This window comes from Xiphophorus couchianus, chromosome 3, assembly GCF_001444195.1.
Source record: "Xiphophorus couchianus chromosome 3, X_couchianus-1.0, whole genome shotgun sequence".
NCBI lineage: Eukaryota > Metazoa > Chordata > Actinopteri > Cyprinodontiformes > Poeciliidae > Xiphophorus > Xiphophorus couchianus.
The window spans coordinates 16,459,471-16,531,559 of NC_040230.1; the positions used below are offsets into that span (position 1 = coordinate 16,459,471).

Below are 72,089 nucleotides of genomic sequence, written 5' to 3' on the forward strand. Positions count from 1 at the left end.
TATGGGGGTTGACAGCTAGCAGCAGAAATTATCCTCACTTTAAACAGAGAATAATTACTAGAAACATACTATAAGAAACATCAATCCAAAGCTAAATTGAGTAGAAATTGTTCATGTAAACATAGCAAACACAAGATTAAAATTAGTGAATTTGATGGATAAATTAGAAAAATTGGACAAAATTGGCCATAACTCTCACCAGAAGATGGCAGCAAAGTTTTTTCAGCACAGTGCTTTGTATATTTGGAATATGCACCAATCAGCATCAAGGATACATGCATCATTTTGACTGAAATAAGAACAGAAGTGGTGTGGGAAAATTTGCAGAGTTTACAAGGGGTTGAAATTCAAGCTTCAAGCTTAGAAAGATACAGTAGCGTTTCATTAATGATGAAAAAGAAAAGGAACAGGATAAATATTGGAGCACTGTTTGTTTCAGGAAACTCGGAAGTGACTGAGTGAAGGAGCAAAACATGATTCCAATGCACACAACGTCTTTCGCCAAATACTGACCTAAAAGCGATAAAAGTACCAGTATGGTCATATTCTAATAATTAGAATATTACAGCAAAGCTAATTTATTTCAGAAACTCAATTTATTAACTGAAACACATTACATAGATTAATCAAGACCTTTATAATTAGAATATGACAGAAGACTCAAAAAATACATTTTTAAAAACAAAAACATGAGTCATAAGAATTCATGTATTAAATATGACTAAACATAGGAACGAGGTCAAAGTATTTACATTAATCCAGCAGATAAGAAGTGGAAAGAACTGAAGTGGGCAGTCTAATATCCTAGATGTGAAGCTATTCTTTGTGTAGAAATGCACAACAGATTCTCAAAGGAGTTTATTTAATACAAGAGGATCAAAGCAAAATGTAAACTGAGTCTCATTAACTTTTGTAAGTTCTTCTCTAATTTGTTTTGTATCTCACTATCTATCCTTAGATATAAAGTCTGATGAGTTTTAAGATCAGAATTCTGCAGAACTGAAGATAGCACTATAATATGGGTTCTCAGCATAATTTTTGTGGATTATAAATAATGTGCATATGCGTCTGATAGTAACGGCGGTGTGTGCTGGTACAGCTTGTGTAACAGCTCAGAGATCAACCACTGTTTTCATTGGAAATAATGGTCTTGACCCACAAAATGCTGAAAGCTCAACATTTGAGTCTGCAATTAGGGCATCCACCCACTGAGACACACAAAACATGTCTGAGTTCCTGTTTTCCTGAGGCATTTTTTTTCCACCTTGGAAACTGCTAAGGGGAATTAACAAAGCATCAAATGAAAGTTCTTCCTCAATGGCTTTATGATTTGAAGTCTGCGCTGCACTTTGGAGGTTTACTCAAACAAACTGTCCTGTCAACAGGTGTGTTATGGAGACGTAAGTTATTATCAAAATACCTCACAGGGCAAATATCCCAGAGGGAGTAGCTTAGGAGAGAAGATGAGGACAAGACGAGGTGTATAGCTGTCACACAGCTCCCAGATTATCTCTGTGGTGTGATCTATATGCCTCTGCTGCTAGCTAACAAGGGATTATAAAGCTTCACGTAATCCTGGATGGGCGGCCTGGCTCAGGACTCTCACTGTTGCTGCATTAGCATCAAGCATTAATAGCACCCTAGTATTAGTGTTCTCAGCTAATAGTGTCCCAGAATACATTAACAACTAATAATGTGATGCTGTAAGATTAGCATTAAGTCTTTATAATGCCTTAGCATGCATTATGAGTCTCGGTGTGAAGACTTGCTATGTGTTGATGTCAGTGCACAATAAGTGTCGGCATGTGCAGCGGTGTGCGTTAGCAGAGAAACGAAAGATGCAAATGTATGGAGCGATAATAGAAGGTGACTGAAGACACAGAGGAGCACAGAACTGGTGCTGGACCAGGAGAGGGGTTTAGCAAAGTGTGTGGAGGCATGAATTAATGATGCAGGGATCATGCACACATGCTGACTTTTGCATAAGCATAAAAACAAGGTCATCAAACAAAGGATGAGTTGATAAGAATTCAATCTGACTGAACATGTTGCTGAGAAGTTCGTCACGAATCACTACAACAAAAATGCTGGTTTTTCTGATAAAGTTGTTTTTGATTCCAACAACTACCTAATAAGACAAGGATTAAAACCTAAAATTTATTGGAATATGTCTACAAAAACACAAACTGCTGTTACAATGCCAATGAGCAACACCAGGTCACTGGTCCTGTGATTGCAGATCCGACCAACTAGACTGGTGCATCTAGATGTCATCACAAGGCCTAAAAGCAATGGGTTGCTCTAAATGTATAAAGGCAGACACTCAATCCTAAATGACTCCAGTCAGATTAGGAACAAACAAGTGATTACAACTCTTAATATTTAAAACCTTTGGAGTTCTTAGTTATTGTTGCACGTTTAATGTGTTTGTGTGGAAAGGGCCAGCCAGACAGACAAATGCTAAAAAGATTGAAGTTACAAGTGTGGATTGTTGATAATGAGTTCCAGAAAGGTCAATGAAGAAGAAGATGAATTGGTGTACAGACAGTAAAAATGTGGGGGAAGCAACAAAGAAGAGAAGATAAGAATAAAGGCTGAAAGAGAGAGCAGACAAAGAGGGTAGATGTAGAAAAAATGCAGAAGGGGGGAAAAGATAAACACTTCACAGAAAGAGGTATAATCATGCAGCTATTCAGCAGAGTCATTATCGGGCTGCAGGCTGTTCGGTTCTTTACAGGAAAGCAGCAGGAGTTCAGAGGAGCCTCTAAACCACCCACAGTTACATACCGGGAAAGGTCCTGCCAGCCACGGTGCTATCTTTAGCCGCAATTTTTAAGTGGCATACAACTCCATCTCAGATTTTCTCCCAACGACCCCGGGAAGTAAAAATCAGGATTTCTGAACTTGTAGATTAGACTGTTTATTCTTGTGGAGGTGTTTAGCTCCTGAAGAGGAGGACTTGATGCCCATCCAAGACACACATAAGAACAGTATGTAAGGTATAAGGGGAGGGACAAAAAAGAGTGAGCTAATTAGTTCTTTTTTTTGTTATCAGATGTTCAAGGATAACATATGTTAATGAACGCTTTTAATGATGCCATAGATTACTTTGCTAGATGGCTCAGGACGGCTCAGAGCTGAGGCTAAGGGCAGCTGTCCATGTGTCTCATGGTCGCCTCCCAAGATGGTTGAACTCACAGTGCTATTAAAACCGCACGTAACTATGGGTGGGTTTGTGTGTATGTGAAAAATGAGAAATCCGGTGTAATTGCCCTGTCTATCCATATCCGCCCACAGTGCCGTGTGGGACCCAAACTAAAGTGGCTGCAACTGCTTTAGAAATAACTGCCTAAATGGCTGGAGGGAGTTGTAAAATACCCCTTTGTCTCAGCGGCCACATAGCTTGGTCTTAAGGGACCCATTTACTCACAAAAACAAATAAAGAGCAGAGAAAATCTTTCTTAGTGCACATTAGTGGGATTTTCAAAGAACTGTGTTTTGGAGAATTTCCGTCGAAGTTTTTGGAGTGACATGATTTGGGTTTCTCCTCTGCTCCGTGAAAGCTTTATATCATTCTTGGAAATCTCAAATGTCGGGGCTGTCAGACTGGAAGTGCACAATGTGATTGTGTCCCCCTTGTTAAAAGCGATACTGTGACACTTTCAGTCTGTAAGCCAGTGAAAACACTGTGGAGAAAGTTTCTACATTCGAAGCCTATTGTCACTGGACAGTTTGTATTGATTATTAGTGTAGTGCTCATCCCTAAAATATACATTTTATTGCTGGTTGAACACAGTATCCTTCCTCACTTGACAGCTCTAGAAACCTTTACTGATGGTGAGAAGCATGATGATTTATTATAAGTCAAATATGATGTCAGAAATGATAAATAACTTTCCTTTTAATGGTGTGAGGTTGTATCATAAAATGGATAATCATTTACTGTAAACCTTTTAATTGAGTGCATATCTCAACAACAACAACAAACTTCTAACATTTTACTGAGAAATTTAAATCCATCCATCCATATTAATGGATGGATGGATTTAAATTTCCATCCAAGTGTTATGGATTTAAAATTCATTTTTTTTTTGCTTAATATTTGCTGAATCAATATTAAGCAAAAATCTTGATAAGGTTATGCAGTACTGCTAGTTGTAGCTTCTCTTTTAGTTGTTTTCTATTTGGGTTGCACAATTTGAATTGCTGCAAGATGTAACATCAAAATTCACTAAGGTTAACAATATTTTCCTGACACTTTTCTTTCTTTACCGTTGTACAATGCTTCCACCACTCCCCATGAGCTTTGTCATCTCAGCCACTAAAGACATTCATCATTACAGCCAGCTAGTCCATCCAACATGTCAATTGTGTTATTGATACACAGTGTCAACATGGAAACTTTAAATATGATGTCCTACCAGCTAGTGAAGTACACAGCAATCCAGTTTTACCTAATTGCATCATATAATCATTAACACTTTTAACCACAACATTTTTTACATGTCTCGTTGACAACTGACACCAAAAAACAATAGAAATGTTCTGCTTTATTTCAGTACACTAAATGATTTTAGACAATAAATATGTTTACATTTACTTCCCACTGTGAATGTTAGGGGAATTGCCAGTTGTGTCTTTGTGTGATTTATTTACAGCCTGGATGCAGGAAGGCATCGACTGCAGGTGGTAGGGACCGCTGTGTGAGGCCTGTGAAAGCGTTGGGACTGGGAAGGAGCCCACAGCTGGACCCAGAGCTTGTTGAGATGAAAAAAAGACATATTCATGCTTTCACATTAGTCTTCAAAAAAGTCTCCAATAGCACCAGTAAAGTCACCAGATTTTGATGCAAATCGCTTTTTGAATATAGTGACAAAGTTGTTATTCAGCAACTTTGCCGCCACACTGTTCTCCTCTAATGAAAAGCACAATGTTGTGGCATCACAATCTATTCTCTATAGCCCCTTTCACAAAACACGCTTCACAATGGCACATTTTTGAACGCTCAGGGTGTTTTGCAAAAGGCAGAAGCAGTGTTGCTGAGGCTTAATTGTGTGATGTAGCAGTTACAAATTATTTAAAAGGTGTGTATTTGATACACAATGTTTCTCGCTACCAACTCTCAATAAATGCTAACATGCAGAGAGACAAAGATGGTTATAGTTTCTTTTGTAGCAGTTTTGCTTGAAAACAAAAGAAAATAAAAAAGGTATAACATAGTTTTCTGAAACTTATGTGCAACACTTTATATCAAGTCATTCTTCCTTTGATTTCAACATGCTTGATATTTGTGTCTTTGCAAATTAATGATGGAGCATTTTATGAAAAAGGCTTGAATTTATAGAAAAAATCTAGAAATATGTTGAGCTTAGCACAAATTTGTCTGCGGATTCTCCTGCTTTTGGAAAAGCTGCTAGGATAAGTAGTTACTGGTTCTTACCAGTAATTTATTCATTAATATAAGAGTTTGGTAAAATCCCATAGATTTTTATTTTTGCTTAAAAGAAGTTCTTGCATTCAAACAATCAGAATTGGACTGATTAAATTGGATTGTATGTTACTGAATCTTGTAAATCTTTATGATTACAGTAGCATGAATTTGACTTATTGTCTGTTTTGTAGAACCTGGTTTTCTTGTACTTTGAGATGACATTTTGATGAACTGCTGCTAAAAAACTCTACTCTCTCACTTAATAAAAATGTCTTGTTTTTCTTTCTTTAACACATTAGCAGTTTATTTTAATATTCTGAATGTCCTATAAGGATAGACATAATTGATTGGTACGTAAAACACTAGTAGAACTGTAGTGCAGAGAAACATCCTCACTGCAGCTTGATGAAACACATTGTTCGAGTTATATTTACATACGCGCCTTTTGCCATTAAGTGGATCATTGTGCATTTTGCTGAACATCACTGCACACTCACACAGTATCAGGAGTAATTAATCAAATCCTGTCACCAATCTGTAATCATTTACATCTCCGCTCCTTATTCTATGTCTGGCAGTTTAAATTTGCGTGACAGAGTGCGTGGGTGTGTGTAAAAAACTGTATGTGAGACACCTACACCATCTGGAGGATAGAGGACTGTGCGCGACCATGTTGCAGCACAGAGGGGGTTCTTCTGAAAACACAGACACTCTCTAACATCCCCCCTCCAGGCTGCAATGCATATCACAGACATACAGAGAAATGCACGCGCAGATTTATGTGTTCATTACTAGCCGTAATCACAGCCTCAACCGCACACCTGTGCTCTTGTCTCACGTTACACGCTGCAAGGTGTGCATGCATGAATGTGTGTCTGAGTAAATGTTACAGAGTCCTACTGAGAAATAACTTATTTCAGAGCTTAAACTTTATCAAATTACTTTTTCGAATAACATAATGGGAGTAATGCCTCCCTTGAATTCCACTCAGCCAAAACTGAACAACGTGATTTTAAATAGAGAGAATTAAGGGGCATAGCTGCCCTCCTCTGGGGTGGATCATACATCTGAATCACTCTACAGGATCTGCAGGATGCAGAGCATCCCAAATCCTTTTGGCGAAACTACTTTTACTAGTAAAACAACCATTATTTGTAGTTTCAAGTTTTCTAAAGTTCTGCATCTGGAATAACTGTATTTGTAAGCAACTACAGAAAACTGAAAATTCATTAATTTCTTTTACTGTTTTTAGAGGGATTATTTAGTTGGGTTTTTTTTTTTTTTTTTTTGCACATTCACATGTTCAGTTTGATCTTGTCAATTTCTGACAGTAAAGAAGCGTCAGGGAGCGATGGTGCCTATAATGATGAACACAAGTTGGAACATTTTCACCCCTAACCATTTTATATTTTTCCTATTTTGTTTATTATGAACACAAGTTTTTTTTCAGGTATGAAAAACAGACATTTCATGCTATTGATGTGTCAATTTGAACCACATGTCCTCATAAATTAACATGGTATTTCAATCAATTTGTACCCACTTTGACAGTCAATTTAAAGTAATCTTCTGTAATATACTCATAGTTTACTGTTTATTGCATGTAGAAATAAAGATAGACATCTTTTTGAAAGCTTACAAATACTCTAACAATTCTAACAAAAGTCAAAGTAGAACAAATTACTATTCAAAAGGGAAGGCATGGTAAGAAATTACTGAGATTTCAGATTAAAGCAAGCATTTCTTTGTCAGAGCTCAAGACCAACTCTGGATAACCACCTCATCTCTAATATTTCAAACTTCTTGGCACAACAAACCAATCATTTACATTTTGTTTTATATAACAGACATTGGTCAAACAAAGACCTCCCCAACACAGACATATTAAATGTACAAAGTGTGCAATATCTCTTGTCATGTTTTCAAAGATATCCTATGTGATTTATTGAGTACAGGTGTGAATTTTTGAGTATATAATACTTAAATAAATAACAACACAAAAATAACTCAAAACTTTAAATGTGACCATTGAGTCGTGCCTAAGGAGACTTTTGAGATTGTTGTCAATGCAGCTAAAGATTTGGAGCTGGAATAATCAGAAAATTCAAGGTTAGAAGAAGTTCAAAATACATACACAAACTCAGAGTATCCTTAGAGACTTGGTCAAATCGCACTTTACTATTCTGTTTCAGAAACTGGAAGTCCTCAACAGCCTCCTTAAACTGAGATGCCTATTGAGTGTCCAATAAATTGGCTGACAGGGTTTGTACAGAAAGTTTGCTCGGTTATGCTCAGAGATCTTAAGTCTTGAAGGAGATGCCAACATGCCTTTAATTTAGTGAAGTCCCACGGCAAGAGAAGGCTTAGTACAAAAAGCGATGCACTCTGAGGCAGCGCACACACTTGAGGACAATAGCCTTGATCACGGAAACTCTTCAAAATTCATCAGTGCTTGGGAGTGTGATTTATGTTTGAAAGAACATCTTTCACAGGGGAGCAAAGAAACACCGAAGGATGCAGTAGCCGCAGCCTGGAGGCAGGGGTTCCCTCTTTTGATTTTTCTCTAACACACATCATTACTGTAATTCGGGGACGTCTTTGGGAGCGGTTTCAAAAGAGCAAGCTGCAGCTGGGACATTTCAGAGGCCTCAAATGTGCTTGTGTGAAGATCCTTCAACATGAGAGAGCAGGCTGGCACACAGTCTGCCTGAAGTTCAACACGCTCGCCGTGTCACAGAGAATTTATGCATTGATGTAAACATCAACACACGTTTGTGAAAACACATTTATTCATTATGGGGCTTGTTGTAGTGATGGGCATTCGAACACTAAGCTTGATCTCAGTTCATAAACACAGTTCATATTACAGTCGCCTTTGTGTCCTACCTTGCTGGACAGCAGATGTGCATTTGTGTGTAAAATAGGAGTTCTTTCATCATTAACATAGAAAAGAGACCCACACAAACAGATCAGTTACAATGAATGTCTTTTTTTTTTTTTTTACTCATACATATGTATGCAAATGTGTCATTGTGCCTTTTTGAGTGTGCTTTTCACACTATTGTTTATTTGTTAATCCCATCAATCCATTCACCAAATGCCCTTGTAGCTCCAGTAGGGGTGTGTGCGTGGGTGTGTGCTTTCACTAGGCAAGGTGTTTGCACTAGCAGACGGTGGATGCATATCTCTCTATTGTGTCTGACCCCCTGCGGACAGCCAATTATACTGGTGACTCTGCTATGCCACCCGCCCATTTAAATACAATTACAATGACATGAAACATCAATAAAAAAATATTGTTGTGCCGTTTCAATTATTATTTATTTTGCAACAAGAATCTGAAATGTATCATTACAGCTTCTACTAACCAACTGTCTTGTATAGATTTTTTTTTGTTCAGTAAATTAAGATGTGTGAGTATGAAAGTATGAACAGGGTCACAGTAGAGCATATCTGATCAAACACAAACACACACACCCGCCCCTCCGCACACACACACACACCTCCAAACACACACAATAAGACGTTATATTCTGTATACTAAACAATAATTGTACTAAATATGAAATGACAAATATGGAGTCTATTTGGGCCTTTTATTACACTTTTTTCAGTCTTTGAGGTGTATCAACACTTGGACAATGAACATGAACTGAATTGTAAAAGCAATGCATTTCTTGCTGCTATGAAGGAAAGAAAAAAAGAATGAAACTTTTACTAAATCTAAAATTATGATGAGTTGTGCGTGGCAAAATGCAAGCAGATTCTGTGCCCTGGAAATCAAGAGTAGAGAATAACAACATAAAACAGATAAGAGAAGAATAGATTTTTAAAAACTCCTGAGAAAGAGGAGGGAGACAAAATCAAAGAGCATTAGCATAGACTCGCTTTGTCTCCAGTGTGTCCCTTTACCACCGTGTCTAACGAGTATCCAATGCTCTGCCTGACAGAGATAAGGTGTGTGTGTGTGTGTGCGTGTGGGTGTGTGTAGTCCCAGTGTGTCTCCCTAAGGATTATAGTAAGACAGAGAGATGGATGTTTCTCTCAAACACCAGCTGATTACTACAGACGAAATGCACAACAGCTGAGCAGTGCTGAGAGACCACATGTCAAAAAATATAAAGTGCAGACTCATTGTGGTGAATCCTTGGATCTTACACAAACAGTCCCCAATGTAAAACTGTGACCTTTGAACTTGGTTCAGTCTGACATTTGTCAAAGTCTGAAAAATCATTACAAATGAGGTGACAGGGTTTTTTTTTTTTTTTAATTGAATACATGATGGAGGCGTTCAGGGAACCACATTTTTGGAACACATTAGCTTAAACTTTGAAAAAACTGGACTAAACTATATAAATTAAAACATTGCTCTAGTTTTTTGTGTGAATGCAGGTCGGGAAAAGCAACATTAATAATTACACAGGAAATGGAAAGAAGTTTATGTTTTTATTGGCTCCACAGCCATTTCTATGTATCCATCAAGTGTCACATTTGCTGGATGTGCTCGCATGTTGACAGCTGATGTTTTTTCTTACAGTAGCTCTGTGTAAGATGTGACACTTTCCCCTCTTGGGTCGTGCAGTGTCACCTTCACTTCTCTGTTCTCTACAACAGCATAACTTTGTTTTTCACTCCTATAGCTGAAAGTTGAAAAGCTTGTTAGGATTGTGAGTGTTTCAAACACACCTTTCTTTCGTCTTAGAAGACAAATTTAGACAGTGGATACATTTTTATGACTACATCTGTCAGCGACAGCAGAGAGAGGTTTCTGGAGTTTTGGGAAAGAGGCTGAAGTTTTCTTTGATAAGTCCAGATGTTTTTTTTTTTTGGTCAGTAGTTTAATGTCAACCAAAATTAATTGAATAAAAAAGGGGGTTTTGAAAAGGCTGAAAGAATATGTGAATAATTTCACCTTTTGTGTTATGTGGCCATTTCTGGTGAAGTATTAAATCTTTGTTTAAATCTCTTGCAATGTGAACATAAAGTACATCTTCTAATTTGTCTCTCCAAATAAATAAGTAAGAAAAAAAATTTTTTTCTAAAACTGACCTCCTTTTTGTGCTATGATGAAATCAAGAAAAAAAAAATATTTGCAGTGGTTGAGATTAATATCTGTGTGCAGCAGAGCAGGCACCGCGGCTTTAAACCAACTGTCTGTTCTGCTCACACACACAGGGCCAACATCCAATTACAGCACTTGTTCAGGTCCAATTAGGGTTATTGGTGAGGGTAATGCTAAAGTAAGATGGATAGTTTGAATGGAAATATGAGGGATCTCCTATATTTTTTCTCTTTCAAGTAACTACAAGCAACAATTATTTCCCTTCTCATTGCTATTATTAAATTACTTCCAAAAAGCTGATGGAGCAAATTTACACTCGCTGTTTTTCACTGGTCTACATGGTCCAAGTTCACATGATGGTCATGTTGAGCGGCCTTTGCTGAGGCTTTCAGCCAAAAGAAGAAGTGGAGAGCCATCAGTCAGCAGCTCGAGCCAAAACTTCCCTCTGCTCTGCAGCCCGAGCCAGACAGCGGGGTCAGGCCGGGGTCAGGGGGTCACAACAGGGGTCGTATGTCAACAGACTCACTCAGTGACCAGCAGCGGTAAATGTCAAACAGGATTGCATGGACACACGTTCACCGTTGTGAGTGCCAGCCTGGTCCAACATGATCAGTGACTGTAACTGATTGTGTCTACTGCCCAGACCTTCATTTATCACCCGATTTGACTGAGTTGAGGAGAAGGAAAAGCCAAATGGAAACCGTTCCAAATATCTTAATGACCCACTCAACACTGTCTCCTAAAGGACTGAAACTCTGCTGTTATCTGTATAAGCTAAGCGATCACATATAAAGAATCTCAACAAGATAAAAGTGATGAATGCTGCTGTACATAAAAAGACTTGCTGAGGGAGTCTTTTTTGATGCTAATCTTTCCCACTCTTCTTCAGGTGGCCTCTGAAATCAGCATAAAAGAGCAATCGCAATTACAGCTTAACCTCTCCCGTTTCTGTGCTCACAGTCACAGTGTGCGGGATGCCACAGCAGAGTCAAAATAACTGGCGTTTCACAACGCTCACGCACTATAAATTCCTCACAAATAACTCTCGGGGCCCCCACAGCGATAAAGTAATTTCTCCATCTCTCCTGTTGGGGGCTTTCGAGACGGCAGAGGGCTGTGATAATCTCGTAAACAGTAGCTGTGTAGATACGGGCCATCTATTATGACCGGGAACAGTAGCGTAGATAGAAGCATTTATTATCGGAGACAGCAGACGATACATTCTCATTCTGTGATACTACTGCTGACAGACACAGAGTGATCCATCTTCACCACCCGACCGCAGAGAGGATGGAGCGACAGATGGGGAGTAAGAGAAGTACAGCAGGAGTGTAAGGAGACTGACAGGACAGAGACAGAGAGGGAAAAATATAGAGGGTGATTAAATTAATGCGCGCGTGGAGAGGCTGAGGATGGAGAGAAGAATTATTATTGGTCTGGCCTGCATTAGATCCTCCTCGGCCCCGTCGAGGTCACAAACAATCAGACATACTGTAAATACTGGAGGCACACAGAGGAGGTTTTCAACTGGTTGATATAATTGACAGGAAACCAGTTCAATGTTGCCTGAGGAGGGAAAATAAATTGGAAGATGGAGTGGTTTTATTACCAGGCAGTTGTTTCAATGCTTTTAGTTATATTTTAGTTGAGTTCCACACTATATCATTCACAGGTGTGGAGACACAGGTGCAGTTGTCTATTATTACATTTTATGTAATTTTCATATTGAAGCTAATGCAATTTTATATTGTCTACATCTGTTTGGCTTTTTGTTCTTTCTTTAATTTTTGTTCGTTGGGCCTTGAGTCCTAAATATAGTCTCTATTCTATTCAGTCTAAACCTACAGTTTACACAACATATTTCCCTCCAATACCTGCTTATTTGTAGATCATTTACAAATAAGTAGCTCTAATTCTGTATAAATTAGAGCTCATAAGGCTCAAATTTACACAGAATACATATCAGCACAAAATGGTTTTCTTATTGCTGTCATTTCTATACAATGTGACCTAAAATGATTTGCATTGGTTTGGACGCAAAACACTTTTTTTTTTTAACTTTACGCTCATGGCTAAAAAGATACACTCTGTTATAACTTTGTCATACTTTCCAGTCTTAAAATGAGAAAAAATATGTTCTGACCTTTTCAGTCTGTTCTGATGGATTCCAACTTGTGGCACAGTGGTTTAAAGTAAATCTAAGACCAAAAGGAAGAGCTAAATTAGAAACAGCAGTTTGGAGGTCGTTAAGGCTTTGAGAAAGCTTTCCCTGAAAATCTCTTTTAGTCTGGTTGATCTGCTCCAAAACTCATTTTGATTAGTGTTTTGGCTCATTGTCCCAATTGAACAACCAGTAGTCTTCAAGTTTTCCTTCAATTTCACCCTTGCACAGTGCATCAGTGGGATTTTTAGCCTAGAAAATACAGAAAATATCTTTGGTGCACTTGATGCACTCTGGTAGCAATATAAACATCTTAAAATCCTTATTTTATCAACTATAACCTATGATTTAAGGAGGTAGAGCTTCTGAAGTGAGGTAGGAAAGTCCTAGAGGCTGAGTTATGTTTGTGCTTGGGACCAGTGGTGAGCTGTAAACGTTTTGATATCTAATATCTTTCTCTATATATCCATGAATGAGCGAGAAGTGGGGTACAGCATGGCTAGGTTGCCAGAGCATCACAGAGAATGTTTTGTACCAGTTTTTATAACATCTGCTGGATGCAATGCAACACCACTTTTTAAATTTAGAAGCTCTCATAGTAACCTAAAAATGTTCTTGGACTATTACAAGCCTCAGGCATGCAATTAAACATAGATATTTTCTCATTTTTAATCACTGAAGTCAGAAATCCTCACCCCACAGGAAACACACATCCGTGCAAATAAATAGCAGATATTTTGAGTGCATTGGATTTTGCACGTTTTTCAAGCCTCTTTCAGGTGTAAAACTGTTGCAGTTAATTTCAGAAACCAAACATTTCATCTTGACTTTAAGGCAGATCCATGAGATAAATATTTTATGATTTCAGTTAAATCACATATACATGCCTTTAGACTTTGTGTGATTGCTTTCATAAAGCTTTTGGTTCTACGACCACAATCAAATTTATAAATGCTGATACAAGCAGGCATTGTTTCTGAGTGCGCTTTATACATTTCTGACTGAAGACTGTCTGTGGTGCTGCAAGCAGAGAGACACATGCAGTTTCACGCAGGATTGAAACAGGTTTCGAGCAGATCAAAAGTCTTAGCAGTGGCATGAATGAGGTTGCAAACCATGTTATTAAATTCAGCTGAAGCATACAATTATGAATCCTATATTTATGTGGCACATGGACATTTGCTCAGTAGGTGATGGGAAATATTAAAACTCACCAAATTGTGATTGGTCATTAGTTTTCATAATCCTGAATTTGACCCTGATTCATCTTTGTTGATATTTGTCTTCAAGTAGGCGTCCTGCAGATGATTCGATCTTTAAGCAGGATCCTCTGATCCACCTGTTTGAGAATGCTTAAGTGATTTAACAGGTGGAAAAAAATACTGTTTGGAGGCTGAAGCTACATGTTTGCAGCCCAAGAGATCTGAGCTCGTTTCCTCTATCCCAAAAGAGAAACAGTTTATCATAGTAATTAGTGAAATTTAGAAAGTAGTGGGTGTTTGTGGTTTCAGAGCCATTGCTTGAGGCGTTAATGTTAAGCAAAGCTGACTGCGACTTGACGCCAACCACGATACTCTAATTTTACTCTCAGGAAGGAAGCTAACTCCTAAAATAGAAACCCTTTTACAACGCCTTGGATGGGGCTGTTTCCTGGGCAGCTCTAGCCTTGAGTCAGGTGAGTGCTGGCAAATGCTAAACCTTTTATTAATCTCCTGCAGGTTACTGGCATCTAAGCAAACTCATACTATGAAGGACACGGCTCTCCTGGCAGGAGTTCTGCTGCATCTTCGGAGAAAGAAAAAGAGAGGGTGATTTAACTAAAAACTGAATTAATACAAAGATAAATAATGGAGAAGTTGGCAAACATATGATGAAAACAAAGAGAGGATGATGGAACAAATCCAGGTGATATTTTTACTTGTTTCCCCAATTTTTTCTGTTAGCTCAGAGCTTTGAGTGAAAAAGAGAGCAAGCAGAAACACAGAGAAAGCTGAAGCTTATTATCAGTGTGCAGATGAGAGGAGATGCAATTAAAGAAGAGCCATATGGAGGATCATATGGTCATTTTATAATTAGCACTATTTTAAAATAACACAAAATTTGCCTATATCAAAAGTAGAGAAAGCAAAGTCTGACTCTTAAATAACTTTTTAAGGAGGGAGAATTGGGGAATTTCACACATGGTACGATCCGTTGCCCTAAATTTACACTAATTACCAAACAGAAGCCTAACAAGCAACATACTTCATTTACTTTTTCTTTATTATTTGGCAGCTTTGTTTCAAGGTATTGAAACATTGTATTTGGTGAAAAAATGTTCTCAATAATACAACAATCTGTGAAGGAACCTTTTAAGGCTTAAAGAATATTGAATAATTTCGGGGTGACCTCATTAGGGTCTTACATCACGTTTCCTGTAATGAAACTGGGCTTCTGTTCATGCTTGAGAACACTGTTTTGTTATTTTTGTCAAAACCTCAAAGATGTCCAGTTCTAATAACTAAACTACAGTCCCAGACCATGACTCCTCCACCTCTGTGCTCGGCAGCTTATGGTTCAGGTGGACTGATGTATTGTCCTGAAACTGTTTCATTTGTTGACAAAGGAATAATCACCAAATTTTTTCTATACTTTTTGTATCAAGTTTATTACAGGCAAAATATTCCAAGAAAAACTATTGCAATAAACGGTACCTGTACCTGCACATCCCATAAAGCATCTTAATGCAATAGCAATATTTGTATAAATGAAGCAAAATAACCACAATGTGGCAGAGCATGGAGGAAACTTAAGCAGTGATTTTGTGCTACTCTTTATTGAGCTTTTTGTAGTTTTGCTGACCATTGCATGACCGGACCTCACTGTTTACGTGATTTAAAATATGGTAACAATCCTAAAAGGTTTGTTCTTTGTCAGTGGAGAGGCATTAACTTTAATTTGTTAGAAAATTACTCTGGTGCGCCTTCCTGATTGATTTGCAGCACCAACTCTCTAAGGTCACTGCTGATGTACTTCCTGTTTGGTGTTGTGTTAACGCTCCCCTGAATCCTCCACAGCGCCAGACTGTCAAATCTTATGTGTTTTGGTTTCTTAACTCCTGTAGAAACAACAGGGTCAAACTTTTGCCTTTTACTGAAAGCAGAGCCAGACTGAGCTCCCCAAATCGTTTTCTCAAATCATCTTCAATAATTGAAATGTGGTCTTATTTGAATAAAGTTAGTCTGCAATTCAGGTAAATTATCCCTTTTAAAAGACATTCAGAGAATGTAATTAATCAAAGTACGTCAGACACCGGAGTGCAAAAACTGGATCAGAAACAGAGCACCTTTATGAATAGCTACAATCATTTATTCCCTTGAGGGAACGACCTATATGAGGTAGTTTGTTCATTTTTGCTGCATAAACCTAAACATGATTTACTTCCAGCAGTCTGGCTCCTTTGTGCAGCTCAGCTCCTGCATCCTTGTCATCCATAAAAGGTCACTGCTGCACAAAATGCCCGATGCTGGCGACATTTTCACGTAACTGTCTACACACGAGGGGAAGCCCTGGAGACAAACCTTACAGCTGTATCCCAAGAAGAAGAAAAAAAAACAGTAAGGTCATCCCACAGCAGCCATCTTTACAGCTCAGCCTATCAGTTCATTCTTCACCTCTTTTATGTGGCAGCTATCAGCCTGTTTGAGTCCCTTTTATGCTCACAACCCCGCCATCCATCCATCCATCCATTTTCTGTTCACCCTTGTCCCTAATGGGGTCGGGAGGGTTGCTGGTGCCCATCTCCAGCTACGTTCCGGGCGGGAGGCGGGGCACACCCTGGACAGGTCGCCAGTCTGTCGCAGGGCAACACAGAGACATACAGGACAAACAACCATGCACACACACACTCACACCTAGGGAGAATTTAGAGAAACCAATTGACCTGACAGTCATGTTTTTGGACCGTGGGAGGAAGCCGGAGTACCCGGAGAGAACCCACGCATGCACAGGGAGAACATGCAAACTCCATGCAGAAAGACCCCGGCCGGGAATCGAACCCAGGACCTTCTTGCTGCAAGGCAACAGTGCTACCAACTGCGCCACTGTGCAGCCCACAACCCCGCCATAAAATTCAAATGAGCCTCGTGGCTTAATCAACAAAACGACTTTTATCGTTTACACTATTCAAACTCTAACTTAATGTTTAACAACTGGACTCTTTAGGGAACGAGACGAGACAACTTTTGATTTTCCTGTTATTTATTTATTTATTTCAAAAATAAACAGGAAATTAAAAGTTAGCAATTATTTTATTGGCAATTCCCAATAAAGTAAATTAAAATACAAGTCAATAACTAGAAAAGAGTTTGTGCACTGTAAAAAAAAGTTTCTAAAGGCTTAAAAACAAACCTGACAAAACTTCAAAAACATACCAATATTTATTTGTCAGGAAGAATCTACTTGACATAGTGTCAACAATAACAATTATCATTATTGTGCTCCTTCAGTCTGGTCCATCCTGGTTTATTTGGTCAAATCCAGCCTCCGTTTTTACTGAAAGCTTTTTTTTTTCTGTCCAGCAGTGAGAACATCTTGGACCAATTCAGTCCAAGATTGATCAACAAACCAAAAACCGACTTTCGTATAACACGAGACTTGTGTCATATTGTTCAGCTGTTGAGCTAAAAGATATTTGCCCTGATCTAATCAGTTAGAGTTTGTCTTTTGTGAACATTTAATGTTCTTTGCACATTAAAAGTATTTTGAAAACAAGTATAAAAGCTCTGTCAGATTCATAATTATGTCATGATGAACATTCAGGAGTTAATTTTGCATTAAAAGGGAAGAAGGTGATTCCTTTTTAGGATGCTGTATTTTGTCTTAATGTAGTAAAGCTTTATTCAGACTAAATAGAAAATTCATTAGGTCAGTTCAAAACTATAGTAAGGGAGTCTTTGGAGACGAAAGTACATTTTTTCTGCATTTTTGTGAATTAGGGCTGTTGTACTAGAATATTCTAGCAATTGAGTACTCTATCGATTATTGTTACGATTAATCGAGTAATCGGAAATTTCTCTCTCTCTCTCTTATGCTGCTAGTAACAACTCATAGGGTGAAGTGGGATCAATACCCAACAAAAATAATGATCCGGCCGGAACATGGTGCGCTAAATAATAAAACACAATTTAACGAAGCTTCGAGGCAGGTAAATTTTCCTCGAGGGACTTTAATAATGGAGACACTCGAATCATTTGAGGATTTGCTACAGCCCTAATGTGAACGTAGCTTTGACTGTTGATCTCCTGATACAGTTTTCCCACATTTCCTAATACAGATGCTGAGTGTGCAAATATTTATTTTGTTCTTAAAACATCCAATGCACAGTCAAGTTATATATGTCATGGATGCAGAGAGCTGATTCACAGCCAGGTCAATAACTTTGTCAGATAGACCTCATAAAACTGAAATCTAGAAATGGGTAAAGGCTTAAAAATAAGAAAAAGGCACATTATATAGGAGGAAAAGTATGATTATGTGATGGGTTCATTTGAAGTTCATTTCATTTCGTCCTAATAAAAGTATGTTTGTAAACTATTTGCCCTCCGGGGGCCAAATAAAGTAGATTTAAGTGTATTGGCAGAACATTAAAGCCGCTGAACAGCCGTGTTGGAATAGTAATGTCTTGTCCTGCTGATGGAACATCAGGCAGCCGCTGGAGCTGCAGCAGAGCCTCAGGGTTAGAAACATACAGGACGGAGGGGTGTGTGTGTATGTGTGTTTTTCTGCTGGCTGGTTTTGTCTTTCTGTAATCATGTCTGCTGGTAGTATGTGTGTGTGTGAACATGTGTACATGTTCATGGGAGACAGATTGCTTGTGAGCGATGAAAAAAAACATATAAGAAGCAATTTTGGCGTGGAGGCAACAAAGGGATGAAACCTCTGGTATGTATTGGAGAAACACTCAGACAGGAGAAAGAAGTGAGAAGAACCCCCTGCCAGTGTAAAACCTGCACAATCCTGCCTCATTTTCTTTTTCATATATAAGAAACTATTCTGATCTAAGAGTACTGAGAGTTAGTATTGCACCACTGGAGCATTGTGTGCAAGGAAAGGTATTTCAACAAACTGAAGTATGTTTCTCAGTTGTGGTTTGAACTGTTCTAAGTTAAGACCACAAATCAGCAGCAAACAATAATTTGACAATTTGGGAGCAATAAAAACAAGTAATGTGCAACACATGTATTAGAAAAGTGTTTTTTGGAGTGTCTAGATGAGGGCAAGCATATAAAAAACCCCACAGATTATTGTCTAAGGAACCCCAGTTTCTAACTTCAAACGTCAGAAGAAGAAAACTCTTCAGAGCCATTTGATAAATCATGCTTTGGTCAAAACCAGAACAGGAGTAAACAAGCATTGTTTGTATTGGAAGGCATTTTGTTTTGAATGTCGTGATTTACGGACTAAGAGTAAATCACTTTTTTTCACATTTTGAACACTGCAAAGTGACTAATACACATCTTTTTAACAAGTTTTGAAAAGCAACAACAAAACAGAGACTGAGGAAGTGTATGACCAAGTAACTCTGAGGCTGTTTAACTCCAACACTGAAGAAGATGAGTTTAGTGGTGTGAACAAAATCAAACTCCTCTGCCTGGCGTCTTACTGAAAACTGCAGAAATGCGCCGCTCCCGGTCAGAAGCAACCAATCAGAGCCAGTAGGAGGGTCTTAGCGCTGTCCGTCATGCTTGTGTATATGCTGCTCAATATGCCAAAGGTGGAAAAACAATTCGGCATTAGAGAAAAACTGTTTATCTGCCATTATTAGTGGCCCTGCTAACTAGCCTGTGCGTTCACGGCAGGCTCTGTTGTGAAGAAGTAGCTGTAGCAAGCAAGAGATGGAGAAAAAAGTTCCAATTTAGTTGCTAAAGAAACACAGGAAATAAAGCCAAAGTAAACATTAAAAACTTGAACTTGTGGAATTTATTCATGGGATTTCTCAGAAAGCTCATGTTCAACAAAACAAACAATATAATGATTCATAATATTTTTAACAACTCCACACAATAAATTTAGATTTTTTCTTTAATAATTGCAGATTTTAGTTCAGTATATCATTGAATAAAAACCCAACTTTCATTCTCACTCATAAGCTCTGTCAAATCTGCTGTGATTTGAAAGTCTTTGTTTGCTGTGACACAAACACACTTTGTTGTGATGTGATCCAATCCTGGAACAAACGAACCCTAGAAACATCAACTTGATGCCGCGATGGATGCCTTTGTACTGAACATGAAAGGAAGCTAAATAAATAACGTCTGTTTCAAAGCCAATACTTGCATTTAACCCGAAGCAAAAACAAAAAACATGTCTACTTATAAAATTACCATGAAAATGTACATATACTTCATATTAGGTCAATTTAAAGAAATACCATTTCAATTATTTAATCTCAGAATTTCTTTTTAAGAATTTGCACTCATAATTTGTTGTAGTTTGTTATTAAAAGAGACATAAAATCTCAATGATCTACTAAAAGGTTTTAATTCTTGTTTTTTGCATCTTTGCCTTTATTCTCTCGGCTGCGTGTTTAAAATAACTTAATAATTAGGGCAATCTGAAGAACAAGAGAAACCTGTTATCAGTAGTGCAGCTCCTTTACTTGTGTCTTCTCTCTGTCTCTGAGCCCTTTGATTGTTTTTCATTTCCTCCGTCCCACCACGTGTTTCTAAAATATGTATCTCTTGATCACATGTGACATTATGGAATAGGCTTGTCTGAGGCAGGTAATGATTTTTTATGTTTTTCTGCTCTTATTTCAGTGGTGAGAGGAATCGCAGTTGTACCGGTTTTTCGGGCCATTTATTACCCTGCCAGCTCGCCACTCAACTGTCTGAGTAAATGCAATCTGTCCTGATTCACACAATTACCCCGAGATAGAGAGCGGAAAAGAAATATCTCTTATAGTAGTATTGTGGGTCAGAAAGAGTTTAGGGAAGCACACGGTGAAAGATAAAGAGAGCAGTCACACCAGAGCTTTGTCACAACAACCAAGAAGTTTGGATCTGCACAACAGCTGGTTCTCTAAAACTGAGCATAGTTCTGGTCTCACAAGACACTTTATTAGATAAACTTTGCTAATATCAAGTTGGACTTCATTTTCTAAAAGATCCTAATCAGGCACTCATAAAACAAGGTGTACTCATCAATGCTGCAAATTTGACAACTGCAGATCAATAATTTTAAACATCCAGAAGGTGCGCCGAGATCGAGATCTGGTCATGGTGGATTTCAAGGAAGTGGAGTTAAACTCATTAAAACATTCAACAAACCAGTTTGAGGTGTTCAGGCTCGGCAACCTCGCTCTTCACCCTGCTGCAGAAAATGAATGCACTATGTTAAGAAAAGCATGAGATGAAAATGATATGTTTGCAAAAAAGGGATCTGGTTGGTCATGTATAAAGATGTCCAAAATTAAGCGTCACATCTCAAAAGTAGTTTGTCGGTCCAGATAAGTCATCTTCACAAACACCATCTTCCAGTTTTTACATGAATCCCTTATCCATCACACCAGAATCAGACGACTGAATTAACTCCTCAACATGTCATCAAGCTCTGGAGAGGACTGTAATGATCTATTCATTTCATTCAAGTGGAACAGAGACGGTGTCTGTCAAGGACTGGAAGTGGAGACTCCCGGTTTAGACATTTATTATGGGATGAGTAAAAGAGGCAAATCACATTGCACATGGTGTTTTCTCATCTAGGCAGCCACAATCAGTTGCAAGCACACACGCATGTGTGTATGCGTGTGTGCTTGCATCTTTTATATATATAGCCAACAGTGAACGCCTAACAAACAAAAAAACTGGTTCTGTAAATCTCACAATCACAGTTCCAATACTGCAGACAAGACAGGCCCGAGGAGGATATTGAAGGCAGCTGAGAAGGTAATTGGAGTGTCTCTTACTCTGGGATCTATTTCAGAGTTACTTCAGGAGTAGGACTTTGAACATTGTTAGAGACTCTTCTCACTTTTTGATGTCCTTCCGTCAAAGTAAATGATATCACAACGGTAGCAGAACCACAAGACTGTTGCCCATCTTTCTGTCTCAACATGTCGATATGCTGAACTCCTGTTAAGACTGATATCTTAACATCATTGCATTTAATTTATATGTTTCACCTGTTCTATGTATTTCCACTGTAATATGTTAAATGTTTTAGAGAAATGCTTTCATTTTATTGAATTCTATTTTACAAGTGAAGAAATGACGCTAAATTTGATTGATTGACTGATCTTGCATTTCTTTATCATACATTTTAATAGCAGCATTACTGAGTTTAAATTACAGTTTGACATTTTAAAAAAAAAACAGAAAGGACATTCTCGGACTGTTTGCAGCATTGGTTTTTACAATATCTTGTGAAAAAAGATTAAATGATTAAATGAATGAAATATATGTTTGCTGATTTTCCAGATGATAAAATAAAGATATTATTACTGTAGGCAGAATGAGGCTAATTGTTTTTCCCAGTTTCTATTCCTTGTGAATCATAATTAAAGGCCCATTTGATCTTTGCTCTCAGAGAAAGAAATTGAAAAGTGGAGCAGCTGTTGGACTATTAGTTGAAATGCTTTACACTAACTGAACACATTTACTTATATTGGTATAAAATAACATTTCTGAAGGTGTAACATTGTCTAAACACCATGCAGCTCTGATGTTAGAGCTTTCTAAAAAAACAAGAAGAGATTCAAAATTATTTAGAAAAATATTGAAAACCTCTCCTCTCCTCTCCTCTCCCCTTGTTTTGGGACACTCTATCTCTTGCTAATGTAAGCTGCATTCTGTTTCACCCAGTACAGCGAGAGTCATCAAAAACTGCAAAGAAACAGGCCACATTTCTCTCCTAGCCCAGCACTTCTGCATGTGTCTGCAAGTCTGCATGTGTGTATGCGTGTGTACTTGCATCTTGGCGTGTGTGTGTGTGTGTGTGTGTGTGTGCCTGATGAGAAGAGCTGCTCAGCAATATTTAGCGTTACTGCGACAGAACAGCTTTAGGACAGAACAAAGCCTCACCTTCACAAAAAGACCAAATGAGAGGCAAAGAGGGAGGAAGAGACAGAAATACATTCTGACTTTCCAGGCTACATGTGCAATGTTTTGCTTTATTAAGAATCAGTGTGTTGTGCTAAAACTAACTGGTTTTTCCCCGACACACATGCTCACTCCTGGATAACACAGGAACACAGTTTCAACAATAAAACAACTTGTTTTTATCAATATAAAATCTAAAATACTATTCTAGCTTCTTTAAAAGAATAAGACATTTGAGAGCTGCAGAGATTCACAGGACTCTGAAGGTAGTGTGTAAAGAAGACCATCAAAAGCAACGTGCGATAAAAGGCTATAATTTTGGCAGGATTATGTACTATTTCATTGGACCAATATAAATGTTCATGTGTTCAGACTGAGAAGACCTTGAACCAGGCAAATCACAACATTCTTTCTCTTGTTATCCTCTGGCTTACAGGGTAAAATAATGTGGAACTCATATTTCAAGGATGTCCCTGTAAGTTGGTGTCCTTTTAGGTTTCACAGCCAATCATGAGATATTAACAAGTACACACATATAGACACACACCAGACCACGCCAACATGCTAGTCGTACAATTACAGATCAATGCCATGTCAAGGCCAGTCAGCTGGTGAATGTATAATCACAATGTAGTTAGTTTACAGAAGGGTAGACACATTAAAATATCTGTTTAGAAGGTGATTGGAAGAATAATCTATCCACATTATTAATGAGATCAACATTGTGTTACTGCTCCACTTTCAGTACAAAGAGGTTGTAGACGACCCGAGCGATGTCTAAACACAAATCTGCTCAACTTTAAAAAAAGAAATATATAAATGCACAGTATGAGGGCACCATATACGTTATATGTAAAGCTGAAAACAAAATGAACATTAATGTGAAACATTTGACTTACATGTCTTTTGAAGGACGTGTCTACGCTCCACATCTCTCATGTGTAATGCTGTGATCCACAGTTTTTCTCAGTTGCTTTGGTGCATTTCTCAGATCAGAACTGAAATTCAATCAGTTCAGTCTTCAAATCATTGTGTCACTTGTGCTCATTTCTTTGAAATGTTTGCAAATGCTTTTGTACATCCATGCATATGATTATGTCCAATTCGCCACTATTTCTTATATTATCAATTGCTTATGTCATGCTGATCAAAATTTATTTTATGGGTCTTAATAGTCTTGATCTCCACAACATTTAAGAGTAAGTTATTTGCATTGTCTACAAATAATATATACATTTAAAAATATAGCAAACTTTGTTTCTTTTTCAATGACAGCATCCACACCAAAGAGTGGTGTTGCAGTGTGACCTGTTTGTTCAGATGTTGTTTTTGACAGACTGGAAAAACAGACAGAACATTTAAATTCCTGACCAGCAACCAGTAAAAGTTCCTCCAGCTGAACATGTACTGGTTTTCAGCAACCAGTTTCTCAGAATACCTACTAAAAATTTGGAACCTCATAAAAACAAAGTCATGAAAACCTTAGAATTTTGTTGCAAAATATAGCAGATAGATAGATCAAATAGACTGACAGACTTTTCATTACAGATTTTCTCACAAGTACAAAAAAAAGTCTAGCATGTGTCCCCAAAATAAAATGTGGTGATACTGAAGTGTGATGACGACAGCATCTGAGACTTTCCTATTTTGGCTTCCGTTCGCACTCATGTGTGCTGCAATAAAACGTTGTTACTTTTTATCTTTAGAGTTTGCACTCAAATGCTCCATTTGATGCAGAAACTCTTAGAGACATGCTCTCATTTTCAACACATTGAAAATAATTTTCAAAATGCCAAATGTCAAGTTTTATATAGTCAATATTTAAAATCAGAACGGTTTGTGAAATAAAATGTGTGAAAAAAAGAATGTTACGGGTTGCAATTCACTGCTTCCAAATCTCTAATATACATAAATGTGTCTGATGTGCATACTCATATTTTTACTGACTATGTGTGATTTCTCTCCACGTGTATGCCTGTTGGGCTGTAAATGTGTATCCACACAGGCTGTAACAATGATGAAATATGTTGTTAATGTTGGGGGTTATCTTAGTCAACTGGCAGTTGCTGTAAAGGCATTTGTGTATTGCGCGTCGAGCCAGTTGTGCGTGTTTGTGTGTTTAATTGGACCTCCCTGAGCCAATCTCCAGGTGACGGGACTCATCTGCTCTTCTCCTGATTAAGAACAACAGATGGACGGGTAGGAACAGACACACACACACACGCACACACGCACCCTCCCCCCCACACACACACACACCCACACAAATCTCTCCCAATCATGATGTGTCATGGAAAACACTGAACACACATATTCTACCTGTCACATTGGCTGTAATCTATAGAAACACGGAAAGTGTAACAGTGAAGCATCTTAACTTCAACCAAACATTACATACAAATGCTCTGCTGCCAGATATTGATGCATCAGATTTGTGTCATTCAAATAATGCCTCAGTTAGCTCGTCTTTATCGTTATCACTTTTCTCATCTTCCCTTTCAACTAAATAAACTCACCTTGTTTAGGTGAGTTTATTTAACCTGACATCTCTGCTGTCAGTCTCCGTCTGCCGCCTTGGCAAAGATTATGATTGTTTATTTCAACACTGAAGTGGCAGATTAAAAACAAATAAAAAAGTTTCCCCTGAGACAGATGAGACTAAAGCATGTAAAACAACTTTCAAGCAACATATGTTTCTATTTGCACTGCAAGTAGATGCTTAATCATTGTCATTGCAGAGGGTGTAGCACTGCTATAAAGCTCCAAGAGTTTTAATAACATTGATACACAAAATAATTTAAATAAAGTTGTGCATATGAGCACAATAGGCAATATCGATGTGTGTGAAAAGCCAAATTATCAATTAACTTTGAATGTGTTTGTGGCAGATTTCAGTGATTATTTGAAAACACATTCATGCAAAAGGTTCTATGAATATTATTTTTTTCAGTTTAGCCTTTTATGAGCCATTACTGAATAATTTCTGTTTGACAGAACTTTGAAGTAAGAATTAGGAAAGGGGTGTTGTGCAAATATTTGAGCGGCCTAAGGGATTTGAGCTTGCACATAGCTTGCGTAGCTCAGTCAGCTTGTTAAGGCTAGACGTTGTACACAGTCATCACACAGAAAGGACAGATGCTGCAGATTTCAAAGTTTCACAAGTACTCAAGCCTTGTCGCTGCAAGCAGCAGCAGGGGCTCCTTTAGGAAAGAAATTTCTCTTTTATTGTCTGGAAATGTAAATAATTTGGAGGAAAAAGGGAAAGGCAAATATCATTTAATAGCAGTTGGCTCGCATTATCTTAGCTAAAGAATTTGTTGACAGAAACTGAGGTATAGAAGACTGAGAAAACCTTCAGGGAATATTTCAGTGAATTGCTATAAAGTGCTTATCTGTTCTTTTTAGCAATTTCACAAAAAAGTGCTTATTTAGTGCAACCTACTTCTACTAAGGTACATGCAGACTCCATATTTGCAGTGCTCCAGTCTGTTAGGCGGCTACATCTGCAATAATATGACATACTGGTCATATAAAGAATGTGTTTTCTGTACAATTGCACTGATAGTTGATGTCAGAGCATCAAACTAAGCCTCGTGTATTGTGGTAATAAGACATCCAGTGCACTGATGGCCTTTAAATAAAACTTTCTGGCTCTGATAATAAAGATCTAGACTTGAAATTATTTTCATTCAGTGAAGTTTATTTTCAATTTAAATTGAAAGAGGTAAAAAAAAATACTAGAACAAATGGAGTATCTGTTCTGAAAAACATTTTTTCTGCTTTTCTTTAGCATTTTAATAAAAAAAATAAGATGTTGAAAATAATGTCTAACCTTCTCAATGATTAATGCAAAAGCTGGTTGGTGACTATCTACATCATTGCCTTTCTAGATGATTTAGTTGACTTCTTACTCATGTTTTTGGACTGTGGGAGGAAGTCGGAGTACCCAGAGAGAGCCCCTGAATGCAGGGGGAAAAATACAAACTTGATGCGAAAAGAACCATATAGCCTATATGTAATTTTTTTGTACTGTAAGATTTGATAATATGATATAAAAACATAAAGGTCCCCCCACCAAAACTCAGATGTTTGGCATCAGTGACCATTAGAAACCAAGATCAATGTTCCTCTACCAATAACTCATATGATACAAGTGTTTGTAAAATGGCACAACTGTAAAAATCTAATGCAGCAGTAAACTTCAAGTATTAAAGTATTTCATAGCAGTATGTGTCGTATTGGGCATAACGTCTGATGGCAACTCTTTAACCTCGTGTGTATTTGTGGGTCCAAAGAAAGACAATCAAATACATGTAACAATGCTTTTCTTTCTTTCTTTCTTTTTTTTAAAATTAAAGTTAATCCATAAGGGTGTATGTTGTAAATTAAGCCTAATCAAATACAAATACGTCACATTTTTATTCCCATTTTAAAGCACATCAGCCTCAATAGAGAAGAGAAAAGTTGAAGAGAACAGTAATTCTGAAAAAAGTTTATTCAGTTTTACATTACATTATATTTGTTTTTCCCACATAAAAATCAGAAATAGTTGCAAGTGAACCCAATGTGACCCTGGAGCTGATATACCCTACCTCCATATTAATCCAGTGGTTAGGCTACTGTAAAACACTCCATTTGGTCTACTCCCTTTTTTGCCTTCAGGGCTACATTAATGATAATTACTAAGCTCTCAGGATGCCAGTTAATACCCCCTTTAAAATCCTTGTCATCACAGAAAAAAAAAGGAAAAAAATAATAACTAGAAATAAGCTTAGTAGTAAAAAAAGAAGTATGAGTCCCAAAAACATTATGAACAATGGAACAATCTTTAAAAAGCATGTTTCACGTTGAGATAGCTAAATCAAGTCCACGAATGCTTGAAAAAAATTATTTCCATTCTTATCTCCACAAAACATGGCGTCTTGCCTCTCTCTCTCTCTCTCTCTCTCTCTCTCTCTCTCACACACACACACACACACATGCAAATAAACACACACAATGAAGAGAAGGAGAGCGAAGGAGAGTGAAAGACAGAGAAAGAAAGAGAAAGAGGGGGTGATAACAGCTTCAATAAATCATCCGGGCCAGTCGCCGCTCCCAGGGGATGCGGGATGGATTAAATTAAGCACTCTCTCCACCCTTGTGTCTATCCATCCGTCCATCCCTCACTCTCTCTCCCTCTCTCCGTATAAATGCCAACAGCTGATCGCGAGACGGCACACTCACGAGAACAGCTCGAAGCAGCAGAAAGAGAGAGGCGAGGGGAAGAGAGTGAAGAGAGAGGGATCCAGAGAGAGAAAGAGGGGGATCTGTTGATTCATCGGAGTCCCTTTTTGTACAATTTCTTTTTTTGACTTAAAGGGATATAAAGGACTTTTTTTCGTAAAAGGGACATTTTTTTATATACATAAAAGCATTCTAAGTTATTATTACATATTTTTTAAACCTCTGATTTTCTTCGCATCCCTCCCTCGTCCTTCCCTTCTTCCTCCTCCATTTCTTGTTTAAAGAGGCCCGGGCTCTGCGAAGTGTCTTCCATCGCCTTTTATATTCATTTTATTTTATTATTGTTCGAGAGCCTTCAGTCTTCCGTTTGTCCGCGAGCGCAAAAAGCACGAGGCACCCCCTCCTCCTCCTCCTCTTCCTCTTCCTCCTCTTCCTCCCTACGGTGGGAGCTGTCCGGTGCTGAAGTTGCATTCCCTCCCATTCCTGCAAGAGGACTGGACCGGGCCAGGCAGGGACGCTCAAGCAGAACAAAAACTCTTTTGACCGGATAACTCGGCAGCTCGGCTCCCGCCACAGCCTGAAGACAATTGGTCCCTCTGCTCGGCGTGTTGACGGACGGACGGGATCGCCACGCTGGCCAGGCCGTCGGCGAGGGGCTTTACATCCGCGAGAGTGTGCGCGCGTGTGTGTATCGCTGCGTCCGCGTGTACGTTGTGTTTGTGGGAGCGTGCGTGCTCGCGTGCGTGCCGGTGTCTCTCACCATCATGCCAAGGTCTTTCCTGGTGAAAAAGGTGAAACTGGATGATTTCTCCACCGGGGCGGAGCTGGAACACGCCTACCGGCACAGGACAGACCTCAGCCTACGGCTGCATGACAAAGGTAGGTCAGGCTGCCTACACGGCGCGGGACTTACAGGTGTCTCGGATACAGACCGATCCTAATGAGGAGTAGGAGGAGGAGAGGGACGCAGTCAGGAGAGGAGGGGACATGTTCCTGTAATAAGGCTGGTCTATAATGCATGAGACAAAGAGGTGGATTTACCTGTTGGGCCTTGAAGGTTTTTTTTCTTTCTGTGATTGTTTTAAATCTTTACCAGAGCCTTACACATCAGAGCCTGTGGGTTAAAAGTAGATGCAATTCACGCACAGACCAACGGTATGTCAGATATAAAGTTATAACAGGTGTTATGGGCAACCCGGCTGGTATGCAGCGCCATGCACAACAAACTGCATCAACTTTCTCAGCAATTCAAACTACAGCAGCTTTAAAAACGCCTGCCTGGTTTTATTAAGCCCCTAACGAAAGATCTCTCCTTCTGCGAGACACTTTAATGGCAGAGGAAATAACTTTGTGACAATTCAAATTTATAAAAGAAAAAGAAAAAAAGATGTTTTTTTTTTTTTATTAAACTTGTTCTTAGCTCATTTTTTCATCAGCTTATTTGAGTCAAATTTCTTAATAAGTACTTGTTTTGTTGCTGTGTTTGTATTTTTTGGTTGTTTTATTAAAACAGGTCTCTTGTATATGGGATTGTGGATCTCAATGAGACAATCTTCTAATAATCTTATTAATAAAGAAAACAACCAGAGCGATCAATTTTAAGGGATACGAGGCTGTGCATATCTATCCTAGAAGAGCACAGAGAAACCTCTACAGGCAGGTTGATCCTTGATTGCAGTCAACCGTAAAACATGACAAATCTGGACGTCTTCTTGGGTCTCTTGGGAACTCAGCCTTCCCTGGTGATAGGAGCACAAGTGCAGTGTGCATTGCCCTAAAAGAAGCACTTCCACAAAGATTTTAAAGGGATGGACTAATGGGAAAGGCCATTCATAGTATAGAGTCAGTACAGCAAAATCTAAAGCAACAACATTTCTTTTCAGTTCGAGTTTTAAATACTGTATTTGCCCCTAGGAGGGTAGCTAAAGGCACACAGAGCAGTTATCAGCAAACACCTCAGCAAACTGTACAGCAGTGCTCTTTGTGTAAAACCTCAGGCAGAGAATCAGATGGAAATTTACCAGCTGTAAACAAATTAACAAAGGCAAATATGGACAGGTTGAGTGGCTATAAACGGAAAAGTTAATTATGGGAACAGCAGATTGTTAAATTTGCTGTGTGTGTATGCGCAGGCGTTCATGTATGGTGTCTCGAATGAGGGTGTCAGTCTGTGTGAGGGTGGAGGTGGGGAAGCAGAAGTGTTATGATGTCATGTAGAGGTAGGCGGGGGAATGAGTGATGTTATACCAGGAGGGATCCAGAAGTATAACATAATACTAAGTAGAGTAAATAAGAACATGCTGCAGCTCACCAAGGCTAAAATTGTAGAACTAATCAATGTGTCTCTCCTCGCCTTTCAGTGGTCATAATGTTATGCCTGATGGGTGTATAGCCACAGTGATGCATTTTACTGCATTCATTTCATCTAGTGGGACATTTTCGAATATCATAATTTTCATGTCAAGTTTTTATAGCTAGCCACACTTTCAGTCTGGTTCTTTTTCAAACCCTTCAATACAGTGGGTGTTGTAGTGGGACAGACTGCAATCAATTATTAGGGAACGACTTCAGACAGCACAGAGTTATCACATGGTCATTAACACTTACTTATGTCTCATTCCCTCAACCAGCTATTGAAAATATATCAAAGTTAGATTACACAGCAGCCTGCAAGAGATTTAAGATCCACAGGACCGGGAGAGATCAGACGAGCAGATGCTGCAATGGACAGCAAAAACACGGAGAACTCGTCAACTGAAGTGTTTTTCCTGCAAAATGTAAAAACATTCTTCACTGGATTTGATCCTGCAGCATTTGTTCTTCTCTTAGAGTTGCGCTGCGTAAAGGTCACTTGTGAAATTAACTCAATCAAGAGCTTCTCGCATGCTTCACTGATCCTTCCTAATGCTCAGCTGGGACCTTCTTGCTCCCACGCAGAATAATAAGTAACGACAAAAAAAGATAAAGAGAGCCGATGTGCTTTTACTTTTTTCCCGCTTCTGTGAAAGTAAAATGCACCATTTTCAGACATGCTTGAATGGAGATGCGTCAGAATCGCCTCTTTGGTGGCCTGGAGGTTTCAGGAAACAATCAGATAAAAAAAGAGGGCATTTATTCACATTTAAATCTGTTTGATTTCCACCTCAGACACACTGATACACTACAACAGGTGCAATATGAACAGCTTAACCAGCAATTTAGTAGCTTACATTTAACAATGCAACGAGCTCCTCCAAAGCTGCTGCTGTTATCAGACAAGATTGTATGTTAAACTGACCTTACCGGAGGCTGATCCTCTGACACGCGCTACACCGTTTCCGTGCACCAGGTGTTACTGCTCTATTTTTGCAGTGTTGGCAGATTTTTTCTTTTTTTTTTTTTTTTTTGCACGCTGGTTTTCTCGCTCTGGATGATTCACTCTCTACCTGCAACAGCTGCCATAATATTAAACTGTCACATAAGGACAACATTTTAAAAAAGAGAATTGACGTAGCCTTTTTTAATTTAACCAGTTAAGGCATAACGAATTAAATGAATGTCAGAAAATGCAATAATTGATGGCAGAATTTTAAATATTACTCAGCTTACTGAATGGTTTTAAAAAGTGTGACCTAGTTTTCTGATTTTTTTTTCATTCATGTGTAATTCCCTAGTCTTTTGCAGTCATGTAAATATTGCATCCAAGGAGATACAATTCTAGGAAAAGCATTTATTTAACAATTTTACAAGGAATGTCTGAAGCAGAAACATTTACTCGACATTTACAGCCTGTTTTCCAGATAAATCCTAACTCTCTTTTGGAGGCAAAAAGCAGAAATGCTGTTTACAAAAATGAGACATTTGGCATTAAATGTATATAATCTTGTTGTAAACGTTTGGCTTAATCGTCACATTTCAGTTTCTTAACAAATCTGGCCTTTGCTACAATCATGACAGCGAAGCTGATTATTTTGAACTAAATGAAAACTGCAAACCTACCCGCATACCTTAAGTGTGTGTGACACAGAATAAACTACTTTATTTCCAGCTGGGAATCAATGACAGATTGCTGCACGCCAACGTGCATGCCACCAATCCTGTGCTTCTAAAGCAAAAACGGCTTTTTAATGTCGGGGTTAGCAAACCTAACAACCTGCCTCGTTTGACACTACAGCGCTTTTTGTAACGCAGTCTGTCTCAGCCACCTTTTGTCTCCAATCTCTTACCTCTGATTTAAGCAGCTCAAAGCAGCTTCTTCAAACATCCCCACTACAGAGGGCCATTTTAGGAAAACTTTCGGTCTGAACATGACGCCTTTTAGACTCATTATTTATATTTATACCCCAACCGTGTTCTGCCTCGGTGTAAGTGTTGTCAATGTGTATTCTCATGGGACTGCGAACTGCTGTTATTATATGCAAACAGATATGTTTGCCACATGGGATTTGTTACTTCTGTCTTCCATTCCTGCTCCTCCCTGAGACTCAAACAAAAACTGAAGAAAACATTTTTTACAACCATATAACCTACAGAACACCTAAACCAATCAGTCAATCAATTAATCAATCAATCCAGTGTGTGTGTATAGCACTTTTCAGCAGCAAGGCTGTTCAAAATGATTTGGAAAATAAAAACATAAGAAGTTATAAACACCATGCAGTCAACAATTGAACAAACATTACATTTTAATGAGTGCCATCACCAAAGTAAATAGACATCATTAAAAGAAATAAGAAATTCTTATGGTTTTATCAAGATTACATTGACCAAATATGACTGCACTGATTGAGTTTTTATGAATTTCTCTTAGTTTAGATATTTCAAGGAGCGACTTTAAGAGTGGCACATAAGAGGTAGAAGTTCAAAAATTGGCAACATCAAAACTAATATTCAGTATTACTGGATGTTTGTGGACATTGGTGTTTAGAGAAACCTGAAGGAAAGGTTTGGATCATCACTGAAGCAGACCCAATCATGAGAGTATAAAGTGGATCTACAGGAGAGTTATATTGTTAGTGGAATTGCCAATGACTAAAAAAAAACGTGTAGTGAGAGTAGATTTATATGAGAGTAACCTAAATCTGTCTAAAAATAAATTCACACATGTAGAAGTTTTACACATTTTCTCACCTTACAATAATATCTTCTAATGGGATTGAAAGTGTTAGATAAGAAAGTAGTGGATAATTTGAAAGGGATGAATCGTTTTTTTTTTTTTTGTTTTTTTTTTTTTACAAAGAAAGTGTGGTATAAATTTTAACAATCTTTTTTTCTAATCCTCCTTAATAAAACTGAATGTAAATAAATGCCCACATAAACTGTGTCATTTATTGTTGGTATAAGACACTTGTTCATCAATGCTATAGAGGTTTGATGTCAAATCAGTTGAAATGTATTGCACTTCCACTTAGTTTGCATCATATAAAAATGTTTTTATGAAATAATACCCAGGATCACATGAATGTGCAAAGATTAAAATTAAAAATAAAATATATAGCAAACCAAAACAGCATTAACTAGCAACACAGGCTCAAAGATAGTGGATCAGTATATAATGCATACAAATTTAGGATGATATTTCAGATGGCTATAGTAATTAACAATTTCTTGTGTTCATGAAGATAAGGCAACATTTTGTCAGTCTTCTGCAGCTTAATATGGTAACTTATGTAGGTTACCAGTATTGAGTGTAGTCATTAAACATAATTGAAATGTTTGTATATTCCAAAATCATATATATTTTACCAGCTTTGTGTGAATGCAAGTGATTTTTGCAACTGCTTCCAGTAAGAGCAGAACACAACCAGTTCTGACCCTCAGGAAAAAAAAAATAGTTTTAAGAAAAAGTTCTTAATTTTTCTGTCAAGTCAAAAAAAAGCACAAAGACAACAGGTCACTGCACTGACCGAAGCTGCACTGACTGCAAGCCAGTGGTCACTGTAGCATCGACCCCGTTCCGCCCTGGATCAGTCCATGGTGCTGATTCTTGTTTTCACACGCTAAATCAGCTTCTTTTTCCTCAGGTTCAGGGTCAGCCTGTGTGCATTCATCTTGTAGAGGGAGAGTGTTTTTAACTGCAGCTCTTCAGGGCCAAAGGGAGATGTATTGCTAAATTAGTTCAGGACTCACTCTGCGGATTCTTTCAAACAGCCTCTCCTGGTCACAGGTGTACAACGAGGAGAGACAGATGCTCCGTCTCATGAAAAGGAAATTAAAATATATATATATATATATAACAGATGTTTGACACACGCTGAAATTGCTGCTGTTTCACTGATTGTACGTTGATTTCACACTTTACCACTTATGCAGAACTTGGATGCAGTTGTTGCAGCATTATTACAGCACAGATACCAAAGGACTGCAGCTGTCAGTGCAGGCATGCTGTCACACCTGATGCTGTTAAACACTGTATTATGTTAATATTTGTAACTCTGCAATTATAATCATCTATCTACTACCACAATCTGGAATCTCAAAAATGTCTTATTGCCTTTTTCAATGCTTAAGTGCATCATATAGCCATTAATCACAGGCTACAGTTTGTTTCTTCTGCCCTGTATTTTTAGATAATCTTTAGCATTTTAAGCTTTTTATTGAGTGTCTGATTGCTCGTGGTTTGAGCATGATGAAGTGCTTGCTGATTTACTGCCACATGTAATGATAGGAAGGAATATTTGATTTTCTGAAATAACAATGGTTAATCACCTTGGGTTTGTAAATCAACAACGGAGGCCTGCTGTATGTTTCAATTACTGTTTTAGCCAAGACTCCATAATTATTAGTTTAAATAAAAAATCTGATGCCCGAACAAATTCATGCTTGATTAGGTGTTATGAATTTTGTGTCATTTTGGTTATTACTGTGCATGTCAAGACATATAAGCTTAAGAAACTTCAGGTTTTCATGACTTACTGTCTGTAGGACTTTAATGATTTTAATCACTGATGTCTTAGTCGCCACTTTGTCCCAGAGGAGCCATACAGTAATAAATTGGTATTATTTTTATCATCTAAACTGCTGTTCAGTGGGACTTTGCTAAGGATTTTGTCATTGTGCCTCTCTTTCCTCAACAGGCAGCCATGTTAAATAGTGCCATGCAAAAAAATGTAAACACCTTGGACTTCTTCACATTTTATTCTGTTCCTTTTTCATATTTCACTGTTTTTCAGTTGGATTTAATGGTTTGTGGTTTACGAACAATTTTATAAATTAAAGCTTAGCAAGTGTGGCTTGAATTAGCATATACCACTGATTACTCTGATCCCCCAAAAGAAAATTCAAAATCTCTCCTAATTAGTAAATAAATCTATTAGCGTGTGATTTCTATAACATTAATTCATTGGTTCTTTGAAGGTTTTGGGGGTTTAAACAGCAAGTTCTAAAATTGTGGTGGGGATGCTTTTCTTCAGAAACATCAGGAAAGCTAGTTGGAGGCAAAGGGGAGATGGATGGAACCAAATCAAGGGAAATACTGGAAGAAAAGCTTTCAGTCTGCTTCAGGCTTGAGACTGGGGTGGAGGTTCACCTTACAGGAAAGCAATAGCACAAAACATACAGCCAGAGTTACAATGTAATAATTTAGATTGACATGTTCGGTATATTTGTGATTTTCTGTTCACAGATGATCTACATCCATTCTGACTGAGTTTGAGTTATTTTGCAAATGGCCAACTCTTTTAGTCTATATATCTGCAAAGCTGTTGGAGAGATGACCCAAAAGATTAGCTATAAATGCAGCAAAAATACGTATAAGAATACGCAAGCTACAGTTTTCAGAGTTGTTTTTGTGAAAACCTTTAAAAACCATCTCACTATCCATCTCACAGCTACTATCCTGTGAGAATAGCTTTGCAACATGGAGCCCTAATAAAATGCACTGAAGTCCAAAGTTGTAGTGTGACTGCGTGAAGGTTCAAGGGATATAAATAGCTTAGCAAAACAGGGTAGATGTGTTTTCTTTAGTGTCTAACAAACATATCAAAGTTCTTCAGGGACAGTAATATTAATGTGCATCATTCCTAACTGTGACTCCTACTTTGGTGTGACACTATTTTCTTGTTCCCACCTTAGCTGCCTACATCAGTGACTACATCAGTCCTGTCGTGTATGATGGTGAAAGCGATGGCGGAATCAAGGTGCCCTCTCCTGACCCCCTCTATGACGGTATCCACAGCGACTACGGTGCCCCCGACTCAGAGTCTCCGGACAGCCCGGGCTCGGAAATCACAGACGGCTACATCAACGGCGATGCCGCAGTGAGCGAGGGATACACAGTCGATGCCTTCTTCATCACCGACGGCCGTTCGAGAAGGAAAGCCCTCGGTAACCCCCGGAGCGTCCAGAGGCACACCTGCAACGAGTGTGGCAAAACCTACGCCACGTCTTCCAACCTGAGCCGGCACAAACAGACACACCGTTCGCTTGACAGCAAGCTGGCAAAGAAGTGCCCCACCTGTGGGAAGGTGTACGTGTCCATGCCCGCCATGGCCATGCACCTGCTCACTCATGACCTCAAGCACAAGTGTGACGTGTGCGGGAAGGCGTTCAGCCGGCCGTGGCTCCTGCAGGGCCACATGCGCTCCCACACCGGCGAGAAACCATTCGGGTGCGCCCACTGCGGGAAGGCCTTCGCGGACCGCTCGAACCTGCGCGCCCACATGCAGACGCATTCGGCCTTCAAGCACTTCAAATGCAAACGCTGCAACAAGACCTTCGCGCTCAAGAGTTATCTGAACAAGCACTATGAATCTGCCTGCTTCAAAGGCCCCTTCTCCCCTCTTGGCCCATTAGACGCATGACAACCTACAAAGAGATCAAATGAGGGACAAAACCGCAGACACAAATTACCATTATCCTTAAAGACTAAACTGCAGACGGTATATTTTTGGTCAGAATGCGACCTTGCTTTCCCTCCTACTACCTCCCTCACCTGCCCACTGCCCCCCTCCTCTCCCTTGGAGCCTGTCCACAATGACGAATATGATGAAGATAGCACAATTTTTCTCCTTGAGATTTTCCCACTTAAGGATTTAACTGATCGACGCATGCACTTCCTTGAAATCACGTCACCTCCTTTTTTCTCTGTCTGTTCAGGACAGAGACACTGATATTACTGCAGCTTCCTCCTGGCATCTAGATATAATATGACTACATATATTTTGGAACATTGATGATGATGATGATGAGAATAATGACAATAGCAAACATATAGCTACTAGTTTTCTCCATGCACTGAAATGCAGTGAAAGTGTTTTTTTCTTCATTCTGATTCTGCTTTTTTGGGGGAATAGTAGTAATAAGAATAGTAATAATAATGAGAATAATATTAATAATGCTCTGCTGCACCAAGTGACCATAATCTCTCCACCGTTGAGGTAAAAAAACAACAACTATTTATGTATTTATTTATTTAAGCAATGTTTCTTTTTATTATTTGTTGTATATTTCTACTTGATTTGACGACAACAGATGCTGTTTATTTGCACTTTAAGTTCTGGATATGTCTTTTTACCACTACAGGCCAAAGCATATGTCACTTTTTTTGCGTACGATTTTTTTCTATTATATTGTTTACCTTCTTTTTTTAATTAACATTATTGCATGCAAAAAAAGAAAAATAATGAAACCTATGCCAACCACATAAAAAAAAAAAGCTTATGAATTTTTGCCAAAATTCCTATAGATAGAACCCGAGGGCAATATTTTTCTCTTGGAGCCTCCATAGGACTCGTAAAAGCAATAATCACCTAATGCATGGAATTTTATGATGAAGTTATGAAGTATTACCTACTACTGTATAGCAGTTTGACGAATCAGGTATGTTTTACTTCACCTATAGTCATAAACTGAAAAATACTAACATTGCAGACATCAGGGATCATGCCAATGTAGTGTTAGAGTGACGAAAAGAAAAGTCCCGTCTTTCCTTTCTTGTTATGCACTGCCTGCCTCTTAGTGAGTAGAACTAATGTAGGATTTAGGCTTTGTGAGGCTGGGATCAGCTGTCTGCTGGGTGTGGGGCCTATTGTAGAATAACTGCTGTGTGATTGTGACATCCTTGGCAATTTTCTGCATCATCCATTCAACGGATGGACAGGTGCATTCCGAAAGGCTGGATATCATGGAAAAGTACATTTATTTCAGTAATTTGATTCAGAAAGGGAAACTAATATATGATAGGGATTCGCTACATACTGAGTGATATACAGTATTTCCAGCGTCCATTTCTGTTAATTTGCTGAGCTCATGAAAAGTCAAAATATTGTTCCTCGGAAACCTACACAAATAAGACTGCTGACTTAAAGCAGGGAGTCTTGACATTGTCCAGAAAAAGTTTAAGTGATTAAAGGTCATTGCTTAAAAAGTATGCTGTTCACAAAGGGCTCAATCCAGGCATAGTGATGGGAAGTTAAGTGGAAGGAAAAAGTGTGGAAGAAAAGTAAAGCCCAAGCAACAGGGTGATGTATAGCTTCTAAAGAATTGTTACACAAATCCCCTTCATGAGTGTCAGAGAGATTCACAGAGTGTGAACTATTGGTACAGTTTTTGTATCAAGAGATATTTCACTCTCCTGTTTCTGTAGGCAGTCACTCCCATCACTGTGTAGGCCACAGCACAATATTTCTATATTCAAATACTTTTTTTTATTGTTGCTATGCAATAGTAACATTAACATTTTCTGGAAATAACAATTTTGGGTTTTCATTAGCTGTAAATTGACCAAAAACAGTCAAATTACATGAGTTTATGTAATCAATCCGTTTCTCTTTTTAGCTCGAATTACTGAAATAAATAATATTTTTGCAATAGTCTAATTTATTGAGGCAGACGTATTAAATTTAGCTGTGATATTCAGCAGGAAGCCAAAAGGAATCACACTGAGTTTTGCCATGAGATCTGCACAAATCCAAGCTGGGAGGCAACGCGTAACTCTCAGCAGGCCTTATTGGAAAAACCAAGGCAAAGTTTGGTGCATTGCTGAAGCTAGACTGAGGTCAACTCTGACTCCAATGCATTATTCAGCCATCTCCCCCTGAGCGCTTCCACAACATTAACTGTGCATTCTTCAACAACACACGCAGGCTGCACTTTGACTGGCCAGTCTGATTACAGTTCACAGTTTCATGCTGCAGCTGCATGGAACAGAGTCTGCATTGTTCTGCAGCAGGCCCCCCATTCACCCCCACTGAGCCACCCCGTAGGCTCACTTTATGAGTGATATACCTGCAGACAGGTTAACTTGAATCAGCTCTGACCCCATAAATCATTTAGTTTCTAATGTAGGTGGTCAACAGCAGTGATGCTGAACCCAGATCTCTGCAGCTCAGAAACCTTTTTTTTTTTTTTTTTTTTCAGATTCATGGAGCTTCCCATGAGACAGACTGAGCAGACGTGCATTTTTAGATCGTACTTATGTGAATCTGTGACACTATACAGTTTGTACATATTGTAAGCTTGATCAGAAACATTCAGAAATGTGTTAACAAGTGCATCCATATGCATGCAAGCACACAGTGCCTGATTATAAGCCATTTGGAATAACAAATCTGTTTGCAACTACGTTTAGCTATGTGGATTGCTGAGCTTTGATAATTACACCGTTTCCTGAGGACTGATGCTGTTTGGAGATGTTTTTGACAGAGGGTGTCTTAAAGATTACACAGACTAAACTTAGTTTTCTTAACTTGTTATAAGAGTGAAAGAAGAAAAGCCTTGCATAAATTTTGATGTGTCTGCAATGATGTTCTGAAGGCAAAAAGCCTAAATCTAGTTAGAAGTGTGAGAAGATAACATCTCACACTTCTGACTTCTTTATCTTCTACAATAATGGCTGAAAAAAAGTGTTGATCAGATCTCGGTGAAAGAGAAAACATTTTTTTTGTTTCTTTTAAATAAGAACATGATCCAGTCAGTTGTGGTCTTGATCTGGACTTCAGTCATCTAAAATTTATCAAATCATCGATCGTAGATCACCAACTTTTTGAAGCCCTTTTTGTTTTTTCAATTTGTAATTTAGAACAGCTTTTATGTACAATACAGGCCACTTTTTAAATTTTCTTTCAGCATCGCAGATGATTAAAATGTTTTTATAGCCAAATTTATACAAATAAAACAAAAATGCAGCCTTTATATTTCTCAGTTTAACTCAAAGGTCTAGAGACGTATTAATCAGGACTTTTAACAGCCATAGCAACCGAGTTCATGTGATGATGCTCTGACTCTGTTTCCCATTTTAAAGTGTTGGTTGATAGACTTTGCACTCTATTCTGTCTTCTGGGTGTTTGGCTGAAACTCTCATGAGGCTTTTCAGTGGTTTTAAGCAGAAGGAATACTTTATGAAGTCTGCCTGCTTGAGTCTGTCTCCTGGTGAGCTCCTGATCTGGCCTCTTTTAAGTACTTCCATTGTAGTCATCTCCACCTTTAAAGAAAGTAGCACAATGAAACTAACTAGAAATCAGGTAGAGAAGAATTATATAAAAAATAAACCTTGTACTAGCTTGACCTCTCTTCTTCTTCTTTTGTATTTCCAAGTTAAAGAATGATGATAGCCTAAATAATCAATTTATTGCAGGAGGGTTTGTAAAGAATCCTTCGGATTGAGACGTTTTTACTGCTGTATATCGATATCTGACTTACCTTAACGCAGGAGGGTTGGATCTCTGTTCCAGAGTGAAAATCTCCTGTGAGTTTTTTTTTTTGTTTGTTTGTTTGGTTTTTTGAGCCAGTATTCAGACAATGTAAGCACAATGATCACAAAGCATTTTGTGGCACTTCATAATAAAGAATAATCTTAATCAACCAAGGATATTTTGTTGTAGCTCTGTGTTTTTGTCTTTAGATTCAAGTTCTCTTTAAGTCATTGTAAATGTGCCGCACTCTTGGGGGAATATTATAGGTTGTCTCTGCTGTGTAAGTAGCTTTTAAGGCAATTCATACCGATGTGCAAAGTTTTCTTTTCTAGTCAGAGGAGTGCTTAGTTCATTTACACAGAAGAAAAACACTTGACTCTGAGCTAAACAGCTCTTGGTTTGCATTAGCTTTGTCAATATTGTATGTTTAAAGAGGCGCTGAGCTGACATTAATTCACAGCAAGCTTGTTAGCATTTTTTAAGCTGCCTCTACTGTTAAATACTGCAGTTTGATAATGCCTTAAAAGGTGTTTAAACAGTGTTTTGCAAAAGGGCATGGTTAGAGCTCCTGTTTGAAGTGCTTTTCCATTGGTTTAAGTGCAGAGAAACTTTCCTGATCACTGCTCAGAAAGCATATGAAATTGAATTTTCCCTCCGACTGCAATTAGAAGCATTTGTTCATTTGCTTCCCACAGCAAAGTCATAGTGTGGTGTAAATATCTCATGGCATGTTCTCAATGTGAAGATAAAAAGGAAGAGTTTAGAAAATGTTTCATGTTAAACACACTCTTTTTTTTTTTTTTTTTACTACATTCTACTGCTTAATCTTTTGTGTTTTATCTTGCTGTGTATTTTTGACAAATCCAGCGGCGAGCTGATACAGGTGTAATAAGTTGTATAATAGGTGGAATTTTATTTGGGAGCTCACTTCTGGTTGCGCTCTGTGTCGATAACTTTTATAGTGTCCATAGTTAGTTATTTTTACCTTCTGTGATTGCCACAATAGGCTTTGAAGTTTTAACCAGTAAAATAGTTCAAACTGTTTCAAAGGAGGTCCTCTGTAAAACTACGAGCAGTTAATATTTTATCGACAGTAGGTAACTCCCTTGGGGTTAGCGTGTATAAATTTATTTAATTTTCCTGGAGCTAACCGTTAATAAAAGCAGGGCCAAGAGCATGAAGGTAGACACGTAATGAAGTATTAAACCACTGTCACAGCTGTGTTTGGTCTTTATGATCACCATATTTCTCAAGCTATGCTGCGACATTTCAAATCCTCACGTTGCCCCCGAGGTCAGCAGAATCCCAGTAGCAGCGACAAATACTCCTGCTACGTCTTTAGGTCTAAACATTAAGAAATTTGTTGCATTTTATGAAACATGACACCTTCTCAGTGTGAATTAGAATGAAGGGTGTAAAATTTAGAAATGTATCAACTGTTTTTGTCATGGTTTTATTCTTTCCCATAAAATTTCCCTTACCATCTAAGGCTAAGAGTTCAATACACTGATCAGAAGTGGTCAAATAATGTTTATCTGAATTAATCAGAAGGAAAGGCAGAGAGGAGGCTTCATCCTCCATGTTGAGGCTGACGGGCATCCGCTAGAGAAAATGCCAACATTGCATAAACAGCAGTTCATCTTTTGTTTTTCGGTAAGAACAGGTGGTGCAGGGATGTTACTGAGAAATACAGAAACAGGAGCTGGAGCCAAAGCTCCTCTTGTTCCTGTTCCCATACAGTCCAAGCTAGGGTTTGCTCTGTAGCACAGCCCTGTCTGACAGGAAGCTAGATAAGCAGTTTAAAAATGGTTTCTGTAACAATAAAAAAAACATTTCTGGGAAGTAGGGGCAATAAAACAATGCCACTTCATATTTAGCAGAAGATGGCGGTCACATTCTATTCATGATCTATAGAAACTTTTTACTCTTGGAAAAATATCTGAGTAAATGTTGGAAGTGGGAAATTGACCTGGATTTCAGTAAATTTTGCACTAATAGCAGTAATATAATATAAAATGAATAGTGTTGAGAAGATTTTCACTAAATTTAGAAATTTAGTAATGAATACAATTAAAATTCAACTCACTCACCGTGAGCGTTGAACTTGAACCATTTTACATGCATGTAAATAGAAATACTCGATGATGGTACATATTGTATATAGCAACATGCTGAATTTATAATCATCCCTCTTCTCTAAATGCTGTTTTCTCATTTCCTGCAGCATGCAACTCATCCTTTAGTAAAGCTGCAGTTCAGCCTTCTTCCCATAAGCATTCACACGCCAATCTATTTTTGCTTTTCCAACATCTGTGGCATCCACTGCAATAAACTATGTACAGTATCAACACTAAGCTACCTTTGCAGTTTCAAAAGAAAGAATGCTGCCCCTGGCAGCTTTATGAAGTACAGTGTATTTGCCAACCCTCGACAGAATATTGGTTTCACAGTAGCTGCATGAAGTCAGAACAACAACTGCCTACACCCATGAATCACCTTCTTCTCTCTCACTCCTGTCTTCAAGCATCTCCTTTCCTCATATTTTTCCTCTCATCTTTTCACCTCTTCTTTCTCTTCTGTCACATAATTATTTTTCCCCTCTCGTCCAACCACCTCTTCTTTTTCCTCTCCAGCAGAGTCAAACCAGGCCATCGGGCCTTTGAGGACCTGAAAGTCATTTAACTCCTGGTAGATAATAAGTCTTAGAATATAGCTCTTCTCAGATAATAAGCTTTATCACTTGATTGCTCTGCACGCTCCCTACTGTCCTTAGATTCATGTCCAGGGACCTACTTGAGCGGTCGCGGTCCTTCTTTCCTGGCAAATCAAATGAACAGTGTGTGTGCATGCATCATTTGGCGTGCGCGTGTGGATGTGTTGTAGGAGGGAACAAGCAAGTGCTGAGAATGCAAAATAAAATTAAAATACCAAAGGTCAGGTGTGTATGGAGCAGATGTCCGATTAGCGTGGAAAGTTCATCTGTTGGGGCTAAAAGTCTGTGACATTAACCTCTTTACTTTATCTCAGTTTGAATTTAACCAGATATGAATACCTCCAAATATAAATTTCCCTCCTTCCATCAATGTTCCGCTCTTATTTGCTTTACTGTTCCTGCTTTGCTTCTCGTGTTTCCTGTCATTCCCTCAGCCCTATCTTTCTTTCCTAAAAGCAGTGGACTCTCAGGCTTCTTTTGCTCATCATGCTTATAAAGACTGTTGTCCGTCTATAAAACTATGTAAGAGCAAAATGAAACTTTGGAATGTTTGGCTGACTTGTGCAGCAAGTGAGACATAAAAAGATTCAGAGCAAAAGATAATAAAGCACTTTAATCTTACTAAGTTAAATGGAGGAAAGTCTGAATCTTTATGTAGCCAAACAATCAAGATCAGCCACTCCATGAGATCGACTTTCCCGCAGAACGGAGCAGAATCAAATTGGGTGTCATAGTGTAACGCTTTATCTAGAGGAAGCTGCTTGTTCTTATGATGCAGGTTATGCTTTTCTTTGAAGACTGACATGTCAGAAATTTCACTTCCTCATCTCTTCTCCTTTTATCTTTTCCTCTGTCTGCTTCTATACTTTTTTTTTTTTTTTTTTACATTTAATGAACTAACGATGCTATAACTATTATTGATATTAGGTAGCAGGCAAGAGGCAGGGTCCATCCTGGACAGATCACCACTTCATCAACAGGCCACACAGACACACACTGGTCAAACATTGCATGCACACATGCACACCTCAGGACTGATAAAAACAAACAATCATGTTTTTGGACCATGGGAGGAAGCCGGGGTACCCAAACAGAACCCACACATCCACAAGGAGAACATGCAAACTCTGTGCAGAAAGGCCCCAGGCTGGGATTTGAAGGCATTGAAACACGGGCACAAATTAGCATAGGATCATTTGTTAAAACACGCAAGTAATAAGGAAGACATTTTGAAATAAAAATGAAAAACAAAACATTCATTTTAGAATGCAGCATATATTTGAAAAATCAAATATGTGTTCTAATTTTTCAACCAAATTGGAAACCCCTTCCCCCAAACGTTTTCCAGTTATATTTGCTGTAGACGAGGTATGACAGTTGTAGTAAATATGCCACTTTGTTCACTAAAGTGATAAACGCAGATGGGACAGCAATTCTTACAAAAATTGTACTGCATGTAATTGAACATATAAATAACATTGGAGCGCAGTTTCAGTTTAAAAGGACCTGATATGCAGCACCGTTTGAGAAACAGGAAGTTGACTGTTGTACTTTCCAGCATTTCTTTACGCTGCCACAGAGTGAGCGGTAAAATCTCTGTATCAGTGTAGCTACATCTTCCCCACACCCACTCCAGACATGATGCATGATGTTGAGAGCAAAGCAGTGTAGGACAGGGTTGTGAATGTTCTCACTGCTTCCCAGGCTGTTTGTAGAAATGTCAGCTGTCATCAGAAGCATCAGCAAGGAGATAAGTGCTGTTCACAACTGTGGTAGGTGGAGGTTTCAACAAAAACATGTTGAAATACATGTTTTTGTATTTCAACAAATAGAAAAACATGTTGAAATTTTTTCCTGTATATTATAAAGGTTTAGATTTCAAAGAGATATTGTGACTGCACAATAAAAACTGTCAAAGAGGATTAGCAACAGCTGAATTATCTATTCCTAAGAATAAGAGGCATTAAAAAACAGTGTAAAAAAATCACCATCTCTCACCATAGAAATAGAAGCCATAGATACATTGACATGAACACCAACATGCCAAATACATTTTGCAGTTAGTCTGTTATGTTATGTCTGCTGTCGAGAGTAAAACCAGTATGCTGTACAAATGTTCAGAAAAGCTTAAAGAGCTACAAGCACATTTGTAACATGTGAAGAAACATGAATGTGTCTTCGTCATAATTTGGCTAACAGTGACTTATTTCACCTCCAGCAGATGATTCAGTGTTTGAGACGTAAATGTCCAGAAATCTGGCACAGGTGCAGAAAATATCACATTATTGATGCAAAAACATAAATGTCCACAATATTGGTCAGACTTAATGTTTCATTGAGAATAAAATCTGTTTTTAGTTAGTGCAACACAGGAGACAGAAGAGCAGAAAAAATAAAATAGGTGCTCCAAGTATAAGCATAAGTTGTTTTGTAAGTTCTAATTTAAAACTTACTCAATCTTTTTTTCATTTACATTCAAAACATTTTTAACCAAAATGTACTAGATGCACCACTGACTTTGCATAAAAGACTTTTTCCTTTTTCTTTGTTACATAAAAAGTGGGTAATATAGTTGATACCACACCCACTGTTACATGTTGCTCACAAGTTTTTTTTTATTAATATGATCATTAAGATAAATTGTATTATATTTAATTCATAAATATATTTGATAGACATCTTACTTGTAGGGAAGGACTTAATATTTTGTTGAGTGTTTTGTACACCCAACAACAAGTGACATCTTCGGGAGGTCAATAATTCAGTCAAAAGGATCAGATCCTTTTCTGCTGTGAAGATGTGGTGGTGATGAAGGTTTTTAAACTCTTACTCGCTGCATTTTTTTTTTGTTTTTGCTTCATCATTGTGATCGGTATTCCACTGGCTTTTCCCGTAATTACTACGCTTGATATTCTAAATAGTGCCACCAAAGATAAAACTTAAAGAATCCTTGGATTTGTTAGTTTATGACTCTGCACCGGTGCTTTAGAAGTTTTTCTGTCTCCTTCGACTCAGTCAGTAAGGAAAAATAGATACTCAAGCTGATTCTAATTCAGTGTTAACAAGAGTAATTTCTTTCAGCTTCTGGATAATACTTGCTCAGAAGGAAGAACTGTTAGAAAGGCAATTTATGAAATAAATTTGACTGTATTTTATTACAATTAGGATTGAAATGTACAGCATATCTTTCTCATAGGAGTATAAAACTTGACCTCACCTTTCAAAGTCCCTTGTTTGGTGCTAAAGGCCATATGGACAAATTTATGATATAAGAGGAGAGGTGACCTTTGAGATATTTTATTTATTTTTATTACTGAAGCCCTTATGGTGCAGTTGTCATCTTGTAGATTTTGTGGTCCCCTGTGCACCTGTAATGGCTTTGATTTGGGTTAATGATTTATTTGTGTCTTCACCAACACCACATTGAAATCTATGGCTGAGTTCAGGTGAATATTTTAGGGTTTATGACTTTACTTTTTTTATCTGTCAGCAGCAATCAAGCATTGCAAGCTGCCTTGATTGAATTTTATTTTATTCTTTTGAAATGCTGCTAATCTCAAACACCAAAAGTCTTTTGGCTCCCCTCGAATTTACCCACTTAACTGATTCACATGACTTTTAAACTGCAACTGTTCTAACTTCCTGTAGTAGGTAAGCTGTGCAGCAATGCTATTGCTAGCTTCTAGATATAGGGAAATGTACGGGAAGATTAAGTTTTACCTGTCTTATAACAAGAAGCATAGGAACAAACCTATAAAAAATTGCCAGCACTGTAAAGATAAATGAATATTCCCAGGAGAGTCAAATAAATACTCATAGAGAGCAATCCTTTATGTAGGAGTGTGCAGTGGTGGAGGTTGTAGTCTCTGTAAGCAGTGTGGGCATGCACCAAAATGATAGTGAGTCTAAGGCTGCCACATGATGCAGCCTACAAGCTTGAGTTTCACCAGTTGTTGCTGTAGCTGATGAGCTGCTGCTGCTGAGGCATAAATGAAGCAGCTAATGCTGATGCAACTGAGCAGTCTGAACTCAACACTCCATCAGTAATGAAGTGCTAATGACAACTCTATAATGTCTAAACCCCACATGAATGCACACACACACAATCACCGAAAATAGTAGAAATTATTCAGCACATCTTTAAAAAATTTATGGGCGTCTTTATTTGACTTGGATTCTGGATGAGAGCATGGGCCTGCCTCAGAGCTCTGTAGTTAAGCAAATACTCCCTCGGAGAGCGAAAGAGAGGCAGAGGAACGGGCAAAGGAAAACAAGAAAGGAGAAAAGATGGAAAGAAGAAAATGAGACACAGGGAAACAGAGAGACGGAAAGCTGAGACGGGAAGGGAGAAGCGCGGAAAGGATGGAGGGATAGAGGTAGCTCAGGGAGCAGAGGAGGGAGACGTGACCCAGATTGGGAGCCTAACAGCAGCAGCAGCTGAGTGAGCCGGTGAATCTTTAATAGCGGAAACCACTCGCACGCTAACACACACACACACACGCACACGCACGCCTACAAACACATTCACAAATCCACACAACCAACCCGCCCCACACACACACACGCCCACCCCCCCACACACCCCTGCAGACACTGTTGACTGTGACTCTTGTTGCTAGAGTTAAACTCAAGCCTGTTGAATCACTTTATGTAGGAAGAACAAAAATGGAGACCAGTGGTTGAACTGGTGGAACTGTTGAGTCAGACAAGAAAATGAGCTCTACTACACAGGTGTGTATTGTGAAAATCATTCATCCAGTAACTGTTCCATTAACATCATGAGTGTGAAAAAAATTATAAATATATAATAAAACAAAATGTTTCAATTCAGATCATAAAGATGCTGAGTGTTTTGTGTTTTGGTGGAAAAGCCACAACAGCAAGGATCTCCCTCAAAGCGTTGTCACTGTAAAGATAAAATTATTTAATTCATATGTATAAAATATTTTTATATTGGTACTTTGAAGGTTCTCTATTTGAGTTACGTTATGCTGAAAGGTTTGATTTTCATGACAATCAGTCTTTCGATTCTAGTGTTCTCCAATCAATTCTCTTCCCTTGTGTGTTTTTGTTTTCAACCAATTAGTTTTTCTTAGTTAATCAGTCCTCTGGTGCTTTCTCACTCCTGATTTGTCATTCAGCAATAATCTTCTTTTTTTAAATCCAGGCCACTTTAGTTAGTTTAGTCAGGTTCATCTGTTATGCTCATGTTGGCAGCTTTTCAATGCTCGGCTCATGTTTATCTGTGCCTTGCACTTTGGATTTTCTCCCTGCCATATTTCCACATTTTGCAATTCTTTCCAGCCTCCATTAAAGTAATTGTCAAGGTTTTTATTTAATTTTTTTATCGGGTACAAAAGGTTCAGTCTGGTTTGCTGCTGCAGAGTTTCTGCAGTCAAAGAACAGCAAATGAGCATCCAATGGACCAGAAAGGCCAGCAGCTACTCTAAACTTGGCCCAGCCACAGGTTACTGATTGCTGTTGAGCTGAGATTTTCTTAGTTTAAAAAGCGTATCAGTGCTTCAAACTTTTCTTAGTAAGACATGCGTAGAAGTGTTCAAACCTGCAATGCAGCATTTACTAAAAGCACATAATTCATAAAGTTTGTGCTATTTTTTTCTCTTTCTTTTTCCTTAATTTAGTAGTTGATACAGATTAGTAAATAAGGAAGTTAGTGATACACCACTATTTTTAAATCTCTGTTTTTTTCTTCCTGTAACATTAAAAGCCACCCATTCCTTGTAATACCAGCCCATATGTGTGTGGCAAAGCTTGGACTTCGTAGGGGACCAAGTTCCTCACTTGGTTTGGTAGTTAAGGAAGTGTGAAGCCACTGAAGGTCAAATGAGTGGATCAGGGACTGGGAGGGCAGAGCATTTTCACGTTTTCAGTAGTCAAACTCGAAGCTCCAAACACTGTGGTTAAATCAGAAGTCTCTGAATCCCTCACTTCCTTCGCACTGTTTCTTTGTCTCTGTGCGTTTGCCTTGTTTCAGAAGTCACCTCTCTTGTTTATGATTTCTGCTCAAGTGAGTCACCCATCTGTGTCTGTGAATGTGGTTGTGTGTGTGTATGAATCAGGCTGCTATTTCAGCACTTTCTAGCACTATCGATTCAAACCAGCCTGCAGGGGAAAAACCTGGCCCCTTACAGCCAGCCACACAGAGACACAAAAACACTAGACCTTACACACACTCATACTGTTATGTATTGCAGAGACACAAATGGAAACATAGGCTCACACTCACATTCATCCATACACGCCTATTATACAAATAACATGTACATATCAGGTTTATGACCTTACTGTACCGTGAAGGAGACATGACCACACAAACTTCCAGTGTAGCAACCTGTACTCATATAACCAGGATCAATTAGTGATGCTTCCTCATAAACAAGGGGCGCCTATAGTAGTGCGCAGTAGGCTGAAGTCCTAAATTTTGACTAAATACAGTATGTTTTCAGTTTAATAGAAAATGAAGTGAAGAATCAATTAAAATGTAAATCAAATCAATATACATGTTTCTCAAGATGCTTGGCAGGTATGATATTCCAGGCATTTTTGGCATAGCTTGCCTCATTGCATAATCACAGACTGACTTTATGATGCGCATAAGGGCTATGCCATCTGGACTCAATGCTCTTCTTGCATTGCTGGCGATAATGATTTGAAGATTTGTTTGAGGATTAAAGCACATTAAATTTATGAGCAGTTACACTCCTCCTTGATGATCTTGCAAATTAGAGATGCACCGACTGGAGATTCAAATTGCCTGATTTTCAGCATGATTGGCCTTGACCAGTGATCACCAGGTCAAAAACTTTAAAATGTATTTTTTTTATGTTTCCTGCCTTAAAAAGGCCAAAGGAAACATGTAATTATCTTCAGTCCATTTAGACTCCAAGAGAGAGGAAGATCTAAGGCAGATAACAGGGCAGCTAAATGGAGTACAGCAATGTTGCTTCTATTTACACTTTTGACCTTGGATGTTTGGAAATCCTAGTCAAGGTTAAATTATAGTTTACCTATATGAAATACACAGGAATATTGCATTTATAATGCTTCATCAGCTAACTACTAATAAAGATCCTTAAGATACTTCTAAATAACTTCATTATAATTTAGTAAACACTCTGACTCAATGACCATAAGATATAAGATGAGGCTAGGCAGGGTTTTAGCTTAGGAAAACTAATTCATTTAAATTAAGAAAAAGAATTTGTAGTGAAAAAATGCATGTGGAGATGAAGCTGTGGATAAAAATAAACATTTCCAGAAGTAGTGACTGCTCACATAATACTGTCCTTGATACTAATATAAAAATGTGTCAACTCACAGTAGAAAGGCACATTGCTGTTATGTCATTATGTGTTAAGAAATTGGTTTTGACTACAGTCGGTATTGGCTGATCAAAGTTATGAGCAATCTATAAACGGAAATCAGCCACAAAATCCTGATTGGTTCATTACTGCCAGTTCACACGTAGAAAATGTCATGGAAAGCATTTCAGTACTGTATGTATGTGACCTTCAGTTTCACTTCTATAGGCTCTTCAGTGAGCGGAAAGACTTACAGCAGAGGACTGATGACTAATGCTGCTCTAAAGCCTCCGATGTGTGTGTGTGTGCGTGTGTGAGAGAGAGAGTCTAAGTGAGAGACAAACAGAGAGTGAAATTGAATATGTTAACATGTGTCAGTTTTCAAGGTTAAACTATTTTTGTGTGTCTGTTTACATATACACACACGTGATGGCTTGTAGCAGCATGTGTAGCTATTTGCATCTGTTAATAGGAAAGGTATGAAATGTGTGTTTGGTGTGTAGTTTACCAAGTGATATCTGTTCAAGAAAATCTGTGTTTGTGTAACAAGCCTAAACAGTGAGTGAGATGTGAGTGTAGTTTTACTCACAGCCAAGGTCATCAACCATAACAAACGCATGCAGAGATTCGGGGGACCCCTCTCCTAGTTACCTGCTCAAAGCGGGACACAGTGTTGTATTTATGCCTATATGCTTACTCGCACAATGACAAACTCAGCTTCCAGGATTTGAATAAAGGATACGCAGCAAGTGAGGGTCAAACCGACGGAGCCACATCACGTCTCCTGTAGTGTCGTACTCCTCCGCTTGCTGACCTCAGCTCAAAATAGAACCAGGAAGTAGCTATTTCAGGATCTCATTTCCAGTCACACCGGGGGGAAACCATAATTAGCACAACATCGCTGTTTCTTTGACTGCCCCCCGTGGATCCTCAATTATGTACCAAGCTTTGAACGTTCGCACTACTGTAGCTGTCTGGATTCCCTCTTTGGAAGCAACACTTTGACATGGTGACAGTAACTAGAACAAAATACAAAAAGGAATTAAACTAACACAAATTCTTAATGTATATGTGGCATATCCTTTGATAAACATAAGTATTATTATTTTTTATTTTTCTGACCAGATGAATCTTGGAGTTTTTTCCTTTAACCAATAGTTCATCCTCTGAAATGTCTCCAGAAAAAAAGTGTTTTTATTTGCATAATCACTCATTGTTACTGTCTCACAGTTATTGTTTTGGGATTAGAGTTGCAATATTGTGAGTCTCAGCGTCTTCTGACTCTCATAATCAGAGTCTGATTTTATGATGTGCTGAAGGACCAAATCATCTGGACTCCATGTCTTCTGCTGCCCAAGATAATGTGGAGGTTTGTTGAGGTTGAAAATAGAGGTTTGCATATTTACTGTCAATATGAATGTAGCTGCCACCATGTTTACATTACAATTATTGCTTGGTGGATAAAATAGTGAGAAAAAAAAAACTGTTAAAGTTTAAAGTATTGTTGGCAGATGTTCTGTATGGTGAAAAGTCACTTCTTGAGGTCATTTTTAAAATTAATTTAATTATGAATCTTTTTTTTAAATTCATAATTTAAAAGGATTAAATCATGATCTTTTTTCCTATTCATAATTTAAAGGGTTAATTTATTAATTTAATTATTTCAGTTCATAATTTGTGATCATAGCCAGTAAAACTACAATTAGAAGCTCAGAAATTACTAAAAAATACCTCAGTGGTGTTGCTCCAGCAGTTTGCCATTGTAATCAATATATCCTACGATTTTTTTCTGATTTGACATTTGGTAAAAATGTAAACTAAAACTATTTAGATTAAAACTTGATCTCAAAAAACTGCTAGATAATTGATTGTCTATGTAATTTGTGTCTTGTTTTAGTTTCTATTTCTACTCTGCTAGTTCCTTCCTTCCTTGTACATTTCTCCTGCTTCTCTCTCTACACTGTCCCAAAGGATTTACATCACTGTCATTGTATCATTTTATCTACCTCCTGTTCCCTCCACTTGTCCTTTTTTCAATGATTTTGTCTTGTGTCTTATTCTTTCTTTATTTTTTATGCCTGTTTTCTCAGCACTTGGCAGTGTTTTTGTCTTCTCTGCAGTCTGTGTATCTACAGCTTGTTTCAATACTTTCCTGTTGGCTCATCTTTCTGTACATTCAGACAAACAAAGCAATACTTTAGGTCCAATCGCAGAAAAATCACTTTCCTCCAGATTAAAAAAAACAACCAGAGAGCGTTAGACCAGTTTTAAAAATACTCTTTGTAAACATTTCAAACTGCTGTTAGAAATATTTTACTCGTATTGACATTTGATACAAAGGCTTCAATAATGAGACAAAACCCTTGACAGTCAACTCAATCCATCAATCTCATAACTTTGGGCGATTAACCACGAATTAGAAAAGGCAGACTCAACATACAAAGTTGCAAATTAGACAATGTGCCTAAATTTAAATGAATAAAAAATAAATAACATATCATGTTTGATGAAAATGTTACAAGAAACCAAAGCTTATTTTGACTCAGCACAATTGAATTAAGAAAATGTTGGGAGAGAAAAACACAATCGCTAAGTTCTAACAACTTATAAGTTCAGTTCTGCCTTACCTGACTATTGTAAGCAGCTAGTCCTTTACAGCAGTGGTTCTCAAATGGGGGTACGCGTACCCCTGGGGGTACGTGGAGGTACTGCAGGGGGTACGTGAAGCTTTTCAAAATATCTTTCAAAAATCAGTAGGCTCCTCATAATAAGTCTTGGGAACAATTATTTTGTAAAAAGTTCAATAAAATATAAATGTGTGTTCATGCACTGAATTTTATATTCAGTATTTACAGGGTATTTACAGCACTGTACCTCTTTTTTATTCCAAAAATGTTTTGCCCGTGTCAGGGGGTACTTGACTAAAAATATATTTTTAAGGGGGTACATCACTGAAAAAAGTTTGAGAACCACTGCTTTACAGCATCCAAACGGATCATTTCTGAAGCAAAAATTAACCCTCAGTGGGCCAAGAGAAAAAAATCAGTGCTCTCATGGGAGGGGACAGTGCCACACAATGCATCATATCGTCCTCTCCAACTAGTTCGCCACCATAGGATGACACGAGGTCTTAAATTTGGTGAATGATTCTCCTCTTCTAAATCTACCTGGAAAAGTGGAAGCTGTATGATGCTGTGGGCTAATGTTACTGCGAATCCTCGTTTTCATGATGATGCTGCATTTGGAAAGTACACTCCTTTAGCTGATGGTGCTGAACTTGCTTAACCAGAGAGAAGGTAAAGTTGTAAAGAAAAAGCGTTTGCATTTGTATTTGCTTCTGTGCTGCAAATAGCGGACACATTTCTAAATATTCATCAACAGTTATGTACCAACATCTCTCATTGTTGCAAGAAGTAAAAATCCATGTTTATGCAAATGCCTCTGAGTTAGAGCATTCCCATTCCCCCAGAGTCGAGTTCATTTGCTAGTAAATGAAAACTTGCCGTATAATCTTTGCTCATAATGCACTGCTTTGGAAACTGATTTAACAGTCATTATAGGAGCATCAGTAAAATGCACAGCAGCATGTCCTGGACTAAAAGACTGGCTTGCAAATAAATGTCTGTTAATCTCTCTCTCTTTGTGTGTGTGTGTGTGTGTGTGTGTGTGTGTGGGTGTGTGTGTGTGTGTGTGTGTGTGTTCAGCAGTCAAGTGCGAGTCTATATAGTGTTCTCTATAGCTGTGCTAAAACTGGTGTATAGTTTTTTTTCTGTAAAATGGGATCACAGTGTAAATGGCTGCTCGCTAATCTGAGCTTTAGCTCTTTTCATTAGTTTCATCCCCTGTCCTTGTCTTTCAATAAAGACACTTCAGGGTTTCTGTTTCTTAGATAAAGCCTTATTCCAGTCACAAAGATGCACACACCCATACACCCCCGCCATGCACACCACCTCCTGTTTCTTGTTAATCTTTATTTGGAAAATTTAGACCAAGGGGACAGCATTCAGATGCGTTTTACACTGACACATTGCCATCCCAGACACAGTGACATCACACAATATCTGGCTAATTGTTTTTTCTTTCCTAGTAAATGTGAGACAATCACAATCCCTTTCTTATTTCTTAGCCATTGGAAAGCTGAGGAGAAAATAGAAAGCCTAAATTCTGTTTTTGTTGTTGGATTGAGTTCTTTGCCAAACTGATTATTTTCCCATGAGTGGGCGGTGCAATGCCTGTGTTAAAACACTGGCAATCTGTGACAATGTTTTAGGTTTCCCCATGTTACACAGGTATACAGCAGAAATTATTATTTGGTTATTCTTTAAAACAAATCTGACCTTAAAGTATAAGTCTTTCTGAAGCTTCCTCTATTGATACTGTATAAATCTGATTAATTTAGTCTAAAACTGAAAATGCTTTGATTCTCAACATTTTGTACAAGTATGGCTCCTCAACTGTCTTTAGTGAAACTCAAGAGAAATATTACTGTTTGTTTGTTTGTGAGGTAAATAAAAATAAATGAAGAGTGATGCACTTTATGAACCTCTAAAGTACGAACATGGATCTGGTAATAAAATCAACCGTAACATAACTCTCAAGTTTGAAAGACAGTTGGATTTACTAACAGCCTATCCTAGGGGACCAGGCTACTGATTCAGGCTAATAATGCAATTACCTGTTTTTTGTGATTGGTCTCCATGAACTTATCCTCAGCTTCTAATGAAAGGGTTTTTGCTTTTTAGCTCAGGTCAAAATTAGGAGCAAGTGAATCTTACACTCCTGTTCAGCACATGTGCAAAAAGCCCTGGTGAAAGGTTCAGTCAGAGGGTTAACCTGGTTATCTCAGCATCCATATCCCAGGTAAACAGATGTTATCCCAGTGATCTGATGGTGGGACTTCTTCAGTAAACATTTTGATGCCTCGTTTATCCAGTAAACAACTACAACATGATGCCAACACCATGCTTCACAGCTGGTGTAGTGTATAGTGCTGAGCCTTCACTGAGAGGAAAAATATTTTAAAATGATAAATGATTGATTAAAATGATTAAAATGATTGAAAGTTGGACATTACCGTGTGTTACCACGAGAAAATAATCTAAAACATATCAAAAGTTACTTTGGAATGGATAATGCAGCTTTTTGGGGGGGGAGCTAGGCCATAATCCCATTAAAAATATGTGAACAATACTTCAAACTTTGTTTTATGCAAGGGAACTAATCACTTTGAACCAACTCAAACAATTCTGCAAAGAACTTTGGTCAAATATCCAGCCAGAATAACTTTTTATATGCCAAGTAAAATGTGTGGGGTCTAGGTGTAATCTGCTATGAGACATTTCCAAATAGTGATGGAGGACTGTGTTTGACTGTGTGACTCTGAATGTATAATTTTACCCTGTTAAAAAAAAAGAAGTCGTAATTCAATTTAAAACATGTCCCAGGTTGTTTCACTTTACATGTGATAGATGCCCATCATGGGCGTTGATAATAACATTAAACTTTGGAGTAGGATTGCATGTAATTATAGCTCTTTGTGTCTAGACATTATGTTGGTAACACGTGGGCTATTTAATGCCTCTCTTCCTTACATATTGATCCTCACTATCCATTACTCTCAGCCCAAACAGGAAACGAAACTTTAAATCACTGTTGTCTGAAAAAGTTGATCGAAGCACATTGTACACAGACATGCCTAAGAACTAAAAGCAGCAACCTCTGGATTTCCTGTTCAACTTTTCAGTTTTTGCCTGTCATTTCTTTGAATATTAAATTTCCCTCAGATTGTTTTAAGATGTGAAGCAGAAGTGTAACTTCAGCTCCCACACTCGTTGTTATGTCTGTTCCCCTGCCTGTCTGTTTCCCTCTTTCTCCAGCTCCCTACATTTATCTAGTTTATATCTTTCTAGCTACAGAAGTGTGGAGATCTTTCTTCCACTTCCCTTCCACCTCGCTGTCTCTGACGGCATCTCCGCTTTAGGACAGAGATAATTAATCTAAGATGCAACTCTGAGCCCCACTCCTTGTTTACATCTCCCGTGTGTGCTGTATGCGTGCGTGGGGGTGTGCGTGCGTGTGTGCACCAATGTGTTTCAACTGAATGCATGTCACACATGTTTGGTGTGGTGTAGTTTTGCAAACGCTTGTGCAGTTGCGTGTGTGTGAGAGAGAGAGAGCAAGAGGCTTGATAATTTGATTAACGAGTGTAAACAGTTAAGCTAACGGTAATGACTACCAAGCAGCCTGCTACTGTAGCCAGTGGGCTTTATACTGATTACTATCATCATGAAGATAAACCCATGGAGCAGGGAGTGTGTGTGTCTGTGTGTGTAAACACAGCAAGCCAGTGGGCAGTGTGTGTCTGGGTGTGCTGGGGTGATGGTGTGTGTGTGTGTGTGTGTGAGCTACGGGGCTGCGTGTGTTTTTTTTTTTTGAGTATGTGTGTGTGCTGAAACCATTTTCTAATCTATTACAGCTCAAAGAGATCTTCAGCTGACAAACAAAAGCTGCCATATTCTTGATATTGACTCATAATAGAAACACCCCAAAAACAGATTTCCCACCTATAAGGCTCTCAGGAAACCACACTCAATTTTGTTCAATGCTTTGAATGAAATCATTTCTTGCCATTTTAAGGTGTCTGATTATATTGCCACTGTATGAAGACTGAGTGGTTTCTACTCTGTTGGAAAAGTCTATATATGAGTAAAGGTCTTAAAGTGCTTCTCACATTTGTATAAAATGTATTTTTGGGTTAGCTTTACCATAGAGGTTGAGTCAGTAGAATACAGTTTTGGCTACAGCTTAATAGGCAACAATGGTGTCCTGATTTACTAATTGTATGCTCAGAAAAGAATGATAAGATTAACCTTTTAGCATGAATTCAACACTTTTCATATCCTTTGTCCATCCATTGACTTCCACTTATCCAAGATCAGGTCACAGAAGAAGCATGTGCAGAAGCAAAACCTGGAAACACATCCATCTACCAGGAAAGTTTAGAGCACTCACTGCTGATAAGCTTTAAGTAGATGGTGATTTCATTTTTCAACAGAACTTGGTACCGGCCCACGCCGCTAAAGGTACCAAAAGCTGGTTTAATGACCACGGTGTCAGTCATTTATGCCGCATCTTCACAAAGAGTTCATGAAATATCATTAATTTAGTCTTTGGGTAGTTCTTAGCTGTTTTTTAATCAATTTGATCTTTCTTCCACTCCATGTTTAATTCAATTTAATTCAGCATCAATAACCTCCTTACACGGTTTATTCTGCAGTTGAGTCATATTCTAATATGTTTCACAGTGAGCCCTTCTCCTCCCCTCAGGGCTCTCTGCTCAGCACTCGGGTTTTCTCTGCACTCAATCACATATGTGTGCACACACACTGCATGTTATAGGCACAAACACAGTCATGAAAGCTCACAAGTGGAGACGCTAATAAACAGAACACACACGTATTAACATGCCTGCACTCAGCGACAGAAAGCAACTGGGAGGCTGTTCTCTTGGCTTGCCTGGAGAGGCAGAAGCTTATTATGGAGCCTTATTGAAGGCTTCAAAGAGTTTAAATTAGGGTGGAGAGGAAGGATTAGGAGTTGAGTGAGAGAAACAGGAGGGGAACGAAAGAGGAAGAACTGGGAGGAGAAGTCGGAAGAAGGGGAAAAAGAAGAACGGTCAGAAGAGGATAAAGTGAGAAGAAGAGGATGGGGGGAGAAGGTAGGGGCGAAGAGGACAAAATGGAAGTCAAAGAGTTTGCTGTCTCTTGTTGCTCTTAAAGTAGGCAATGCTTGAACTCATTATAGTATTTTTTTTTCCTATAGGGAGTTACAGCTCTCTAAGAAGGAAACTCACCATAATCTTAACATTGTCTGTCCTCTTTATGATCTAATCAAAAATATTTCACCATAGAAAATGAAAAGATCAATTGGTGAAACATTCTGTTCCTATCAAGAGACTAAAGCAATCTTTGCAACCTTGATTAAACAAAGGAAAATTACACCAGAACCCACACATGAATATTTCACTCCATCATAAGTTTATAAGCAAATATTAATGTGTTTATTCAGCAGGTTAGCTTTTCAACAGTTTTTATCTCTCTTCATAACCTCAAATGAATAAATGTACTTAGGATTTACATAATTCATAAAAACTAACATTAATAACAGTCAATTTTTTAAAACCAGGCTGCTATGTTTGATGTAGTCACAAGTCTACCACCATAACATCTGCTCTGTACTTATTGGCATGGAGACTTTTTTGTTGTTGTTGCATGGCCAGATTCATTTGGCTAAAGCCATAGAAATGTTGTAGAATGTGTATAGTGGCGGCCTGACCTTATATTAAATTACTTGGAGCATTGCCATATACTGTATCTGTCATCATTATGAGGGTGTAGCCCTGGCATGAGGCCATGCTTCAAATTCTCCACTGACGAAATCCCACAGGTGCTATGGGCCTCACATGGATATGATAACCGATGTTCCAACTTATGCATGTGAGATATGCACCCACAAGAACTGAAACTCTGTGCAGAGTCAAAACTTTGGGAGAACTCTCGAGCTCATCGCACCTGATGAGGAGAGAGCTGCACTCTTAAAGCACCCCACAGAGCCTGTTGCAGACGGATTTTTAACGTTGTGGTTGGGCATGAATACCTAACCAACAAGCAATATTAACCCATTGTTTACAGACAATGTCTCCAAGTTTTGCCTGTCTGTCAGAGAGAGAAACCAATAAAGGCAATAGAACAACTGCTGAGAAATGAGGTGTTGCAGAGGAAGGGTCTTGGAGTGGGTGGAAACAATTTAAACTGTGGAGAGGAGAAAACAGATTGCCAATGTGGCTAAACGTGGAGCAAAGAGGAAAGACCAAGATAAAAGAAAGACCAGAGAGGAGAGGAGATCAGAGGAAAATAGAGAGGCAAAAAAGAGAAGTGAGGAGGCAGACAGAGGAGAGGAGGAACAAACAGTGGGAATAGCGCGACTCAGAGGGACAGCAAAAGGCTGTCAAGGTCGCTAAACAAGTAGCAGAAACAAGGACCTGAAGGAATTGGCTGCAGTGCTGAACAGCAGTGACCTGTTAGTCATGGTCACATACACAAGCATACAGCTGAGGAGAGAATAACGAAAACGCAACGACTGGCAAAACGGAGATGACAGAGATATTTTTAGTACAACTAAAGATATAGAAATACACAGACAGTGAGTTTAAATGTTCATGCAGTTTGGCTGACATTGGATTGCGAGTCTAATTTAAAGGGGAGTCTGATATGCTCACTAATATGATCATGAAACAGTATAAGGTTTCACATTTCAGGAAAAGTTTTTGCTGAAAATATATTCCACATCAATGCCACGAGACTAAAATTACATTAATGTGCTTATCCTCTTTCTCTCCTCTAAGCTAAACCAATTTGGGTCAACTCGGTTTGCCTAAAAACATTATTGGTTTTGTAAAAAATGGGCCATCGAACACTGAACACTGCTGGGATACATAAATTCATGTACAAGAACATAACAGTCAGTATAAAAACCTGTCAGTTGGCAAAGAGATGAAGAGCAATGAAGGATGGTGTGTGTGTGTGTGTGTTCTGTGTGTCTCTGACTGCTGCATAGCAGCCTCTGGGGAGAGCAACATGGCATAAAGCCTGTAACAGTGATTTCATTCATTTTGTTTCATTGTGTTTAACAGAGACGGGTCGCTGGCCTTCATAAAATCACTTTTTTGTCATCTGACAGCTGTGTTTGTGTGAAAACTGATTCAATCAGGGTTAATAAGTACACTAACCATATTTGTGAAGACAACTCTCAGAAAACAAACGCAGCGCACTGCTGAAGCCACAGAGTACGTTAACAGGGCCTGCACATTTATTCATAACAATAAAGTGAAGGACGATGAACTGGTAAATTAACAACTTCCTCATTTCCTAACATGCACATACAATGATTTGTGTTAATATCCCTTGAATGTTTTCACATTTTGTTATGTTATAACCACAAACTTCAATAGATTTTATGGGATAGATCAACACCGAGTAGCTCTGCAGTAGAAAATGATATCTGAGATACAAATGTCATATCAGTATGGATGGCGATCGTATTTCAGCATTGCTAATGGGATTCTAGATCCCATGTTTTACCATTTTTTACTTCTTATTGCACAAAATGTACACTTACTTGATTTATTACTCAGGAATAGTGACTAATTTTCTTGAATTGATATGCTATATGTCATGTGTCATCTATTATTGTTCCTGTTATTCCCAGAATAAAACATGATTAGTTTGCTTTTGAAGGATGACTAGAAATAGCCCCACTTAAAGCATGATTGCTGAGGTTCAAAACAAATTTGAGCTAATAATAATGGGCTAAAATGCTACCTAACAATATCCTAATGCTATTCCTTTTCTTGTTTCTTTCTCATTACTGACATGCAAGAACTCTCTTGCACATTCACCAACATATGTGCAAAACAAATTCCAATGTTGCTATTAGAGGTTTTATCTCTGCATTGCAGACTATTAAACATTCATGTGTTGTTATTGTAACTAGAGAAATCTGGTTCATCCAGGCTGAATGACCCAAAATAAAAACACTTTGAATTGCGGCAACGGCAACTTTGACAAGCAACTGTTTTAAAAACAATGGACAATTGGAAATCACATCACATAGGTTAAATTGTTTTTCTAAAATACTTTTCTAAATTTTACTTATTAACTCACTTGATGTAGGAGACGGAAATACTAAAAAGTGATAAACAGGATCTAATAAAGAAGCATAAACATATCTAAATAGGTTTTCTTTCTCCCTAACACTTTGATTACACTTTCAATATCCAACAGGATGCATTTCATGATGAAGTCACATTTTTCTTCGTCCCCACTGTCACTAAGCCTGGTCTGGTGCTCTGTTCAAGAGATCTTGCATTTCCCAGATCATGTGAGGGAACGCTCTAGAAATCATGTTTTTTTATAGACTTGTGACCTACAGAAAGCTGAGACAGCAATAGTCTTGCACGGGTTTGAAATGTTAATTGTTCTTGATAAATCCAGATTTTAAAATGCTGTATTCAAATACAAATAAGCTATAGAATTACAAGGTGAAAGAAGAATGATATCGTTATGGACCAACATAGTCTCCAATGTAAATAACCAGGATTTTATGAAAACGGAGATGCACTAATAAATTGTCAAGTGAGTGAAATCTGACAATCAGTAAAACCACCAGCTGTGTGCTGACATGACACACTGACAAACGATTTGGTAGGGATCCTGTTGCTGAGGGAAGAACGTGTTTTTCACTATTAGAATCAGAAATGGTTCAGAGTCAGTGATATGGTTAAAATTGAAGTCACTATGAAGCACAAAAGTTATAAAATGGTGCATAAAAGCAAAGGGTTTTACTACTCCCCCTTTTTAAATTATCTGGAATAAAGTCTGATGTTCATTCAGGCTCCAAGTTAAACAGAGTAAGAGTGAAAATTTAATACGGGAGGTTGGTAATTGTTTTACTCCTTTGAGTTTTCTACCTCTGTCTATCTTGAAATATACTAGATTAGAAAATGCTGGCAGCTTTGTGGACATCCCAGGCAAGGATGGACATTTTACAGAGAATAAGCACAGAGACCACTAATTATTAACATAAGATCTTAAGAACCTAAAATATCAACCCTGTGATAATTTTGTCTCTAATGGTTTCTAAATGATGGCTAAATCATGTTTTACTGCAAATGCTCTGTTACACAGCTGATGTGAGATCATCTCTGCTCCATCTACAAATAATAAAGACTACTCATTGTGGAAGGGATGGGGATAGAAAAAATTAAAGCTGCTAATTAAAATGATAATAAAAAAGAAATCTGAATCAGCTAAAATCGGAAGGTCGAAAGTGATTAGTACATCTCTTGTAAAAATCTAGGGCCTACTCCAGTGTCATTGGTGTACGATTTTATAAAATAGACTCTCATTAATCAGCAGACTGTACAAATACAGACTGGAATTGTTTTAAGGCTTGTGGCAGAAATGATCTGCTTTGACGTTGTTACTCATTGGTTTTTGTATAATTGACATAATTATAACAGTGCTCTAATGGATCTGGTCAAAAATATAATTTGAAAAGTTCAAAATGTTTTCTGATATGATTTTGAGGCCAGTTAGCTTGTGTCATAACTCAACCATCACATAAAAAGCCTTACTCCTTAAGAAATTTCAGATTTTTTAAAAATTTAAACCTGAAACGTTACAACATTCTCAACTTCTTAAACTTGTAGAAAATAACATATAAATTATCAAAAATATAAGTGAAAGAAAATCAAATTTGTCTTAGAGAGAGTACAGGAAGGACGAAACATTTTTCTGAAGTTGTATTTGTATCATTAGCTGTAATTGTTTCTTTTAAGACACTGGTATGTGTAATTTGCCAAACAATAAACTACGTGAAGACATCACTGTAGGGATCGGCAAACAAAACGGCAAACTTACGACATCTCTTAATACTTTTAGAAGTAAAATAAATCGGTAAAGAGAGAAGCAGACAACATGTTTTTTTTCCACTTAAAAGTCTCGCATCTCAAATAAATTACTGGAGTTCCCTACAAGGTTTTATTACATTTAGCCCAGCGGTTTCAATGGACTTTTGAGGAAAGACAAACCCGACAAATTCTCATCAAAGTCTGAATATCTCTCAGAGGAGGAATGAAGGAATTACTCTTCGGGGGTGACTATAAGACAGACAGAAAGGTTGGTTTAATTCAGATGTGACTTGTTCCGACTCTCTCTCCCTGCTTGACGATGTGTCTGTGTCAGCAGCTCCCTCAAGCAGGATAATTCAGCTCTCACTCCACGGATAAGGACTTCTATCCAGCTTTAGTCTGTCACAACATTTGTTCCACATTTAAATGAGACTGCTGTAGCAGGATGATTGCGTACAAACTTGCAGAAAATGGGAAGAACAAGGAAGGAGAAAGAGGGGATCATATGTGAGAGACACGGGGTGAAAGAAAGAAAGAAAGAAAGAAAGGTAGAAAGACAGAAAGAATGAAAGAAATCACCAGGGAGGAGGAGAGAGACGGGGGAGGGGGCTAGACAGGAGAGAAGACACAAAGGAGCAGTGCTACTTTTCGTGCCAGAAACATTCACTACAATCAAGTGTTGTTGTTTCAGCATCAGTCTGCTCCCCATGACAACTGTCCTGGATTCTGATTCATGCACCTCACACAGTAACACACATCTATTATAAATAGGATGGAAATCAGACATGGGAAACTGCCAGAATGACACTAATGCAGTTAAGTAAAACTTAAAGTCATGGTTAAAAGAAAAGACACTCCAGTTAAAATTCTGCAGTTTGTGTCATAGATGGGCTTTTCTTCCATCTTGGTTTCATCTTTAGCTATTAAATAATGATAACTCTTAATCTGTAAATCTATTTTAGAATCTGGTAAAGATGTGATGATTTACACCATGAAACTCCAGGACTGACAGAGGGTGTGCTTTAGGTGTATTACATTGCAGAAAACAGCAAATGGCTACGAATAGCTACAAGTTCAGATACATAATACAGACAATATTACAGTGGTTTCTCTTATCTGACTGCATATGCAACATTAGAGGTACATACATCCATATTCACATACTGATGCTGTGTGATATTTTAACTATTTGTACTAAATGCAAGTAAAGCAGAGCTCTTCCGCATTTGTGAATGAGAAATGATTTGAAGAACCTTTTTGGATTTCTCTGAAGGTTTCAAGCATTTTATATTGAAGAAATCCAGATTTGCATTTTTAATGTGAACACCACGCTTCAGTTCTCATCTTTGAATGTTGGTTTATGAAAAGTCCAACAAAATTGTGCAACTGTGAAGACATATTTAGGATGAGCATCTTAAGGGTCTCATCAGAAAAAAATAAAAATCTTTTCTTCACATGGCAGCTCCAGATCAGACAAAATCTCTATGTAGTTTTTAAGATAATGTCCTTGTAAGGAGCAATTTATGTTTATTGCAACGTCTATGCTGTCTGGTCGAGCATATGTGTAATGAAACTGATCTCAATGTGGCGTCTCAGATCATGCCAGGCAGTTTTGTGTCTTCTGCGTGTCGTCGCTCACCTTACTGTCCTTGAAAACTGCATGTAAGAGATGCCTGGTAAAAACAGAAGGGGAATCTTTGCAGGTGATGACGGCAAATTCATTTGTGCAGGTTTCAACACAGGTAAAGAAGAGGAACCTGAAAAACACAGAAGCATACCATCTTTAACGTTGCTGCACAAATGAGAGTGTGTCATGCAAAGCAAACCTTTAGTCCGTTCTTGGCAGAGCTATAGAGGATCAACAGGTCTCACCATTACAATTGACATGGAACTATAAGTGATTAAAAAAAACCTTCAAATCTAGACTAAAGCTCTGTAAAAACATTGTTTCTAAAAACATTGTGTAGCCCAATGATGTTGTTGTTCTGCTGTAGAAACCAGGTCTGAGCGCGCAAGTGCAAGAGATGTGACTCAAGTCATTGTTTTTGAAAGTTTTCGGTTTACATTTAAACAGATATGATTTCCCCCTGGAGCTCGTTGTCAAAACGTTGAATTTTTGTCCGGTCAAATGCTGTTATTGTGTAAACGAGAGGCCAAAACTGCAGTAAAATATTTGTGTTTCACTGTTATGGTGTTGTTATGTAAATAGAGCCTAACCTCTTTAAATAGGAACAAATCAGTTCAATCATTTTTTTTTTTTTATCCCAACAAAGTCATTGCGTTAGCTGACAATTCATGAAACCATGAATTGTTTCATGGCTTCATGAATAGTACTGGCGATGGTGGCCCATAGTGAGATGCTCTCCTCGGCGATCTGTCCACCATCGCCGTGTCATAGCCCTGCTGTTAATGAAACTCTGGAGATCAGTGATTATAAACATGCCACAGTGAATGATGAGAGAAACTAATAATACATTTCGGATAATGTCTGTCATTGCCAGTGTTACATCACAGCAATGCCGCTACTCGCCTCTTCCGCAGCAGAAACAATTTACGCCGTTGACTGCATCACTGTAACAATAACCTGCAAAGCAAAATTAATATACAAACTGCAAAACTGAAAACCCATTGCTGCAGAGAGAAAGAAGTTAAAATGCCCTCTCTTTCTTTACGAGTATGATTACCGATTTATTGTTACATTTTCTTTAAAAAGACTTACAGAAGATTCAGGCCTTTTTATTTTATCATGACTCCTTGCTGTAATACATTTTTTAAGCTTTTAAAACTTGAAACAAACTCCTCTAAAAAGGAACAGGTAGATGTATCGAGGATATGTAAACTGTGTAAGCACTTGACAAATACGTCTGTTTATTTTGAGAAGCGCATAGTGGAAGCTTTCTGTTTTCACTGCTGAATGTATTTTCAGTACACGCATTAAAAAGCCATTCACTGTTCATTCCGAAGCTAGAGGCAAAATGTGCTCTGAGTATGAGTAAGAGAATGCCTGTTTTTCCCTATGTATTAGTGGGTGTTTGAGAATCTGTGTTTGCCTTTCCTATGCGTGTGAGCTCAGTGTGTGCACAGTTTGAACAGCTTTATATGTCTTTGTATAAAAGTGTGTTTGTTGTGTGTGTGACTGTCGATGTTTATTACATCAAGCAAAGGAATCCCTTCCTGGGTGTGATCCCCGTGTCTCCGTTTCACCTCCTCCCCCCCCTCTCTAACTCCTGGTGACAGGCCTTCTTTTTAAAGCAGAGTGGATCCGAACGCAGGCGGAGCAGCCGTTAATTATGGATGGCCTGTTTATCCTCGCAGGAGCACCCAGGGAGGGAAAACATCCATTCCAACTTTGCCAGCGAATGCCTCAGTTACGCTAATATGACAGTCCACTTAGTGATTCTGCTAGCTAACACCTCAAAGCTACACTCTGCTCAGCTCGCAAAGACCAACGACAACATTCATTTGTTTGTAGTCCGTGGATGGAAACTAACCACGCTAATTGAAACCCAACAACGACACTGTAAATACTGAACAACGAAATATGACTCTTTTTTTCCCCCAAAAGTCCAAAAGCCATGTCAACTGTAAGAGGTAGGTGTAGTGTCAAGCATGAGTTTCTGATACTGTTAAAAAAAAAGAAGAAAAGCTCCAAAAATTGTATTTTGCACTTAGCAAGAAAACTCACCCATTTCTTGATTCATACGTTTCTTCTTATATATTAAATAAAATACACAGTTTTCCTGTGCAACTTTACAAAAACATATGTGAACATTTATCTACATCTCTAAGTGTATAAGTTAAAAATAAATCCGGAATCAGAATTTAGGGTTTTGTCTACAACACAGTGAAAATTTCTAACTGTATTTCTGGATAGTAACAAAAGTTTGAAATTTGTATAGATCAACTTCAGAAAAAGACTAAATGAATAAAACCAGTTATTTATTTTGGTGCAAGATGTTTTTTTATGTTTTGCACAAATGTGACTGATTTCACTGAGACCTGACTGCCATCAGCATGTCAGTAACCTGGAGAAACAATCCGGTGCCTACGGGACTAAATCCAATTATCTGGTGTTGCATCTAGAGCTTCAGTGCCCAGTTGGCCCATCAATTAATGTAATCAAGGATAGTGGACAAAATATTCCATTATCAAATGGAATAACATATTTAAACACTTTAGTGATGGAAAATTATAGCTTCTTCAGAAAGTTTTGGTTCAGCTTCGTTAGATGAGACGCTTCTTCTGTCTTCCAAATGGCTCTACAGAATCACTTTAAGTCTTCTATTTTAGGCAAATTTAGCAGTTATGAATTGTTTATGTTGAACTGTTTTATATCAATTTTTAATAAAAAAAATGTTACAGGTTTTTTTTTTTTACAGTATACTGTACTCTTCTTCACTTTTTGCAACTTTTTTTCAAATATGGCTCTCTTTATTTGAAATTACAAATAAAGAGAGCCGTAAACTAAAACTAAATCAAGTTTTAGTTTTTCAAAACTAAAACTTGATTTGGTATACTGTCAACCGTTGGAGTGCTCAATATGAGTTACTTCTTAAAAGTAAACATATTTATGATTCTTTTGTACATATATTAAATACGTTTGACTGAAATAAAAATCCAGGTCCTGTGTAGATGTCTAAACTTTCTGTCTTCAGAGTCTCTGCCCTCTTCTTTCTATCAGACAGTGGTGTTTGTTTCCTAGTTTGTTTTGCTTTTGAATGATCACAAAATAAAATCCCAATGTCTGTCTGTATCATCTGCTCTCCTCAGTCTGTTCTTTGTGTAGCAGAGAGCTGAAAAAATAAATACGGAGAAAAAGTTCAAAGTTAATGATGCAGAACTATCTTTTTCTGACTTTTGCTATAACATGACCAACCAGACTTAAATCTGCTGAATGCCCAACAAGTCATCTCCAAGCAGAAAGTAAAGATGAAATCAGATACTGGTATATATTTAGATACAAATACTAAACACATCAACAAAACCTAGTTAACCCCATGTTCCTACTGTAGGCTGTTCTTCAGAAACCCAAACTGGAACAAGAAAATCCTGTCACTCAAGACAATACAATAAAGACAATTTAATTTGATGAAATGCAATGTATTTTACTGAACTTTAAATCTGGTAAATTTTAAAGTACAAACATGGCATTCAATTTATTCAGCATTAGGTTGTAAGACACTTTCAGAAAATGCCTAAACTTGAAAGGCAAAAAAGTTGTAGTTTTTCTGACTTTGTAGTCAAGCAGAGTTCATTGCTGTTTGTTTGAAGTGCTACAAATTTACTCTAATGACTAGACCTCCCTCCGTGTCGGAGATAACCATTCCCCCCCTCATGAATGAGCAAACTGTAGAGGCAGTCTTGAGAAAATTCAGACTTGAGGGCAGAAAAGTGAAACTTTTGTTTTTCTTTCATGCATGGAGGATTTGGTGCAGTTCTTTTTTTAAAACAGTAGATGAAGCTGTAGGTAAAATGTGCCTATATTCAACAAAGAAAAAGAGTTTACAAAGGAAGAATTTTCCTAATGCCACTAATAAATCATACTTTTTAGTTGTTTTATACACAAGTCAAGCATTTAGCAAAACCACTCTCAGCTTAAACTGAATTGTCCACTTGCGTGTAAAAAATGTGCTCTTGACTCTAGCTTAACCCGCTTCCTGCTTAACGACAGAAACTACTAAGCATACTCTTCACAAGTAGTGCAAAAATCTTTAAATCTCCAGGTGTCTCAGACTTTATGCCTGATTTACAAAAGTACCACCGGAGCTGGAAGGAATTGCTCATGTTGCTGAGCAGGCTAAATGCTGCTGGATGATGCATCCTTCAAGCACAGACACTGTATCTAAGGGTCGTCATACAACACATGGCATCCATAATTCATCAATGGCAAGCTCTTTCTTTGTGCATCTGAATGTTTGCTCATCTTCCATTCAAGCCTATAAGGATGAATATTCATGAAGCTTCACAACAGTGCTGACATTTCTTAACAGTTTGGAACAAAAGACTGAAGCTGAAGTGCAATCTCTTTAAAACCAGGATATGTTACTTTTCATCTGTGAATCGTGCAGCAGTATGATGTTTGTTTTGCACTCACAACAAATATTTGGTTCTATTCCTGGTCATATGGCATATGGTATAACACACAACAGATGCTATTCAGCACCTGTAAGACAACACAAGAAAATATTTTTGTGTGTTTGACAGAGTGACGTTTGCACCACAGGTGGAAATGTGAATTACATCCACTATGAGCTTCACATGGTCTCACTCCAAACAAAGCTGCAACTTGGTTTGGCTGAATCTGTTCTTTATGGTACAGCCCCGATCCAGATCAACTCAGTGTGAATGCTTGGAGTAGACACCAACTCATCACTGGAGCTGTTCATCATTCACCCACCAGGAACCTTATTTTCTGCACCTGGAGAGACGCAGTAGCTCCAAACAAGTGGCAATGGCAGAGAATAGTTGGCACAACCCTGAGACCGAGCTCTGCTGCTGCACATAAAACAGATTTTCTTCACAAATGTGACGCCCTTTAAATGAAAATAAAATGATTTTCAATGCTATAGAATTTATTTCCGAGAAGCATTATTACATAAAAGAAAAAAAACAAAAAAATATCAACCAAGCAGAAATGTTCTTAATTTTTGAGCAAATAAAAATAACGTTGTTCAGTGACGTGACAAAATGTGGAAAGGTTCAAGTAAAGTAATTTTGCAAAGCGTTATACCAACCAAGATAACTTTTTAGGCCTTTAAAGAATGTGAAACTCTCTTAAAACTTGCACTCAGCTAATGAAGAGGCAAGTCTTTGTTCACATTGTTGTGTGAGCTCTTAACAAATGTGTCTGCTTATTCACTAAAGCACACAGTGACATGTGTTGCTCCACCTGTGAAGCCTCCTCAATGAGAGGTGTGTCACAAAAAAAATTATTTAATTTGAACACATCAACAGCATCTCAATTGAGTGGCATTAACACAAATTTACATTATTTCTTTCTTTTATTTTATTTTTTTACCTTTATGTATATGCTGGAGGAGCATCCAGTTTACAAGACAAACTGGAGATTTTGGTTACAAAGAGTGATACATAATTGTACATAATATGATAACATGATATTGTACATAATTTCTGCCGTGTAATTTTATGAGCACAGGCAGCATCAGATCAAGTTTAAATACTAATAATAGTGAGTAATGACAAAAATTACTTAGTGTATACAAACGGTTTGCTCTAAACACCATATGAACAGTAATACAGTTCAGACATTTATGGAAACATCATATAATTCATTAAAAAGGTGCCCAAAAAAATTTGGACTAATTGAAATCAAAACTGTCAATGCAATTATCAGCATTGTTAGTGCAATTACCCATTTTACTGGTATTGTGCAACCCTGGTGTGTTTATTAATCAAGTCTTTGCTTCCACATATTTAGATTAGTGCAGTAAACATAGTTTAATAGTTTCATTTCTGATGGATGCCAGAACCGGACTTATAGGTTAAACATTAAGACTTGTACTATTGCAAGCGACTGTTTGCTGTGTGAAGGTGCGGCTGTGTTTTGGCAGCATGTTGAGGGAAAGAGGTCACTCTCCCGTTGTGTGTCGTAATCTTCGGTGCTCTGGATTGGACATTTGGGCCCATATGAATCCCGGCTGCAATGTCCTAAGCGGGCAAACTTCCAGATATTGTTTTACTGATTAAACCTTGCTGAACAAGCCTCCCATAAAGAGACGAATAAACTCAGTCGAAACTGCTCTAGTTTTCTTGGGACAGCAAGCCTGAGCTGCTGAAGAGCTCCAAGTATGTATTTATTTTGCATTCAGACACATGCTACACATGAACAGATGGATGTATGAATCTGGTTTAAGTGAATGTGACACTAGCTAATGCTGCAGAAGAGTGGAGAAGCAGATGATGCACGAAGGGAATCAGAAAGTATTTCTTACACACAGAATACACCGCATTTGAAACACTCCTTGCATGATATGATGGCAGTTTTGAAGAATGCTAGCTAACAACTAAGATAAAATAACACAGTAACCTTCAAACTCATGTATGTAGAAAAAGGTCCAATTTGATCCAGTATCAGCGTGATATTCAGCGTCGTGTCATTTCTGAACCAGATATCGAGTTCAGTCTGCAAATAAATTATCTGCTTTGGACTGAATTGCTAAAAGTCATGTTTTGTCAGATTTTATTACAAAAGTTTAAGCTTACAGGCAAAAAAAAAGTTTTAAATATAACATTAGATGCATTTGTCAGATTTTCTAGATTATTTCAACTTTAGCAAACATACGGAGCTTATTCTAGAAGTCCACTGCCAGTGGGCACAGCCTGTTGCAGATTGATCATTCTACTGCTGAGCATGCTGTTTCTTGGAGATATTTTCTTCTGTTTCAGGAATATTCTTGTTTATATATCAGGGGGATTATAGAATGAGCTGTTGGTTGGGACCAAGATGTCTGAAATTCTCTCCTGCAACCTGCAACCCATGCAACCTGATCTTGGAGAAACAGAAAACAATATATATTGTTATATAGATATATTGATAGGCTGCTTTCCTTTACAATAAAAGGCATTTGTCTTGCAACCATATTTCTCAGTCCAGACAGCGGGAAAGTGTAGGAGATTGTTGTCACATGTTGAGCACAACAGTACCAACCTGAAAGTTATTCAGCTCCTCCTGTGTGGCAGTCTGTCTCTTAGCAGAAACCCTGACAATTCTCCTATAGTTTCCTTTTCAGCTTAATTGAAGAAATGTTCAACTTTTGTAATGTAGCACTTGTCCCATTCTCTCACCAAGTATGTATTTTCTGTGTCACTTTATGGACTGATATATCAGTACAATGAGGTCATTTTAAACCTTTGCAACATCTCTGCAAAAGATACAAAAAGGCAAATGACAAGTCACTTCTAATAGGGCAGGTCATTTTAGTACTAGGACTGATAAAAGGAGAAAAAACAATGCTTTAGTGAAATAAAAAAAAATATTTTGACAAAGTGTCAGTT

General features: G+C 38.1%; 1 protein-coding gene across 1 annotated transcript; it reads left to right on the forward strand.

The window, feature by feature from the left end:
- Positions 1–27,260: 27,260 nt before the first annotated feature.
- Positions 27,261–40,746, forward strand: LOC114142352 (transcriptional repressor scratch 1-like). Its single transcript, XM_028013591.1, has 2 exons — positions 27,261–28,838; positions 36,012–40,746. Exons 1-2 carry the CDS (start codon positions 28,724–28,726, stop codon positions 36,737–36,739), a joined length of 843 nt encoding a protein of 280 aa, XP_027869392.1. The 5' UTR covers positions 27,261–28,723; the 3' UTR covers positions 36,740–40,746.
- The last annotated feature ends 31,343 nt before the right edge of the window (positions 40,747–72,089 follow it).

Bases quoted from the DNA above. Each gene is read 5' to 3' on its own strand.
- LOC114142352 (XM_028013591.1), top strand. From the start codon at position 28,724: ATGCCAAGGTCTTTCCTGGTGAAAAAGGTGAAACTGGATGATTTCTCC. The intron at 28,839-36,011 runs GTAGGTCAGGCT...TTCCCACCTTAG, and splicing joins CCTACGGCTGCATGACAAAG to CTGCCTACATCAGTGACTAC.